Source organism: Peromyscus eremicus, chromosome 7 (assembly GCF_949786415.1).
Source record: "Peromyscus eremicus chromosome 7, PerEre_H2_v1, whole genome shotgun sequence".
Lineage (NCBI taxonomy): Eukaryota > Metazoa > Chordata > Mammalia > Rodentia > Cricetidae > Peromyscus > Peromyscus eremicus.
Genome location: NC_081422.1, coordinates 90,714,085 through 90,784,714, shown reverse-complemented (window position 1 = coordinate 90,784,714; position 70,630 = coordinate 90,714,085). Strand labels below are relative to the sequence as shown.

Below are 70,630 nucleotides of genomic sequence, written 5' to 3'. Positions count from 1 at the left end.
TGCTGTGTGTCCAACTTTATTTCTGCGTTTTCATCTGCCATGAAGCAAATATTGTCCTCTAACCTCTTCCTCAGGATTTGCGGCCATCTGTGCGCTAGTGAGGACTGAGGCTGATTCAATTTCCCATGACAGGGTTAGCCAAATACAGTGCAAGGGCCAAACACGTTTGTGTGTGCTCAATACTCTGGTGGGATTTTAGTTTTTCAATTTTATTTATTTTTCTTTTGTGTGCATGGGTGTTTAGCCTGTGTGTATGTATGTATGCAGTATCTGTGGAGGCCAGGAGAGGGCGTCAGAACCCCTGGGATAGATGGTTGTGAGCCCACACCGTGGTCCCATTTTATAGTTTTTATGGTAAAATACACAGAACACAACACTTATCACTTTGGCCACTTTTAAATGTACAATTCAGTCGTGTTAAGTACCCCTTATTATTTACATAGTCAAACAACCACCTTTGGAATGTTCTCATCTTGTAAAACTGAAACTCAGGCTGCTGAGAAGGTTCAGGGGTGACCTGAGCCTGACTCCCAGACCCCACAAGGAATGTGGAAGAAGAAAAACAACTCCACAACAATGTCCTCTGGCCTCCACATGGAAGCCTTATGTGGTTTGGATGAAAATGGCCCCCATAGGCTCATCTATTTGAATGCTTGGTCCCTAGCTGGTGGAACTGTTTGGGGAAAGATAAAAAGATGTGGCCTCCTTGGAGGAGGTATGTCCCAAGGGGTGGGCTTTGAGGTTTCCAAAGTCAGCACTAGGCCCAGTCTCCCCACCCCCACCCCTTCCCTCTCTGTCTCCAGCCTTGCAGATAAGATATAAGCTCTCAGCTGCTGCTCCAGCACCATGCCTGCCTGCCTGCCTGCCTGCCAACACAATCCCCACCTTGATGGTCATGGACTCACCTTCTGAAACTGTAAGCAAGCCCCCAATTAAATGCTTTCTTTTTTTTTTTTTTTTTTTTTTTTTTTTTTTGGTTTTTCGAGACAGGGTTTCTCTGTGTAGCTTTGCGCCTTTCCTGGAACTCACTCTGTAGACCAGGCTGGCCTCGAACTCACAGAGATCCGCCTGGCTCTGCCTCCCAAGTGCTGGGATTAAAGGCGTGCGCCACCACCGCCCGGCCTTAAATGCTTTCTTTTACAGCTTGCCTTGGTCATGATGTCTCTGCAATAGAAAAGTAATTAAGACCCTATGCTACACTTATAGTGGCACACAGGCCATGGCATGCACGAGTATGGCCCCCCTTCTCTCTGTCTCCTCTCTCTGTCTCCTCTCTCTGTCTCTCTCTGTCTCTCTCTGTCTCTCTCTCTCTCTCTGGTTATGTCATACTATACTTAAACAAATTATCTTCATTACAGTTATTTATGTATAAGAGTAGCTGGGCAATGGTGGCCCACGCCTTTAATCCCAGCACTCGGAAGACAGAGGCAGGCGGATCTCTGTGAGTTCGAGGCCAGCCTGGTCTACAGAGTGAGTTCCAGGACAGCCAGGACTGTTTCACAGAGAAACCCTGTCTTGAAAAACAAAAACAAACAAACAAAAAAAGAGTAGAGAGTTGTGAGCACGGGACAGGTGTGGAGGTAAGACAACCTACAAAAGTCAGATTTCTCCTTCCTGCATGTGAGTCCCAGGGGTTGAACTCAACACCTTTCCTTTCCAAGCCATCTTGCCAACCCAGCCTTTCCTCCTCTTCTTCTTCTTCTTCTTCTTCTTCTTCTTCTTCTTCTTCTTCTTCTTCTTCTTCTTCTTCTTCCTCTTCTTCCTCTTCTTCTTCTTCTTCTTCTTTTTCTTCTTCTTCTTCTTCTTCTTCTTCTTCTTCTTCTTCTTCTTCTTCTTCTTCCTCTTCCTCCTCCTCCTCCTCCTTCCTCCTCCTTCCTTCCTTCTCTTCCTCCTCCTCCTTCCTTCCCTCCTCCTCCTCCTCCTCCTCCTCCTCCTCCTCCTCCTCCTTCTCAGGTTTTCACTATGTCACCTTGATTGACCTGGAATTCTACACAGACCAGGCTGGCCTCAAAATCACAACAATCCACCTGCCTTTGCCTCAGAGTGCTGGAGTTAAAGACCTGTATTTTTGGGGCTTGATTTTTGTTTTGTTTTGTTTTTTTGTTCATTTGTTGGTTTGGTTTGGTTTTTGTTTGTTTGTTTGTTTTTTGAAACAGAGTCTTGCTATTTAGGCCCGGCTGGCCTCAAACTTGAGATCCTCCTGCCTCAGCCTCCTGAGTTACCGATGTGTGCCAGCATGCCTACCTCTGATGATTTCTTTTTTCTTTTGTGACAGCGTTTTGCTGTGTAGCCTTGATTGGCCTAGAACTCACCATACAGACAAGACTGGCTTCCAACTTGCCGCAATTCTCCTGCTCCTGCCTCCCGAGTGCTGAGGTCACAGGAGTGAGCCACTGTGCTCTGGAACTGCCTCTGTATTTTCAATTGTTGAAAATCAAAAGGAAAATAACGTTTCATGGCATTTGAAATTCCTGCTGGGGTGGGGCACATAACTTCAATCCCAGCACTCGGGAGACAGAGACAGGTGGATGGGTCTCTGTGAGTTCGAGGCCAGCCTGGTCTACAGAGTGAGTTCCAGGATAGCCCAGGCAGTTACACAGAGTAACCCTGTCTCAAAAAACAAAAAAAGAAAGAGAAATAAAGGAAGGAAGGAAGGAAGGAAGGAAGGAAGGAAGAAGGAAGGAAGGAAGAAAAAGAAATTCTGTATTCCTGAATTACATCTCTGGGGACATACTGGTGTTCATTCATTCATTCATATACAGTCCACACCTCCTGCATTCACACTAAATGCCAGACTGTGGTGGATTCAACAGCTGTCATAAAGCATTTACTATCTGACCAGTTAGAGAAAATAAGTCGCCAATGCTGCTTGCTGTGAGGCTTTGAGGGGGAAATAAGAGTTCAGTTTTGAGAACTGTCTAATTGAAGTTACAAAAAAGCAGTAACTTTTCCTCTCCTACCAAACCTTTGCCACCCTTGTTAACGAGCAGGAAGACCAGCTGGGAATCAAGCATTACCTTGTCTCATTCTGTGAAATAGATCAGGGGAGAGGGTGGGGCCGACTTCTCTAGAAGTTAGGTGACCTGAGAAATGTAACCAAGTAGCACGGTTTGCAGCCTGCATGACTGTCCATCAAATACATTAGGACAGTGACATCAGGATGGACAGCTTAAGACGATGACCTGAAGGAAAAAAAACAAAAACAAAACCTTAGCTTCAAAACCACCATCCATTACTGCTGAAAGTCACTGCACTGTTGTCATCCAGACTCTCCAAGAACTGCTTCTCTTCCGTCCATCCTTTCCACACGCCCTACCCCCGGCTGGAGGTTTTATACCGTCTGGATGTCACTACCCAGTGACAGTGGATCCGGGAAAGCCGGGACATCCCGGGGAGGATGTACAAACCTTCAGTTGTTTACCTTTCAGCAGGGTCCGGCAAAGGATCCCAGGACAGTCTACAGATCTCTCGAAAGTGACCACCGAGGGCTAGGGTGTGGCTCAGGGATCGAGCCGGTGCTTAGCACACGCAAAGCCCTGGCTTCCACCTCCAGCAAAGGCAAGGGTGGAGACAACAGCTGGGGTGTGGGCCCGAGAGGAATCTCTCCATTAATCCCAGTTCTTTTTTTTGTTGTTGTTTTTTTTTTGTTGTTGTTGTTTTTCGAGACAGGGTTTCTCTGTGTAGCTTTGCGCTTTTCCTGGAACTCACTTGGTAGTCCAGGCTGGCCTCGAACTCACAGAGATCCGCCCGGCTCTGCCTCCCGAGTGCTGGGATTAAAGGCGTGTGCCACCACTGCCCGGCTTAATCCCAGTTCTTAGAGAGGAGCGTGCCATGGTGCTTTGGGTGTTTTCTAAAGTTTGGGCAGCAGGGAGCTTTCTGTTTTGCTCAGTTCTGTTGTTAGTGGTCTGGTTAAGCCCTAGGAAGGAAGCCAGTGAGAATGTGGGCCTGGAGTTGGGCAGACCTGGTAGGAAACCAATGCTACTCATTTTAATGTCAGGGACTCCCTCCTTCAAATAAAGGTACCGTCATTTCTGGCCTTCATAGTTTCCATTCTATATGTATAGTAACCCTCTGGTAAACGTTTTTTGGCATGAAAACTATGGCTCCCTGGGGCAGGCACCCTGGCTGTTTACTCCAGGTCCTTCACCCTCCCCCGTTCTGCAAAGCTCCCCCATTCTGCAGTCCCCCAGTGGTAGTCAGGAAGCCATGCACCCTATGAGCCTTGGTGCCTACCCCACTAGGGCAGTCACATCCCTTGGGAATGGCGCCTCCAGGGGTGCACATTGCATCTCTACTTTAGACGTGAGACAAGTAGTCCGGTGTCGCTAAGTTTTCGGGGGTAACATTTCTTGCAAAAGGCCATTGTCGTGAAACCAAGAGGCCCTGACTGACAGCAGCTGATAGTGCTACCTCAAGCAACGCAGTGGGCCGAGGCCGTGCCCTGTCTCAGCCATCATCTGGTCCATCGCCCTTCCAAGAAGGGGATGGGAGGAGTGAAGAATGTTCAAACAGGAAGGGTTCTATTACTAACTTGGAACTAAATGACTTGGGATTAATTAACTTTAAACAGACGGTCATGTGGGGTTTGACAATTTAAGTACATCCAATTCAAACTCTTGGTGGCAGTGTGATGCTAGCCAAGAGCCATCCCTGCTCTGAGAAGTGTCACAGCTCTGGGAAGCTCTCAGAGGGCCTCGGGAGTGTCAGCTAAGAGAGGTCTGGCAGAGAAGTCTGCAGATAGCAGGTCACCAGCAGAATCAACAGGGTGGCAGGCCTCCTGTCTCTGGCAGGTCTCGAAGGCTAGAAGCAGATGCAGTAACAAATTCCTGTCTACGGCTGCAACATGTGCTGGAGGCTGAGGCAGGAATGAGCCCCTCTCCTCCCAGCCTTCGGTTGAGGCTTAGGGGCTGGCTCCAGTGAGCTCCCTGCCCAGGGCAGAAGCCTCAGATGCAGGGAACTTCTGGGGTGTCTGTGTCCCAGTCTTCTGTCTCTTCCTCCTCCACAAGTTCTCATCCTCCATTCCTGCAGCCCCAGAACGGATGAATTATGGAGTGTCAGCAGGACACTGAGTGGATGGATATGGATATGCAAATAAGGTTAGAAATGGGACCAATCAGGGAAGAGCTGTCAAAAGTGACTTCTGATTGTTTGGATGATCTCTGTGGTCCACCATCTGCTCTTTTTCCAGCCTTGTTGCTGTGCTCTAGGCTCCAACTGTCAAGAAACAGGGCTGGAGAGCTGGATCAACAGTTAAGGTTGCTTTTGCAGAGGACACGAGTTCAGTTCCCAGCACCCACTCACAACAACCTATAACTCCAGATCCAGGGGGATCTGATGTCTCTGGTCCCTGTGGATTTCTGCACTCATATGCAAGTACCAACAAACAGGTACACACATATACACATAATTGAAAATAAAATAAAACCTAGAAGAATAGGGGGTGTTTTGTGCAGCTAGTGTTTTTGTTTCCCTTGCAGCTTCCTTGGCCTTGGGGCTTGAATTTCCTTTCTGTTAGAGAGCCCTGCATTGGAGGCCCCTTCTACCCCAATCAAAGGGGGATAATGCTACCCCTGCCCATCCCCCCATTAAAGATGGAAGAGTGGGACTAGAAAAACCCTGCATCCATTGTAATATAGAGGTACCAAACCAATATCAGCACTTCTCACTACCAAATGTCTAGGCCCTAAGTGTCTGATTGCTGCTCTCACATCAGCTGAGGTTTCTGTGTCCAGTAGCTGCAAGCCAGCTAGCTCTCATGCTCTCCGTTACTTCCTGGGGTAGGAGCCAAGGTGTGGGATGTTGCCGTGTAACACTATTCTTGGGGAGACGTGAACAAATATTTACTCAGCCAGGATAGCAAACCAACAACAGACCAAAGTAACACACCAAAGTCCGCTTTGGTGAGCCAATGAGTTTACCCGGGTTACTTATAGGAATGTGAGTGAGCGGTTACTTACAGAAGTGTGGACCAAAGGCAGCTGCTTCCCTGAAAGCCATGGCAGCATGAGGTGCAAACACCAGGGCCTGAGTTCAGGTGCCCAGCTCGCATAGAAAACAGCCCAGTGCCAAGCTGTGGGTCTGTAATCCCAGTGCTGGAGAAGGGGACACAGGAGGGTCCCTGGGGCTTGCTGCTCTAGCCAAATTGGTGAGCTTTAGGTTGAGTGAGAGACCTTGTCCCAAATAAATAAACAAGATAGAGGATGAATGGAGAAGACACCTGAAGTGGATCTCTGGTCTCCATATGCGCCCATACAGGAGTATGTAGGCACACATGAGAGGTGAGGAAGGGGATGGGAAGAGAGAGAGGGAGGGAGGGAGGGAGGAGGAAGGGAGGAGAAGAAATGATTATTATGTAATAGTTACAGAGACAAGAAGTCCCACTGGGTCTCACTGAACTAAAAATCAATTAGGTTCGATGGGACTGGGCTCCTCTACCGACGGACTGTGCTCCTTTACCGACGGACTGTGTTCCTTTACCGACGGACTGAGCTCCTTTACGGAGCTCTGGGGAGAATCCATTTCCACTCTTCAGCTTCTGGGAGGCACTCACGTTTCCTGGCTCAAGTGCCCCGTCCTCCCCACCTTCAAAGCCAACAGCTGCACAGAGATCTCATGGCAGCTCTCTGACTTCCTTCTTGGGTCTCATCTCTGTCCCTGACCATGGACTGGGAGTTTCTCAGGCCTGCCAGGGTGGGGGAGTATATTAGCCCCTCAAGGTTTGGACCCCCAATCATCCTCTAGCTGTCTTTGCCCAGTAAGGTGGGCTGCCCTACGCCTCGGGGGTGGGAACGTCTATCCCCTGAGGCCTTTCCCCACCTCCTACAGCCTGGAAGTTCTTAACTCAGCAAGATTCTTACAGCCTTCAGCTAGTCGGGAGTTTCTGGTCTCTATGGTGACAGAGGACGCAGGAAGCAGGACTGCAACACTTGGATGGTGTTCAGCACCTGCACCAGTGGGGTGGCTGGGATTTCAAAGGTCCCCTTGGGGACATCGCCCTCCCCACTCCACCCCCCCACCCCACCCCCTGCCACAGGACCTGCTGTGTGCTTCCTTGCCTCCCCGGGCTCTGATTCCCGGGCCTCAGCCTGTGTGCTGTTTCTAGAGTGAAATGCAGTGGAGAGCTGCTCAGATGAGATGATAAAGCCTGGATGCACAGGTAAGACGCACACCTGAGACCAAGGTCGTGATGGGGGCGTCTACAGAGACAACTGAACCAAGTTTGTGGGAACTCACCAACTTTAGACTACCTAAAGTGGAACCTGCATGGGACCCGACTAGGCCCTCTGCATACGGAAGACAGTTGTGTAGCTGGGTCTGTTTGAGGGGCCCCTGGCAGTGGGATCAGGATCTGTCTCTGGTGCATGAGCAGGCTTTTTGGAGCTTGTCACCTACGGTGGGATGCTTTGCTCGACCTTGATGCAGGGGGGAGGGGCTTGGTCCTGTCTCAACTGAAGGTACCGGGCTTTGCTGACTCCCCATGGGAGGAGGGGATGGGGGGCAAGGAGACTGGAGGGGAGCTGAAGGAGGGATGAGAAGGGGATCTGTGGTTGGTATGTAAAATGAATTTTTAAAAAATTCTTAATAAAAAAAAAAAGAAAAAAAGAGTTCACCCATGGTTTATTGTGACTGGCTTTGGAGCACCCAGACCCCAACTGCATGCAGAAAGGACCTCAAACATTGCTGTGGTAAAAATTATCTTGGACCAGCAAGATGGTTCAGCACCATTTGACGTGACAGCTTAACAATCGACCTGAGTTGGATCTCCTGAACCCACCAGAACGAATTATGGAAGCAGAGAATGGATTCCATAGACACAGGCACAGTGTCTCTCCATCTTGCTCTATCCCTCTCTTTGTCTTTCTTCTTTCTTTCTTTCTTTCTTTCTCTCTCTGTCTCTCTCTCTCTCTCTCTCTCTCTCTCTCTCTCTCTCTCTCTCCCTCCCTCCCTCTCTCCCTCCCTCCCTCCCTCCCCTCCCCTCCCCTCCCCTCCCCTCTCATTCAATAATGTTAAATATTTTTGTCAGTTCTTTGAGAATTTCATGTAATGCGTTCATCAGATTCCCCCTCCCGACTTCTCTCCATCCTCACCTCCCTACCACCGATTTTGAGTTTTCTTCCATTTGTTTCCTCATTGAGTCCAGTTTGTGGAGCCCAGCTCCTCTAAGGACTGGGAGTTGCCTTGGAGCGTGGTAGACCGAAGGCTGACTCCCTCTCCCAGCAGCAATGAAATGCCAGTAGCTCCTCAGCTCGTGGTGGAATTTCAAGAGCATTTCCCCTCCCTTCCCATGCTGTGATTCTGTCTGGCTTGGGTTTGCAAGAATCTTATGCACCTTGTCACAACTGCTGTGAATTCATACGTGGGTCTGCTCAGCTGTGTCTAGAAAGCAAGGTGTCACTGAAGTCATCCAGCCCCTCTGGCTCTTAGAATCGTCATGCCCCTTCTTTGGAGACATTCCTTGAACCCTGGGAGGAAGAGTGTGATATGTATAATCCATTTAGAGGTGAGCATTCCACAGTCTCTTATTCTCTGACTTTGAGCAGAGAAGGGGCTCTCTGTTCATTGTCTTCTACTTTGAGAAGAAGCTCCCCTGAAGCCTTGAACAAGGCGTTGGTGCCACAAATGATGTGGGAATTATCAACTCCTTTCTGATTGGATCGAAGGACCTGTCTGTGAGGTAGAACTTATGCCTGACACTGTTAAGGAGGCTGAGAACATACGCTAGGAAGGTTATAGGTCCTGGGGAGAACCCAATACTGTTGTTCTACCTCCAGTGAGTCTCACTCTGGAAATGGGACTGAGGATATAGGCTGAGGTGGTGGGAGTCAGGGCAGCTCTGCCCTAGGAGCACCAGAGAATCCCAGCTACCCTGGAGGAGGGGAGCACAGAGCAGGTCCTGTGGGCTGTGGAGTGAGGAGGGCAGTGTCCTGGTGATGTCCTTGCTGGGACCTTTGAATACACAAATCTATGAGTGTGGTAGTAAGTCATTAGGAGTCATTTTAAGGCTGTGTCAATTGAGCAGAATAATAATAGTATTGGGTATTCTCCCCGAGGACCTACAACCTCTCTAGCCATATATCCTTGGCTCTGTAAACAAAGTCAGGCATAAGGTCCACCTCATGGATTGGACGTTAGATCCAATAAAAAAAAGTTGGTGACTCTCATAACATCTGTATCACTATCACACCAGTCGGCAATATCTTGTTAGGCCAGCCATTTAAATAAAAAAATTAAAAAATTTAAAAAAAATATATCCTACTTGTTGGGCTCAGTAGAAGCCACTTGCCACCAAGCTTGGAGACTTGTTTTTAATTCTCGAACCCACCTGGCCAGAACGGAGAATTGACTTCTGTAAACTGTCCTTTGACCTCCACAGCCCTGACTGTGGCACACTGGAACTCACACTCACGGCCCACATAGCCGTGGGCTTCACAGGGGCCTGGAAAGGAGGGTAATGCTAGACAGACACAGGACTCCGGGTTTACTTCAAGAATGAGCGGTTCGCCGGGTAGTGGTGGCGCACACCTTTAATCCCAGCACTCCGGAGGCAGAGGCAGGTGGATCTTTGTGAGTTCGAGGCCAGCCTGGTCTACAGAGCGAGATCCAGGAAAGGCGCAAAGATACACAGAGAAACCCTGTCTTCAAACGCCCCCCCCCCCCCCGCGCGCGCGCGCGCGCGCGCGCGCACACACACACACACACAAAAAGAATGAACAGTTCTTTTCTCTTTCATTCCCCATTGCTGTTTATATAGGATTTAGCCAACAAGGTTTAAGCAAAAGTTTCTATGGCCGGGCGGTGGTGGCGCACGCCTTTAATCCCAGCACTCGGGAGGCAGAGCCGGGCGGATCTCTGTGAGTTCGAGGCCAGCCTGGGCTACCAAGTGAGTTCCAGGAAAGGCGCAAAGCTACACAGAGAAACCCTGTCTCGAAAAACAAAAAAACAAAAAAACAAAAAAACAAAAAACAAAAAAACAACAAAAAAAAAGTCTCTATGAGCCCTCTATCAGCGTTCCGTGGTCTGTGCTTTGTGTTCTTGTGGTCCATTTGCATCAGAGGACATCTCTCCTTAGACATTACCTCACGCCTGCAGCTGTCCTCAGTCAGGCAGCTGTATCTTGTGCCCGAGAAAGGAATTGCAACCTGGATGGACGAACACAATGCATAATTTTTAAAAAATGCTAACTTCCTTAATGGAGAACATTCGCAGCTCGTGCATGTGGAGTTTGTCCATCCATAAATGCTTAGCAGCAGCTGGTAAAAAAAAAAAAATTACTCCCTAGAGTGAACAATGCTGCAGACTTTCTCCTGGACATCAGTCGGGGCTACTGTAACAAAACGCCAAGTGTAGGCTGGCTGCTTTAAAGAACAAAAGTGGGAGCTGAGGCAGAGGCAGGAAGAGCTCTGTGAGTTCGAGCCCAACCTGGTCTACAGAGCGAGTTCCAGGACAGCCAGGACTATACTGAGAAACCCTGTCTCAAAAAAACAAAACAAAAAAAGAAGGAAAAGGAAGGAAGGAAGGAAGGAACCCCCTGGGGAGGTTGAGGCAGGCAGCTGGAGTTCCTGATTGAGCTTTCTCTCCACAGATGAGCTTCCCATGGCCGAACTTTGCTTCCCTTTCCCACGGCAGGAATTCTTTATTATGAGATAAACAATAGCAATGGCTGTTGGAGATGCATTTCTAGCTGTCCTCAGTGGCGCATGTTTTAAGTCTTGGACTGTTTCACTGTCCTCTCCCCTCCTTGTCACAGAGTTAGGGGTCCAGCCCATCTCCGGACAGGGGTCTTGGAGGCCACCTGACACACACATGCTTAGATCTGAAGGGAGGGGGACTTGCAGAACCATCTTCACAGTGAACTTACATGGCATATGACAGTTTACCAATATAATGTGTGTTTTAAATGCCTGCTTCTTTTTCAGTGTTGAACCCAGGGCCTCATGCATGCTAGGAAAACACTTCACAACTCAACTATATTCCCAGCTCAAGGTCCACATTCTTAACCCCATCAGTATGCACAGTCTGGCAAGAACTGAATCAGTAAAGAGAACTCTGCCGCTTAATATTATTGCACCTCCTCATAACTGAGTCCATGGGTGCTGCCCTCAATATAAAGAAACAAAAATATGGACCCATGACTATGGAAATTGGAAACTGAGTATCTATGTAGTGGCTCTGAACTCAACTCGCTAGGGCCACTTAGGATAAAAAGTCTTTAAGATTCTTGGAGAAGCCGGGCAGTGGTGGTGCACGCCTTTAATCCCAGCACTCAGGAGGCAGAACCAGGTGGATCTCTGTGAGTTCGAGGCCAGCCTGGTCTACAGAGCGAGATCCAGAACAGGCACCAAAACTACACAAAGAAACCCTGTCTTGAAAAACAAAAAACAAAATAATAATAATAATAATAATAATAATAATAATAATAATAATAATAAAATAAAAAGATTCTTGGAGAAGAGTTCACCACAGTGTTTTCTGGATTTCAAGGGCGAGGCATGTTTTGTGCTGGATTTCAGGTTCAGTTACTGTTTTCAGAAGCCAAGTGGAACCGAACACTGTAAAACAATGCCAAGAGCAAAGGAAAGAAAACAAAAACCCAAAGGGGCTCCCCCATCGGTGGTTCTGGTTCTTCAGAAGTTCCTGAAGACATATCAGAAGTACTGCATACAGTCTCGGACATCCCCGTGTCCCGCCATCCAAAGGGACCTGAAGAGCAGCATTGACAGAGAGCAGATCCTCAGGAGGGTGAGTGGGGGGACTCTGTCCTTCTCCGAAATAGACTCCCTGGGCTCGGTCCAAAGCTCACTCTCCCCCTGCTCTGCATTGCCTGACATTCACAGCTTTGCTCCCCAGACCCTGTGCCTGCTCCACGCTTCTGCCCCGCCCCCGACCACGCCCCTGCCCTCCTGAAGGCCAGAATGTGTTTGCGGGTTCGAGAATGAGTCTCCCAACCTCACATAATACCACCTTCTCAAGTTCCTCTTTAAGCTCCCCTCTTTCCTCCGATTCTGGCCCCCCTGAGTCGCACCCTCCTTCCCTCTAGCTCTCTTCCCACCTGTTCCTCTGCCCTCCGGGTTTCTCTACTCCCTTCTATTTTCAGTTTCTACCGAATGTTCCCACAGTGAGGGGCTTCCCACAACCATTCTTTTAAAAACTCATGTGTATGTGTGTGTGCCTGGTTGTCTATATGGCACCGCACAGATGCTGGCAGAGGACATCAGATGCTCTGGGACTGGAGATGCCCAGTGTGGATGCAGAAGCCAAACACAGGTCCTCTGGAAGATGAGCACGTGCTCTTAACGGTTGAGCCAGCTCTCCAGCCCCACAACATCCTTTGGGGAGGGGGGTAAAATAATATTAATTTTTTAAAGATTTTTTTTTTTAGTTATATGTATGGGGAGAGGTGTGCATATGAGTGCAGGTACCGATGGAAGCCAGAAGGTATTGGATCCCCTGGAGCTGGAGTTACAGGACATTGTTAGCTGCCCAACATACTCTCAACCACTAAGTCATCTCTCAAGCCCACTAATTAAGTTTTGTTTTTACTATAGTTCTTACAATTAGCCTCCACCAAACTTTTTATTACAACCATCATCAGAAATACAATTAACATCCCATCCAGTATGAATCTCTGGGTAGACGCAACCAGCTACATAAGTTGGAAGCATGCTCAGATGAGGGTTCTCCATTTTGATTATGAATATCATTTAGAGCCTTATGAGGGGAAAGACAGGTCAGTGGTTAAATACTTGCTGCTAGCCGGGCTCTAATCCCAGCACTCAGGAGGCAGAGCCAGGTGGATCTCTGGGAGTTCGAGGCCAGTCTGGTCTACAGAGCAAGATCCAGGACATGCACCAAAACTACACAGAGAAGCCCTGTCTCAAAAAACAAAAAACAACAAAACAGAAAAGAAACTTGCTGCTTGAACATCGTACCAAGATTGGTTCCCAGCACCCACATGGGGGCTCCTCTAACTTCAGTTCCAGGAGATCTGGTGCTCTCTTCCAGCCTCCAAGGGCACTGCACACACACACATAGGCATACACACAAGCAGAACCCTCAATAGGCATAAAATTAAAATAGATAACCTTTAAAAAGCAAAAACTGCCGGGCGGTGGTGGCGCACGCCTTTAATCCCAGCACTTGGGAGGCAGAGCCAGGTGGATCTCTGTGAGTTCGAGGCCAGCCTGGGCTACCAAGTGAGTTCCAGGAAAAAAAAAAAAAAAAAAAAAAAAAAGCAAAAACTTTATGAATCAATCATTATTATCCTTGTTATGTAAGATGCAATTCAATGGTTTTTCCTGCCTTTCTATTTCCTAAAAGAAAAAGAAAAAGCTGGTTGTACAAAACTAAATTGATTTTTGTGAGCTAATAGTGGGCAGTAACCTGTAGTCACTCTGACCTACAGAGCCATGAGCTTGTCCATGGCAGGAATGTTATCCATTGGCTCCCCACCACCCGGTACACAGGCAGTAACTCCCTCAGACATTCATGAGCCGTCTGGTGGCAGTATTCCTTTTCCACACATTCGGATGCACGGGTGTCTCTTTACAATGGCCACCTATAATTTTCTCACACTCCAGTTCATGCTTGTAAGAGCTGGAGACACCACCGTGAGCAGCCGGCCTGTTTCCTTGGAGCCTTTGCTCATGGCCATTCGAGATGAGAACTACATGCCGGGGAAGGAGATCTGCGTCTGGGGCCTCCAGCTGACCAACCCTGAGATCGCCAGGCTCGTGAGTGTGGTTTCAGTTTCTTCACACCCTAAAGTTAAAAACAAGCACACAACACCCTGTATTCCAGATGTAGTCTATTTTATTTCTGACTTATTGATATGCTGCAAGATTTTCTTTCTTAAAAACAACATTATTTTAATGAGATTCTTCAAACTTATTTTAAGTAAGTTTTAAATAAATTTTAAATAAGTCCCATCTTTTTTGTTTGGTTGGTTGTTTTTGGTTTTGGTTTTTTTTTTGTGGGTTTTGTTTTTGTGTGTTTGTTTTTGAGACAGGGTTTATCAGTGTAGCCTTGGCTATCCTGGAGCTCTGTAGACCAGGCTGACCTTGAACTCAGAGATCCTCTTGCCTCTGCCTCCTGAATGCTGGGATTAAAGGCATGCGCCACCACCACCTGGGGTTGGGGATTTAGCTCAGTGGTAGAGCGCTTGCCTAGCAAGCCCAAGACCCTGGGTTCGGTCCTTAGCTCTGAAAAAAAAAAAAAAAAAAGAAATGTGGAAAAGGACAGAACTAATATCCATAAACCCACCTCCCGGTTGTAATATACCCCTTTTAGATTAATTTTTTAAAAGATTTACTTATGTAACTTTATGTGTATGAATGTTTCACCCACAGGCATGTATGTGCTCCACATGCATCCCTGTCAGATCCCCTGGAACTGGGGTTACAGGAGGTTGTGAGCTGCCGTGTGGGTGCTGGGAACTGAGCCTGTGTCCTCTGCAAGAGCAACAAGTGCTTTTAACCCCTCTGCCATCTCTCCATCCCCATAATATACTCTTTTAAATGAATAACATGGACAAATACTGACCAATGTGACACAAAGCTTCAGTTCCTCTCCACCCCACCTACTTCCTAAAGGTGGTGCCTGCCTAAGGGACATGTGTCTCCACCGTGCACACACTAACGCTTTTAGCAATACGCATGCATGTTGTCTACATAAGTATGATGTTTTAAATCAGACTTTCACTCACATTATGTTGTTAAGAATCACCTATGTTCAGTAAATTTAACTGTTATTCTATTACATATACAATGATAGATTAATCTCTTTTAGAAATTGAGCTTCCCTTATTGCAAGTAAGAAGAACTCCACTTCTGGAAAAGTCAAATCAGATAATCAAGACCAGCTCTTTGGCTGAGAACTAGCTAAGCTAAACACACATGTGCATATGCATGCATGCACACTCATACATGATTCAAAGGAAGGTAGGGGTGTGGGGGGGGGTGTGTCCCTGGAATATTTAATTTAAAAGACGGTAGTTGAGAAACTTAGAAACATCATCAAGAAACTAAGCTGGGCGTGGTGGTGCACACCTTTAATTCCAGCGCTTGGGAGGCGGAGGCAGGAGGATCTCTGTGAGTTCCAGGCCAGCCTGTTTACATACCAAGTTCCAGGCCACCCAGGGCTACGTAGTGAGATCCTATCTCAACAAAGCAAAACAAAACACACAGAGAAAGAAGTTGAAAAGCTTGCTGTTGGGCCTTCTCTTTTAGACTTCCCTTCCCCTTCAGCAGCAACGCCCCCTGAAACCTGGAGACAGTGCGGGCAGTGAGACCAGAGGGGCTGAGGCCATGGAGGACCAAAGTGACCAGGAAGCAGTGCTGGGTGATGGAGCAGGACTTAGAACTCAAATAAAAGAGATAGTTTGCGGGAGGGAGGAAGGATGTTGTTTGCTTTTTGTGGTGTTTCAGCACACCAATAGTAACCCTAACTAGGACACAGGGCTGGAAGCCCTGGGTTTTTTTCTGCCCTTTGTGCAACCATCTCAGCCCACACTAGCTAGTTGGGGGGGGCCGGGGGGGGATCTCACATCATGCAGAGCAGTACCGGCCCTGTGGCTACAGCTCAACTTTTCAACCTCAGCCAAAGGATCATTTGAAATCCTAGATCTGACCAATATGTCATTACCCCAAAAGGCCCTTAGCCTTCCAAATCCACCCAAACCCTCCAAGGCTTCTGTTCTGTGCTGGTTGGAATTGCTGAAAGGTGGCCTCGTGCCAGCCCCATGACTGGAGGTTTTAAATGCTCTTTCCTTTCAAGCAGGGATTTAACCATCACTAGTATCCTTGGTTACCACAAAAATGAGCTGTCTGTGGACCTCTCCACTATGGAGCGGATGCTGCCCACTCCAGCAGCAGCTTCCTCATTAAGAAACCAACATCTCACTTGCTGCTTAACCTTAATGACCTGACCTCACACCCTAGAACCTACCTAAAGAAGGGAGGAGAGAACCAACTCCAACACACACACACTAATAAGTTAAAAAAAAAAATTCTTTTGACAAATCCAGACCTGGCAGGATGGCTCAGTGGGATGAAGGCACATGCTGAGCAAGCCCGAGTTCCAGCCCCAGAATCTAGGCAAAAATGAAAAGAGAGAATCAACTCCACATCCATGCCACAGCAGGCATGCATCCCTCCCCCACAGAATAGTAATAAATGTTTAAAAATCGACATCTGCCATAGTCTGCAGAGGCTGTCAGCATCCTAGGCTGTGTGTGGCTGAGGCAACAGCTACTTCTGGAGGCCGAAGCCTAAAACTGAGGCATCAGCAAGGTTTTCTTCCTGTGTCCTCACAGGGTCCTCTTCTTGTGAGGACACTACTCGAATCAAGTTAGGGTTCATCCCAAGATCTCTTCAGAACACAGGCACCTGGCTCCATGATACAGCCTTCGGAGATCCTGGGTTAGTACTTCCGTATGTGAGTGGGGGAGAACTATTCAAGTATTATTTAGCCCGTAACACATGCAGTATATCTCATCACAGGGCTTCGTGTTTCTCATGTGATTCTGCAATGAATCATTGCTTTAAGAAGGAAAACTCCTCTATTTTCATGCTACATTTTATGCTACAAGATGTAGAAAATCATCTTGGAGGCAAATACGTTGAGGTCATTCATAGGCTTGGCTTGGGGACCTATGAAAACTCAAGAGCACAGTCGTTGTCCTGACGGAAGTAGTTTTTCATCTTCTAGGCTTTGTTTCTGGAGTCCAAGGGGCACACCACTTGCCCAGTAACCACCCTGGAGATCATTAATTGCAAGATGGACCTGTGGTCCCTGGGACGACTTGGGAAAGCTTTGCAGTTCAGCAGTTTGCAGTTGCTGGTCCTTGATTACTGCAAGTAAGGCTGAATGCGGGGCTCTGGCAGGCTGGGCCCGAGATGGTGACTGCTGGAGGAAGTAGGGGGAGGGGAGGACCACACACTGAGGTTCTGTGCCTCATCAAGACAAGGGAACCTTCTAGCCCTTCCCCTGTGCCCAAGTAAACATTAGTGTCCCCATTTGTCCTCTCAACAAATGTTTGTTGAAGGTGAGCTTATGCATGACAAGGTGCTGGGCACTAAGGAAGATGTAAATAAAGGAAGATATTATATATTCATATCTATATTTATATTTATTAAAAGATATATACAATAAAGGGATGTGCTTGTGAGTCACTTTGAGAGCTAAATATTGTGAATGAAGGAGCCCAGTTATAACAGGAAGGACGAGAGGCTGGACTTCCTTACAGACTCCTGCTGCTGCTGGGGGCTTCCTAGACTCTGCCCACCACTGCCAGCTCCATTATTATGCCCGAATCATCGTGACCGTCTCTGTTCTACCTCAGCATTTGGAACCTCTTCTCCATGCGCTCCCTTGAAAGGATGCTTCAAATCAATCATTCTTTGCTCTCTTTGCCCTGAAATCTGACTTCAGATCCCCTTCCCCCCTTACAAGATCTCCTTTGTTTCGGGGTCAACTCTGCACTATCCCTCAGCCAGCTGTGGCCTGAGAAACTAAGATCAGTAGAAACACTTCTAGCTGGCCCGGGAAAGACTCTGAAGTTAGCCTTGTGGCCTGTTGGTGGGAGCACACCACAGGTCCTTGAGCCCACAGATCTCCAGAGAGACCAGGAATGTTAAGCACTCAGGATTGTCTTTCCAGTGGGAAAGATGGAAAATCTGTTCTTCCATCCTGAAAGCTGGGATTTGAAAGTAATTAATAGCCTGGTGATGTGCGTTATCTGTTAGGTCAGGCCACGTCAGGTTCATACAACCAGGGCTGGAGGTGGCTAGTAATCTAAATGACCCGTACAGTCAGGGCTCCCCCAAGCTCTCACAATCAGGACTGCAGATACTTAGTAGTCTAAGTGGCCCTTACATTATCTGTACAGCCAGAGACTCCCCTAAGCTCCCATGACCAGGACCAGGTGGCTAACAGCCCAAATGACCTCTACACTATCTGTATGACCGAGACTGGGCCAGACCCTCCCCTGGGTTCTTAAGCTAGCACAGGTAGTCTATCTCTAGAAGCCATCTTCTTGGAAGAAATGACATGTACCCTGAGCTGAGTGTCAATGTAATTATACTTCCTTGTGCACCAGGGATTGTGTTACACCAGGAAACTTTTTTCCCAAATTACACTGTGTTTAAATGTGCTGGGAATAAACTGCCTGGCATCAGGCGCCGCAAAATCTTGATCCAGGTTGACAAGTCAATCTGAACTGAGTTTTCTTTTCTTTTTTTCTTTCTTTTTGGTTTTTCAAGACAGAGTTTCTCTGTGTAGCCCTGGCTGTCCTGAAACTCACTCTGTAGACCAGGCTGGCCTCAAACTCATAGATCCACCTGCCTCTGCCTCCCAAGTGCTGGGATTAAAGTCAGGCACCCACCACCACCAGGCTCTAAACCAAGTTTTCATTCACACCTCTTCATGGTTTATTTCCCTGCCGTGACCAGCTGCAGCGGTCCCCTCGGCCTGTGACACAGTTTAAAAGCCATGGGGTTTGTTCTGTCATTTCAGGTTTGGAAATGAAGAACTCGAGAGTATCTTCTCAGGCCTGGAGACCAACCAAAGGCTCCAAGGCCTCAGTCTGCGCTACTGTGGCCTGGGGCCTCAGAGTGGCCCGAGGCTGGGCTCTGTCATCAGCCAGAGTGCCATCTGGTGAGCTGCCCACACACACACACAATGCCCCGCCCCATGCCCTTGCTCACCTTGTCTCTGTTTTGACTCATTGCACAAAGCATTCTGGTGGCTAGTTTTGCTTTTTCACTCCCTATTTCCCTTCCTCTTCCCTCCTCCCCTTCCTTCCTCCTTCCCTTCCTTCCTCCCTTCCTGCCTCTTTCTCTCTCCTTTTTTTTTTTTTTTTATGTATGTTCGTGTAGGGTGCACGCATGCATGTGGAGGTCAGAGGTCAGCTTCATCACATGTCATTCCTCAGTGCTCTTACCTTGTTTTTGAATCTGCCAGAGAGCTCTGGGGATGCACCTATCTCCCCACTTCCAACTCTGGGATTACAAGCATGTCTCCATGCCCTGGACTGTTGTCTGGGATTACAAGCATGTCTCCATGCCCTGGGCTGTTGTCTGGGATTACAAGCATGTCTCCATGCCCTGGGCTGTTGTCTGGGATTACAAGCATGTCTCCATGCCCTGGGCTGTTGTCTGGGATTACAAACATGTCTCCATGCCCTGGGCTGTTGTCTGGGATTACAAGCATGTCTCCATGCCATGTGCTGTTGTTGTTTTCTAGACTTCATTAGAAATTTATCTTTTTTTATTTTGTTTGTATAGTGTATGTGTACACACACGCACATTTGGAGGTTGGAGGAGTACATCAAATGTATTCCTCTGTCGCTCTCTATTTCTTGAGACAAGGTCTCTGACTGAACAGCAAGCTTGCCATTTCAGCTAGACTGGCCAGTCAAGTCCCAGAGACCCAACTGTCTCTACCCCGCAATGCTGGGATCACAAGGATTTGTGGGTATGCCTGGCTTTGACAGGAGTGCTAGGAATTTGAACTCGGGTCCTCTCGGTTTCACAGCAAGTGCTTTACCCACCAGCCATCTCCACGGCCCAGTGCCCAGTTGTTTCTCTATGGGTTCTAGAGACTGAACAGAGGTCCTCATGGGCTTGGCAAGCACTTTACTTAATAGGCTACTTCCCCAGCATCCCCTCCCCTTTTTTCTTACCCTTAGGAGAAAAAGCCTTTAGTGAACTCTGAGAACCAAGGGCATCTGCTGAGGGCATGGTCTGTGGCACTGGCATAGCCAGTTTTTTGTGACATGATGTAGCTCATGTTTACTCTAATTATCCGTTGACTATGTTATGTCAGTCATTTATGACCAGTTATGCTCTGTCAGACAAAGATCTTAAATTCAAAGTTGCAGTGGACCTGACAGCCGATGGACAATGTTTTCCGCCCTCTTCCCCAGCGAGCTGCACCTGGATGGAAATTATTTGCAGTGTTCTGGGACTCTGGCCCTCCTCAGACCCATAGCAGAATATGCAGAGATGCAGGGGAAGGACCAGCCCACCTCGGCATCACCACACACTGGAAATCCCACTCTGCTTCCCCAAGGTGAGCACTGGGCACCACTTCTAGGCTGCCCCATTGGTTCCTGAGGGAGGACTCTGCTTTGTAGGCAGGGGGCCTCCTGAGTGCTCACTGGAGACCTTCTGGAGTGTGTGGGAGGCAGAATAATGTGGTTCCCCCCCCACTCCGCATGCACACACCTCAACAAGGTGTCTCTGTCCTGACCTTCAGCACCTGTGAATATGTTCACATGACAGATGTCAGATCAGGAGCCTGAGGTGGAGCTATTCTCCTGGACTAGCCTGGAGGGTCAAGTATAATCACAATGACATTTGTAAGAGGCAGGCAGGAGGTAGAAGATGTGACAGTGAGTAGAAACTGAGGCACAAGTGATCTGAGCTGGAATGTGGGTGATCTCTGGAAAAACCAAAGAAACATTTCCCCAGAACCTTCAGAGGCCCTAGCCTGAAGATGTCCTGACAGGCATTTGTAGGATCCATTTCAGACTTCCAACTTCCAGAACAGTAAAGTAAAAAGCTTATATCTCCTCAAGTCACACCCCTCTCCCTCAACCACCCACCCTCAGCTCCCATCCCCACCCCCTCCCTCACTCTGCACCCTCACCCCCTCCCTCACCCCTCACCCTCACCCCTGCTACCACATCTATTTCCTTCAGTTTTGTGAGACAGAGACTTGCTATATAGTCCCGGGCTATCCTGGAACTCACCATGTAGCTCAGGCTGGCCTCAGATGTGGAGGTAATTTGGATCCCAGGGCTTTCTGGCCAGCCAGTCTAGCTGAAGCGGTAAGACACATGTTCAGTGAGAAACCCTATCTCAAAAAACAGAGAAGAGTGATAGAGAGATAGCTAATGCCAACTTCTGCCTCCATACATGTACACATAAGTGAGCGTATCTGCACACCCATTCCTACACACACACACACACACACACACACATACACACACAGAGAGACACACACAGAAAGAGACAGAGACAGACAGACAGAATTTTTAAGTAATAATTGATGTGGAAACAAGAAAAGGAGTGTGGTTTAGGAGTGTAGAGTCTGAGAAGGAAGGAGGATCGAACAGGATTATAAATAGAGAATCGAGTACTTGCTGGCCTTCTCTGAGTATAGGGTGGGTACTTGGTGTGTGTCTGTGTGTGAGTGCCTGTTTATATATGCTCGGGTCTGAACGTGCAGTTGCTAGAGTAGGCCATCTCTTCCTCTACTCTTCTCTGCCTTACTCCTGGAAAAAAGGATCTCAATGAAGGGGGCTGAGGGAACACCCAAGGCCGAGGGTCTTCGTGCCAGGATCATCAGACCCTGTGTACACCACAGGGGCAGGAGGTGAAGGAACACGGCGCTCAGACGAACAGGGATGAGTGTGACAAGAGCCTCCATCTGTGTGGCACAGGGAGGAGGAGCCATGCCGGGACAGCACTGGGACCTGCTGTCCTAAGCAAGAGCCATCTTCCCAAGGGGGGCTAGGGTTAGAGTAAGGAGTAGAGTAGAGTAAGGTAGCAGGAGGGTCAGATTCTGCATTGCAGATTCCAATTGCATGGGGAGGAGGGGAGGGGGTTGCAGAGACTAGGGAAGAAGGACCTGGCATGGCTCTGGAGTGGTACTGTGTGTGTGTGTATGATGCTGGGGATCAAACCCAGGTCTCAAACATGCTAGGCAAGCAGTCTACAGACTGAGCTACACCCCTAGCCTCAACACTGATACCACACCTACACAGATTTTCTTGGCCGTTGTTGTTGTTGTTTTTTAGGGAGAGGGGTGTTCAAGACAGGGTTTTTCTGTGTATCCCTGGAACTCGCTCTGTAGACCAGGCTGGCCTGGAACTCAGCGATTCACCTGCCTCTGCCTCCCTCGCCTGTGGGGTTTAAAGGCACATGCCACCACGGCCCAGCTCCTATACAGTTCTTTTTAAAAAAAAAAAAAAAAAAAAAATCTTTTTTTGGGGGGAGGGGGTTGTTTCGAGACAGAGTTTCTCTGTGTAGCTTTGCACCTTTCCTGGAACTCCCTCTGTAGACCAGGCTGGCCTCGAACTCACAGAGATCCACCTGCCTCTGCCTCCCGAGTGCTGGGATTAATGGTGTGCGCCACCACCGCCCGGCCCTATACAGTTCTTTTTTTTTGGTTTTTCGAGACAGGGTTTCTCTGTGTAGCTTTTGCGCCTTTCCTGGAACTCACTTGGTAGCCCAGGCTGGCCTCGAACTCACAGAGATCCGCCTGGCTCTGCCTCCCGAGTGCTGGGATTAAAGGCGTGCGCCACCACCGCCTGGCCCTATACAGTTCTTTTTTTTTTTTTTATTTTTTTTATTTTTAATTTTTTCAAAGCCTACAGCACCCAGGCGGTCTCCCATCCAAGTACTAACCAGGCCCGACCCTGCTTAGCTTCCGAGATCAGACGAGATCGGGCGCGTTCAGGGTGGTATGGCCGTAGACCCTATACAGTTCTTAATCCATGCCAACAAAGTGTACTCCTCCCCGACTGTTCTGAGTAATCCCAGGAATGTGGAGCCACAGTTAGAGAAAGCTGCTGCTGTACATGAGGGAGGCAGAGGCGACAGCAGGGGCAGGGTGACCTGGGAGCCCTGCTTGGCTCTGCTGAGTTGCATGTTAACCCCTAGCCTTGCAGCAGGGAAACACAAAGGACAGACTGGAGTGATTCTGACGGTGTTTGGCTAACTCTCTCCCGAGAGAAATACACTTGCCCAAAGCATCTATTAAATGAAGACAGCCAGTCACCAACACCAAAGCGTGCCCCAGACCATTTCCTTGACCCTGACCCTGCACCTTTTTTTGTTTTTAAACCAGTGTGCCGGGGAGGAAGCTCAACTCTGAGCCAGATTGCAAAATCTTCTGAAGCTGTAACGGTGAACAGGACCTCACAGAGGAAAAGGGGGAAAAGAGGTATTTTGGTTGTCGTTTCAATTATTCCTTCCACTCCCTTCACCTTCTAACTCATTCCCTGGTGCATAATTATCCCCAACAAAGATTTAAAATCAAATGTGGAAAAAGAAGATCCAATGTCTTGTGACCTCAGTCAGACAAGCCACCCATGAACAGTTTCACCACGTCTGCCAGAGAAATTCATCATGGCACCGTCAACATTCCAGAAGAGCATGGTTTGGAACAATTCTTCCAGGAGCGGCCAGGAGGCCTCAGAATTCGGGTTAGAACCAGGGTTAGAACCAGGGTGACCGTGAAGGGGCTTTGAGAGAGATGGGGAGGGGCAGAAATAGAGAGACATGGAGGGGGAAGGGGAGGAAGTGAGGAGGGGGAGGAAAACAGAGAAAAACAGAACTGAGTAGGATTTGCTACCCCAGGAGCCTTCCAAACACTAAGTTCACAGTGTCCTTGCAGCCCCGGGCCCCGGCTCCTGGCACTCCTCCCCTGCCTGGCTCTCAGCATCCCACATGCCAAGGGCACACTTGGCACCACAGGATCCCCTCCAAGTGTTAACACACTCGAGTTCTAAGGACACAGTGCAGAAGTGAGGCTGGGTGTGTCATGAAACAGCCTCTAGGAAGCTCCTAGAGATGCGGCCTGAGTCTGTGCCGCTGTGTTCTGGGCACTCAGTGGTTTATACTTGGCCTTTGTGGGAAAGACAAGCAGCTGTTTGAGTGGACCCTAATCCCCATGGGCTCTTTCTCCTGCAGTTTGAATCTGTTCTTGTGTGGTCTTGTTTCTGCCCTTGAATTATCTTTGAATCTTCTCTGTGAACACTGCTACATTAGAAAACTACAAACTCTCGTGGTCCAAAAGCCACATGAAAATGTGAAGCAGGGTGCAAGCCCCTCATCTCACTGACTGGGGACAGAAGGAGGGTGATAAGGAGCTCAAGGTTATCCTCAGCTGCAAAGCCAAGTTTGAGGCAAACCTGGGCTGTATGAGACCCTGGGGAAGAGGGCGAACGGTGGGGATATAAAGCAAGAAAGCATGTCAGGCTCTGCTGTGCTGTCTGCCGTGGATGTAGTTTTCCCATTGGGCAGTTGTCATAGAGAAGGCAGTCAACGTTTCCAAGTCTAAAGAAGTGGCCTTTGGTATGTTCTCTGGACCAGCAGAAGGGCATTCTTCTCCAGAGCTGGGCTTAGAGACAAAGCTTTGGGGACAAGCTGACCCAGGGTGGGAACAAGAGAGAACTTGGACAATGAAGGACGTAAGCAGGAAAGACCTTCCCAATACCATCCAGGAACCCAAAAGTTTGGCCAAGACAAGAGAATGCAGGAGGCTGGCCCTCCTGAGGGAATGGATCACATTAAGAGTCTTACAAGCAAAAACAAAGGCTTGGATTTGACCCAGGAGACAACTGAAACCATTAGTCTCCTCAGCCTGAACTCAATGGAACAATTTCATCATATATATATATGTATATATATATACATATATATATATTTGTATTTTCAGTGATAACAAAACTTCAAAATACCTCCCCAAAGGCAGGGCATGAAGGCACATGTCTCATGAGGCAGAGGGGGATGGAGCTATAAGAGTTCAAGGTCAGCCTGGTCTGTATAGAGAGTCGTAGGCTAGCCAGGGCTACAGAGTGGCTACATCTAAAAAGACCTTCCTTTCCCACATTGGACAACTGCTTAACTGTCATAGGGAGTTAGGGGAGAGAGTCCAGTCTTTGGCAGGACTCCACCTGTCTCAAAGCAAAGGGCTAAGATGAGCTGATTTGTGCCAGGCTCTTGGGTGAGGAGGCCAGATGGTCTCCATTTGGTCCTAATTGGAAACAGCCAAAATATTTTCATGCACACCCCTTGGTGGACAGGAGGTTTTTGGCCTGATGCTTGGAAAACCATCCCCACAGTACCTTCTGAGGCCAAACCCCGCTCAGAAGCCTGACCTCTCCCCTCACTCTCCTCTCGTTTGGAGTCCTAAGAATATATACAGTGATAAATGTATCAAAATGAGACAAACCGACACAGGGTGGCCGTCTATAGTTTGAAGGCGGAGCACAGTGTTCTGTGTGGCTGCCTGCCGTTGCGCACACGTGTGCCCTGGCCATTCTGCATTGGTGCACCGCTCAACACACAGAATCATTAAACCAGTGCTGTTCGACACCCCAGTCATCAGAGGCCCCCTGAGAGCTTGGGCGCCATCCTGCAGGGCTCTGAGGAAAGGCTGAGGTCCCCGGTGGGGCCGAGGCTGCTAGTTCAGAAAAGTCACAGAGGACCACTTCTGCAGACTTGAAAACACTGACCGCCTTCCTTGGTTTCTTTTGCTCAGTGAAGAAGGCAAGAGAGCAGCGTGGGGCTCCTCGATGCCTCTGCTGTGCCCTGGGAACCTCAGAACAAGCAGGCCAGGCCCATCCTGCTGGGCTGCTCAGGTTCATCCAGCCTCGGTGGAGCCAGCTCTGAGACCCAGGCTCCGCCTACCACAAGGGTACAAGAGTTTAGAGGTTGGTCAGCCTTCAAGCAGATGACATCCAGCTTTTCCACAGCCCAGTCACAAACTGTTCAGCAGCAGAAGATGGTAAAGGCTAGGAGTCACCAAATGGTCCCTAGGAGTAGCCACCTGAGGATAACATGGTTCCCCTGAGCCATTCTGCTGGTCCTGCCTTGTCACCTCAAGGCCCCCCAAATTCCCAGAAGACACGACACATTGGTGAGCAAGGAGTGCCTTGTCGGGGCCTATTCTTTTCCTAGCTGGAGCTACACAGTGTACCAGTCCCCAGGGCTGTTTTCGTTCTGGAGGATTTAGGAGGAGAAAGGTCAATGTGTGACTTAGACAGATGAACAGGGTCATTGTCCAATCCTAAAATGGTCCTTCCAGGATCTGAGTGAATCCGAACTTGACTACAGTAGCAAGCTATCGTGTTCAGTTCTCCAAATAAGGCACTGTTGTTCATATCACAGCCACAGCCCACAGAAATACCAGGGGCAGGAAGGAATGCAAGAGCCCAGTTCAAGAGTCAAGATGTAATCTTCAAACGCTGTATTAATTCAAAAACAGGAAGTTACCACTGTTACAGTCCTGAAGTCCTTGTACTCATGATTTCATCCTGGGGTGAGAGCAGGACACAGAACGGACACCTCTACAGAAAGGTGCCAGGACGCCCGGTGTGAATCAGCCAACACTCACCACATTTTGCTTTCTAGAGTCCCACCATCAAACAGATAAAGTTTCTGTTCACTTTCATAAAACGGGGTGGTACATGGGAAATTGCACATGTCTGTTGTCAATGGGAAGATGCTACAGATAAGCATGGCAGGCCCTGGTGCCTACAGAGTGTGTGGTGCCACTACTGGACCCAAAGGAGGTCACAAGGTGAGAGAGAGGATGGAGCTTTCTGGGAGGACGCTGGTGCCATGAATATTTACACTTGACCTTTGGGATCTGGCCCACAGAGAGCGCTCAGGGGAAGGAGTGCGAAGTGTTACAGCGGGAAAGAGGCCATTCTAAGCAGAGTAGCCCTTGTCCCCTCCCCACCTCTCACCCCCCATGAGAAATAGCTCAGAGGATGAGGAGGCTATTGTGGTCAACCCTGGGGAGAGTGGCATGGGGGAGGCCAGTGGCCCCTAACCAAAAGTGATGACCATCAAGCTGCAGCAGTCCCATCGCTTTGACAAAATACCCGAGGGAAGCAATTAACGGAGGAAGGGCGTATTCTGACTCACAGTTTCGGAGAGCTCACAGCCCATCCTGGTGGAAAGTACTCAGTGGCAGGAGTGTGTGGCAGAGCTTCACACACAGCGGCAGATGGGGAGCAGAGGCCACAGCCGGAACCAGAAAATGGGAATAGCACTCAAAGCCAGCTTCTAGTGGCATACGATTGCCAACTTCCCAAAACAGCACCTCCAGCCGGAAGTCACGTGTTTAAACACATGCACCTAGGAGCATTTCGCATTCAGACAATGACATAGAGGCTTAATGGTTTTAAGTATTTGCTTGTTTGTTTGGAGTTTTAGGGATTTTGTTTTGTTTGGGTTTTGTTGTTTGTTTGCTTCCTTTGTTGTTGGTTTGGTTGGTTGATTGGTGTTTGGTTTTTGAGACAATGTCTTTAGTATCCCAGGAGAGCCTTGAACTCACTAGTAACTGAGATGGCCTTGAACTCCTGGTTCTCCTGCCTCCACTTTCTGAATGCTGACATTATGGTTTCAAAGTGGGACAGTGACACAGTGGAACTGAGCTGTTGATCTTGGGCAGTTCTCCAAGACACAGAGAATGGACTGTCTGGAAGATAGAAACTCATTCAGCTGAGTGGACCTGGGTCCATCTGCAGAGTGACTTCCAGACTACGTGTGCCAATGTCAGAAATATACATCTGACCTTTTGGTAGGCAGACACCTTGTTAGTAAGTTACCAGGTGACTTGCGTGCAGTGTTTGGGGAACTCAGGGAACCCAGAAAAGACACTGGGAAGCAAGGCACCACTATTTGCCATGCACTATGGTCCTCGACATGGGACATTGAAATTGCTTCCCAGCCACCCCTCACAATGATACTGGGAGACAGGATCATGCCCTCTCTTTTACAATGAGGTTCATAGATGTTAAGAAACTTTGTAGGAGCCACAGGACATTCTCAAGAGAGGTTTGAAACCTAGATGTTCTGTGCATTTCTTGTACCACCCTGCCTCTCAAGCACCACAGGGCATGGCTACTCCAAAGTCAGGGTCTCAGCAACAGAGATGTGCATGCAGACAGCTATTGTTAGCGAACCTGTTTATTTTATTCTTTGTGTGCATTTTGTCTGTGCTCCATGTGCGTGCCTGGTGCCTACAGAGGCTAGAAAAAAGAGTATTGGATCCCTTGGAGTTGGAACTGTAGACTTGGTGCTGAAAATGGAACCCAGGTCCTCTGGAAGAACAGCTAGTTCTCTTAACTGCTGAGCCTTCTCTTCACCCTACACCTTGCTTAGTTTTAAAGCAATAAAAATAAGATTAAGTAAAAATAGATTAGAGTGAATCCAGCGGGGGCAGATAAAGCATGACCAGGGGCTGAGTGTGTTCTCATCTGCATTCCAACGAGTTTGTTTTCCACCCAGCAAGAGGAACTTGGTGTTGCTTTGGCTAAAGCCCCAGAGCAGGACCGCTGCCCTGAGTGGTAGCTGTCTTCCTGACTTCTTTGAGAGTTCTTGAAGCTCATGAGAGGTCCACATGTCAATCTGGTCCATTTGTTGTGGACAAAGATGGTGTTTTCATTACTCCTTGATGCCAGATTTGGAGCAGTTGAGATAGTTTTCCCATGGGGATGCAAGCTGTGCCCAGTCAATCACAGGCCGATCAGGCTCCCTCTCCTCATGCACACATTACACCGAGCTGATAGATACATCAGGGTGCTGATGCCTGGCAGTGGCTCTCCTTATGAAGTTGTACATCTGTATAGGAATGGGGCCTTCAGCCCTCAACCCCGGCATGTTGATTCAGGTTTTACCCACTGCTACTTTCTGGTATGTGGAAATTGGGAGAAAGAAAGAAATGAGTGCTGGTGTGATCAGTGTCCGTATCATCAGGACAGAGACTCAACTTTCAAAGGCATTTAGGTTTGTGAAAAATTTTTATAAATGAAAAATCATATCCCATTCATGTTCATGAGTGGAATCAAGGCATTATACTCAAAAACAACAATGAATGGTAACTGTAAATCAATGACTTGATTGTACTTGACAGTCTGGTAGGCATTCATTTATTCACTCATTCATTCATGAACATGTAGGTGGAGTTTTGTTCGGGACCACTGGCTCCAAAATAAATGTACAAAGACTTATTATTAATTATAAATGCTCGACCAATAGTTTAGGCTTATTACTAGCTAACTCTTACATTTTCAGTTAACTCACATTTTTATCTGTGCTTTGCCATGTACATAGCTTGGTACCTTTTCTCAGTATAGCACGTCTGTCTTGCTTCTTTCTGTGTCTGCTCACTATTCCTCTGATTCTGCCCTTCCTCTTCCCAGCATGAACATTCACGTATCTGCCATGTGCCACATACATATTGCATGTGTCCTAGTACGTCGGTGCTGTTACGTTATTCTTGACCACTGTCGTCTGCTATCAAGGCCATGCTCTGGGTGCAATGACAAAATTCAGATCTGTTATTTATTCCAAATAAAAATAAGGGGCTGGAGAGATGGCTCAGAGGTTAAGAGCAGTGGCTGCTCTTCCAGAGGTCGTGAGTTCAATTCCCAGCAACCACATGGTGGCTCACAACCATCCGTAGTGAGATCTGGCATACATGCAGGCAGAATACTGTATACATAATAAATAAATAAATATTTTTAAAAAAGGTGGGCCAGTTTTCATCTTTAAGCTCAAGTAAGATCTGTTTCATCTAACTATCCAGCAGATTAGAGTCATAGGTAAAGAAACCGATTGAACTTTATGTATGTGCACACGTGCACATTGTGTGTGTGTGTGCACCTCTGAAGCTCAGGGGTCGGAGCAGAACACTGCATCGGGTGTCCCGAGCTAGTGCTCGCTCACCCAGTGAGCTGTCAACTCCAGCCCTTCAAATCCCGGTTTGTGTTGGTGTCTCCTGCACTCAAGGTTGCAGTCCACCTTGTCCAGACAGCTCTCTGGGCTCGATCAAAATGGAGGACTCCCTTTCCAGCAGGGCTCCCTCCCTCCCTGGATAGTGTCTTTAGGCTCAGAGACCTGACCTTCTCTGGAAGCTGTCCCTAAGCCTGGGTGCCTATCTCAAGCATGACCTTTGACACAGACCCCTGCAGACGCTCTCCCCCTGCTGCCCATATGATAACTGGGTTTTGTGCTCCTAGCTGTATGGTGGGACCATGCTGCCAAATGCAGATTAGGTGAGGCCCCAGCTGCTGTCCCCATCCCATATACATCCCTCCCTCTGGAATAGAGCTGAGCTGTAACACTGAAGCAGCCTCCTGGAAGGCTATTTCCTTCATACTCACAGGCCACACAAAGCCGTGCTCGCTGCTTCTGCCCCCTTTGCCCTCGTAGCCTGGTGACCAACAGTCCTGGATGTTCTAGAACTCACTTTGTGAACCAGGCTGGCCTCAAACTCACAAAGATTTCTCTGCCTCTGCCTCTGCCTCCTGAGTGCTGGGATTAAAGGCATGGGCCACCACCACCCAGCTCAAATCCTGGTTTTTTTGTTTTTTTTGTTTTGTTTTGTTTTTGTTTTTTTTTTTTTTTTTTTGGTTTTTCGAGACAGGGTTTCTCTGTGTAGCTTTGCGCCTTTCCTGGAACTCGCTTTGGAGACCAGGCTGGCCTCGAACTCACAGAGATCTGCCTGGCTCTGCCTCCCGAGTGCTGGGATTAAAGGCGTGCGCCACCACCGCCCGGCCTCAAATCCTGTTTTTAAAGGTATAGTTTCTACCTTTTTTTTTCTTCAGCTAGCAAACCAGAAAGATCCAATGTTTAAATATGAAACATTGTTTACATTTATTTCTTTATTGGGTGTGTATATGCCCACACATATGTGTGCCACTATACCCATGTGAAGGTCAAAGACAAGCCATGGGAGTTAGATCTCTCCTTCCACCATGTGCATTCTGAGTATCAAACTCGGGTTATCAGGCTTGGTGGCAGGTGCCTTTACCTCGTGTGGCAAACCGACAACAACAATCCCAAAATTTCCAAAGTTATCACCTTTACCTGAAAACCTCAGTTTCCCTCCAAGGACTGAATATTTGGGCTTGATTGCCAGCAACACCTCACACATACCAGCTATGATCCGCCTCTGCCAGCTGTGTGTGTGAGGAAGGCTCAGTTCCTCCTGTAGATCCCCAGCACGCACACCAGTGCTTTGTGCACAGAAGCAGCTCAGAGATACCTGCTGGATGAGTTCGAGTACGAGGGAAATTTGTCTAGCCCTGAGGTTAAGCTCTCAAGCCAGCACGGGGAGCAGATTAGTTAAAGCGCCCTTTAAAATCCCTTAAATTGCCTTTACGACACAATGTAGAGACATATTCTCTCAAGTTCCACATTGTCTTACCTGGCTTCGTGTAGTGGGGAGAGGGAGGGAGGGGGAGAGAGGGGGAGGGGAGAGGGAGAGAAAGAGAGTTCTCTCCTCTGTCCTTCCACCACCTGGGTTCCAGGGATCAAGCTTGGCAGCAGGCACCTTTGCTGGCTGGCTCTTCCCTCCTTGAAGTCAAGCCATTTCCTTTCAGGCCAGCCCCATCTGAAGCAGTCCACAGAACGGTGAGCATGGGTAGGCCTTGGGAACTTTCTGGCTTAGGGACCAGTGATTCAGATTTCCCACCTCATCTGGCAAGTGGATGAGCCTGACTTATACTGGCAGCTTGTTTCTCTTCCTCTACCCCTTCACGTTTTCTTCTTTCCCAAACCCCCGAAATTGAACTGGGATGATGAAATAAATGTGTGAGATGTGCCATTTCGTGGCCCTGACAAGGAACTCTGAGAAAACTCAGCAGCCGGATGAGGGCGAACCAGACGCAGGACTCCGGCCCTCGGTGATGCAGTCATGCATGAGTCACTGAGGCAGGTGTTTTTTCTTCTTCTGATGTTTTCTAGAGCCCAAAGCTCAGAAAATGAGGCTGTTTCTCAGACTCCTACAATGAGCTAGACCCCCTTTCAATAAAAACTATCAACCCCCCAGGGTCAGTGGATAATTCATTCACCAAGAAATATTCCTCTTTAGTTAGATTAATGGTGGATATCTGACTCCGAGATGGGATTGTCTATCATGCAATCTGGGGTCTCTGTTGTAAAGAATGAAGCAGAACCGAACGTAAAACCAGGACTTCCGAAATCACATATATATTCACTGACCGTGTTGCAAAATAAATTTTCCGCAAATCCAGTATATGCAAACTCTATTAAAAAATCTGTTTAGCTGATAATAAATAGGGGCTCTATCATCTAAAAGTAATGCCAGCATTCTGATTTTTCTTGCAGGAGTCAAGAAAAAGGCTAACCGATTGATGGAAGCCGGCCCTTGGGTAGCGACGCTGCATTTGGCAGATAACAGCATTGACGGAACGGGAAAAGACGGGGAGCAATTGCTGGAACTCACTCGAACCTTAACCTGGTGGGGAACAGTAAGAGCTTTGGACTCACTCCCTCTCTAAAACTCAAGTGCTGGAGTTAAACCACACGGCTGATCACGGCCTCTTAGCAATTCTTGTGTGGCTTCTCAGCTCAGAGAGGGACACTTACCAGTCCTGGCCTCGGCACTTGGGCCCCTCAGAAACCTCACGAGGAGCCTCAGATTAAAAGGGTGGCGGCTGAGGCAGGAGAGGAGGCAAGAGTTAGAACATCCTTCCAAGGTCAGGAAATAACTCAAAACCTGATCGATGTCACCTGAGGAGGAAGGGCAGCCTGCTTGGAGTGCACATTCTTGTGTTCAGTTAGAAAGCTCTCCACCCCGGACTCCTAAAAAAGAAATAAGGAACTGTAATTCTCAGAAGCTAGAAAACAGTGTTTCCTTGTCATGCCCATTTTGACAACCTGAGGCATCCCCCATCCATCTCTGCTGGACCTGCACCTTAAGCTGACAAAGCCGTTGGCAGGTCTCACAACCACTCAGGAACTAACTGCAGGATCAGAAAGGGCTCTGGACAGCACTGTCTCGTGGCCAGGCCCACAGCACCAGTGGCGGGCAAGAGCACTGGGCACAGCTGAGGTCTGAGGCCCGAAGGCATGTTGGGTAGCAATTTATTATCTCGGCAGAAAAAAACTCCTTCCTTATTGTTCTCCCGTATTCAAGAGAGATGGGAAGGCTTCCCAGCTGGCGATCGATGCTGCCCTTCCCCAGATAATTACATCAGTAACTTCTATTTCAGCATCTTGTTGAACTTAATATATTGCTGGTGTAACTGCTAAAAACGTGTTCAGGATTTTTGTGTTTACATCCATGAGCTACACCGATCCATACTTTCTTTCTTTGTAACACTTTTGCCTGCTTGGGATCAGAGCCTGTCTGGCCTTACAGAACTGCTTAGGAAATGTCCCCTCTCGTTCTGTTTGAGGACATAACTTCCGTGGCATTATGATGACGGTCTCCTTTAATTTGCTAGATTCATCGGTGAAGCCCTTGACACCTGGAGCTTTCCTAGCAAGGGTTTCTGTGTTTTTATATAAGTCTCACTGTGCAGCCCATGCTGGTCTCAAATTCATGACCTTCCTCCCTCAGCCTCCTGAACACAGGGGTTATAGGCAAGTGCCATCACACTTAGCAAGGAAGATTTTAATCAAAACTCATTTTTCAAAGCAGTATATATTAGGTTGGTGTTACAGTTTACCTGGAACACACAAGGGCCTGGGTTCAACCCGCTACATAGAAACAAACAAACATGTTGAATAAAAATAAGGCTCTAGCCGGGTGGTGGTGCACGTTTTTAATCCCTGCACTCGGGAGGCAGAGGCAGGCAGATCTCCGTGAGTTCGAGGCCAGCCTGGTCTACAGAGTGAGATCCAGGACAGGCTTCAAAGCTACACAGAGAAACCCTGTCTCAAAAAACAACAACAAAAAGAATAAGGTTCTTCTGCTTTGAGGGGTTCTGCCTGACATATTCTAGTTTTCTTCTTTCAAAGAATTTGTTTGTATACATTGTCAAATGTGTTAGAATAAAGTTATTCATATTTCTTTATTGTCCTTTTAGAAACTGTAGAAGCTGTGGAGACATCGTCTCTTTTGTTGACCTTGAACATTCGCATTTTCTCTGTCTTCTAAGATTTGGTTAGAAACTTGTCAATGTTACTGATCTCAGAGAATCGGCTCTTGCTTTTCTTTACTTTTTGTTTGCTTGTTTTGTCTTGTTTTTTGAGACAGGGTTTCTCTGTATACCTCTGGCTGTCCTGGGGCTTGGTTTGTAGACTATGCTGGCCTCAAACTCACAGAGATCTGCCTGCTTCTGCCTCCTGAGTACTGGGATTAACAGTGTGTGCCACCACTGCCCAGTCTAAGTTTTCTTTAATCTTCTCAGGGGTTCCAATGATCATGGTAATAGTGTCTAACACAGGAGATAGTGACAGGTTGAATAAATCATTTATGCAAAGAGCTAAGCAGTGTTCAGAGATCTAACTCATCCTTTGTCCAAATTAGGACAGATGAGTGAAGGAGGCGCCACCTCTGGCCAGGAACAAATAAAGTTCCCTCTATGTCCAGGCGTCTGGGTTCAGCACTGCACAGGAAACTGAACTGGACCTCAGCCCCACAAAGCCCCTGGGAGGCACTTTTGTAGGACGCCCCCTTTAGGCCTGGGGGTGGCCCCAGTGGCAACCAAGGCGCAGCAGACACACCAGTGAGACTCAGCTCCCTGGAAGCCTCCTAGAGTTGACCTAGTTACAGACCGGAGTCACCAAGTCAGTCTCCAGCATCCCTGCCTCCCTTCCATGGGGCTCCTTTTCCTAGAAGCATCCCTTTCTTTTATCATTTCATTCTTTTTAGATTATTCTTAGTTTATGTGTGCAAATGTTTTACCTGCATGTATATCTGTGCACCACATATGTCCTGGTATCCTTGGAGATCAGAGAAAGGGTTAGGTTCTCTGGAACTGGAGTTACAGACACTTGTGAGCCACCATGTGGGTGCTGGGAATTGAACCTGGGTCCTCTTCAAGAACAGCAGGTCCTCTAACCACTGAGCCATCTCTCCAGCCCCTAGTACCCTGTCCTTACCCATCTTGTCTGAAGAACATGGATAGATCTGGAAGGTGAAACTGCTCAAGCCCCCGGCAGATGACTTCCTTGAGAGCAAGATCTTTGATAAGAGTCTGGCAGGGCTGCACAGGCCTGGCTTCAGATCCGGCTGCTGAATCAGCGGAAAGTGTGTACAGCTGAGCAGCAGAGTCAACATGACCATAAAGGCAGCGTTGACCCTAAGTGAAAGTTCAAGCCTTCTTATGTGATAATGACTCAGCATTGATCTCTTGATAAGCACATCATAATTTACTCCGGAGCGGAGACCATGAATTAACTTTCCTTTAGTTCCTGCTGTACTGAGCGCTAATGTGCACTCAGGAAATAACAGTTCTGTCTTCACTGCAACCTCATAAAACAGGCCACAAAGCCTCTGTCAGGCTAGTTTTGCAGATCTGGAAAGTTAGACCCATGAAGGCATATGGCTTGCCCATGATCACACGGTCAACGAAAGAGCAGAGCTGACAAGAAGCCCAGGTCTTTGCCTCAATACCACCTCCACACAAGATGCCAGAGACTTCTAAAAACCAGCCAGCAGAACCCTGCCAGGCCAAGGATTCTCAAAAGCCCACCGAGAAATGAGGAAGGAAAACGCCATGGCCACACCACTCTGAACATTCCCGGTCTCTGCTGATCTTGCAAACTAAGCAGGATTGGGCCTAGAGTACTGAAGTAGGAGAAGAGTACAGTGAGTTTTGTCCTCGTAGAGCTAAATTCACCTGATTTTAAATTTTTGTTCTGAGGCTTGCCTTTTTTAAAAAATAATTTATTTTTATTTTTACCTGCATTGGTATTTTGCCCGCATGTACGTCTGTGTGAGGGTGTCAGAAGCCCTGGAACTGGAGTTACAGACAGGTGTGAGCTGCTATGTGGGTGCTGGGAATTGAACTCAGGTCCTCTGGAAGAGCAGTCAGTGCTCTTACCTGCTGAGCCATCTCTCCAGCCCCAAAGCTTGCTGCAGTCGGATTTTCCTTTGGGCCGCCAGCTCACAAATAATGACACAGGAGACTTATTAATTATGAAAGTTCGGCCTATACCTTAGGCTTGTTGCTAACTGGTTCTTCTAACTTAAATGAACCTATTCATATTAATCTGCATTCTATCACGTGGCGTTACCTCTTTTCCATCTTACACCTCCTGTTTCCTCTCCGTGTCTCCTGGCGTCTCCAGCATACCTAGATTGCTCCTCCTCTTCCTTTCTCTCCCCCCAAATCCCGCCTATACCTCCTGCCTGGCTTTCAGCTTTTTTTTGGGTTTTTTTTTTTTTTTTTTTTTTTTTGAGACAGGTTTTCTCTGTGTAGCTTTGCGCCTCTCCTGGAACTCACTTGGTAGCCCAGGCTGGCCTCGAACTCATAGAGATCCGCCTGGCTCTGCCTCCCGAGTGCTGAGATTAAAGGTGTGCGCCACCACTGCCCGGCCAGCTTTCAGCTTTTTATCACACCAGTCACAGCATATGTCTTCATACAGTGTACAAATATCCCACAACATCTTACCTTTCTTAATTTTATGTGAAATTGATCTCAGTACTTGGGAGGCAGAGGCAGGTAGATTTCTGTGAGTTTGAGGCCAGCCTGATCTACATAGCTAGTTTTAGGCCAGTCAGGGCTACATAGAGAGACCCTATCCAAAATAAATAAATAAAATAAAATAAAAAATCACCAAGTAAGAGTTACTATTTATTTGACATACTGAAAGTTATCAAGCCCTTGTCAATCCCTCCAAATGTTTTGACATTTTACTGGTATATAAAATATAAATGACTAAGAAGTCTTACATGTAAAGTTTTTAAAGTAAATGAATGAACGAAAGATTTGTGGCAGTAAGAGCTTGAATCGGCTTTCCTAAGAGAAGTAAAATATTCCAAAGTAGAGAGACATCCAGGTTCAACAAGCCAGGCTCAACACCTCTCCAGTCTCAAGTCAGGTCATTGCAGCCACTTGGGGAAGGGTCAGGGAGGCTGGAGAGAGCCTGAAAAGAAAGGCCAGTCCCTGAAATTCTAGGTTGACTTTCGTCGAGGGACCGTGAGCCCTGCAAGGCACAAAGCCGTTTTGTTTCCTTGTCTCTGTGCAGCCTGATCAAATGCTCTCCTCACTTAAGGGAAATTGACCTTGGAAACAACGTCCTGGGAGACAAGGCTGCAGGTGCCATCCTGGAAGCACTGAGCGCCAGGAAGGCAGGTAAAGCCCCGTCCTCTTCTCCAGGCCCCGGACTCGTCACAACTGTTTGGTTGTTAAATGACAAATCTGAACTGTGCAAGGAGCAGGGGCGTTGTCAAAGGCTAACCCCATTGTGTCAACATGCCAAGAGACCTGTACAGAGCCCAAGAACTGTCACAATGTCGTGTGTCCCCTTTGGTCCTTCAAGTACTGACTTTTCCCCTATTCTTCTAGGCTAGTGTCTAGGTAGTTTCTTACCTTCAGCCTCTGAAGTAGCTGGGCTTACAGCATGCCCCAGCCTGGCTGTTTTTTTTTTTTTTTTTTAATGAATTTTTTTCTCTACTGCTTTTGCTTTTTCTGTCTTCTCTTTCCTTCCTTTTTTTTCTTCTAAGATTTATTTATTATGCACACAGTGTTCTACCTACATGCTTGCATGCCAGAAGATCTCATTATAAATGGTTGTGAGCCACCATATGGTTGCTGGGAATAGAACCCAGGACCTCTGGGAAAGCAGCCAGTGCTCTTAACCTCTGGGCCATCTCTCCAGCCCTTCTCTTTCCTTTCTTATTCTCCAAGAAAGTTTTCTCCTGTTCTCTAGTCTCCACTCAGCCCGCCCTAAAGTGATTTGTACAGAAATCGATTGTAAAACTGAAGTAGCGACCGTCCTAAGACCACAGTTGAGCCAGCCAGGCACTGGAGCCTTTCAAGTCTGAGGCAGCCTGGGCTACATAAGGATACCTTGGAGACAGAGAGAGAGAAGAGGGAGAGAGCGAACCAGGACCACAGTGTACTTCTTAATCATTCAAGAGGGGTTTGGCGCCAACTGGCAGGCAGCACTGTGTGACTTGTGGCCCTGGAACCCTTGGAAAACGAGAGAAGCGAGGTCAGTTAGTGGGGACCATCCCGGCCTCTCCTTTAGTATACTCTTACTGCCTTTACAGGGAGAGCAAACAATGTCATTTTCAGTGTGGCTCCATGTAAAACAGATATGAAAATGAACCTCAGTGTTGAGGAGAGTGAGGACTGTGCTCTGGGGCAGGCTGAGTGCAGAGAATTCACTGGCAGCCGCATCCTGCTCTCATCATTTCTTTAGGAAAATGGTTAGAGGTTGCATTTTTCCTTCGCTGGCAGTGTTTTAAAGAGAATTACAGGGCGATTGTGGTCTGCTGTATTCCTCCATTTCAAACTAAAGCCATGCATGTTTAATGACCAATTAAATGATTCTAAGATTTTTTTCAATTATCCTTTTCTTTTAGAGAAACAGAACACCCACTTCTTGTTCCATTAGAGCTAAGATGAAGTTCAGCCGGATTATTCTGTTAACACTAACTCTAAGTGCAGTAAGCAGAAGGCAGGTCGTGACTGTGCTTTGGTTTTCCTGGGGCCGTAAGCTGCTTCTCACTCTACCTGGCAGACACCATTACTGGGCTGCAGGCAATCCCCCATCATTCCTACAGGGAATGTGATGAGAACCAGCTTCTGGTGACTTGATGGGAAATGATTTCCACTGAGTACCTATCTGGAATGGAAAATGTCTTGCCTGCTTAGTAAATGGCTCAATTTACATAAATGAGAGGCTAATTATGGAGTGCCCACCTGGAAATGCAAGTACCTCATCTCGACAGCATTAAAAGGCAATCTAAGGCTCAAGACATCAGCGATTCTGAAATTGAGTCTAAGTGTGCATCATGAATAGTCTTAATGCATTTATTTCATGAGCTGGGCTCATTATGGGCTGTATCTGACAGAGCACTTTAATTAGGTTGGTAGTTTGAACACCAGTGAAGAGTCCTCAGAAAAGGGTGAGCTGCTTGGATTTCACAGGACGAATCTCTTGTCGCTTAGCCCTAAAGGCATCGTTTTAAACCGTAAAACCGTTAGAAACGTCACCGATGATGAAACTAATGTTCTTTTAGTGCCTTCTGTGTTTGTATCATTTGCAAGCCAACAAGAGAATTTCTAATCTCCTTTAATGAAATCACACTAACATTCTTGTCTGCTAAAGAGGGAGTTTGGTTTGCCTTGCCTGTATCTCTCCCCCATTTTCTTCTCCTCTTCCTCTGGTTTTGGGTTTGTTTGTTTGTTTGTTTTTTGTTTTTGTTTTTGTTTTTTTGAGACAGGGTCTCTGTAGCCCAGGGTGAACTTGAGCTGGTGATGTAACCAAGGCTGGTCCTGGGGCCTCCAGAGTCCTAGGACTGCAGAGTATCAGGGAGTTCTTCATGAGCCAACTGTAATAATTCCTACCGGGCTCTTAGGCCTGAGAGCACCCCCTACACAGTGTGAGCCTTTCTGCTCATTTATGCTTATGCTCTCTTTGCTCAGGTAAACTACCACCCTTAAAAGTTACAGTCACTCCCCGGATCTCTTCGGACACCTTCACATCTATTTGGAAACATAGCAAGAATTCTAATAAAACCAGTAAAAAGAAGAAAAAGGTAAATTCTTTACCGTCTGTATGGCTGAGTAGCAGCCGCCAAGGGGCACTGTATGGATGAGGCGTGCACCTCAGTGGAGACAGACAGAGCCTTTGACACCAGAGTTTAGGGTCTTCTAGGTCACCCTCCCCTAAACTGTCGTCAGAGGGACGGTGGTTATACCAAGAGGCGAGCAGTAAGACAACAACATCATCTCTCAGAGATTAGTGGACACTGCCTCCAGCTTCAACCCCTCTTCCCTGCCAAATGCGTGTTCCTGCAGGCCCGCTGCGGATCTGCAAAGATCTTTGTCTCTACTCATAGGCGCCTGTGCTGTGTTTTGGGTGATAATGATTTACATACTCTCATTCTCCACTACGTAAAGTCGATTTTTTTTTTAAATAGGGCAAATATTTAATGACACAGGAAGAAAAAAACAAAAGACATGTTACAAAACAAAGTGATTTTAAGTAATAGGTAGAAGACGAGTTTTGAAACGAAAATTAAGAAGTATACACATGCATTTAAAAACCTAGACTGCTATATACCAAATTATCAGCACCGTTACTACCATCCAGTGAGGGAATAGTCTCCCCTGTGTGTTTGTGTGTGTGTGTGTTATAATTTTTTGTTTATTTGTTTGTATGTTTATTGAGACTGGGTCTTACTCTGTACATCAGACTGGCCTTGAACTTGTGGCATTCCTTCCGTCTCCTCCCGCGTGCTGAGAATACAGGCATCACTACTGTGCCTTTTGGTGTTTTGTTTTCTTCTTTCTGTATTTTTAAAACACAAATATTTCTGACCCAAACAGGTTGGACATGGTTGCTCATAATTGTAGCTGAAAGTTTTCCTGTGTCCTGCCCGGTCCACAGCCGCTCAGACCCACAGAGGCTTATATTAATTAAAACTGCTTAGCCATTACCTCAGGTCTACGACTGACTAGCTCTTACACTTAAACTCAGTCCGTTTCCGTTAATCTATATGTTGCTATGTGTTCTGTGGCTTTACCTGTGTGCCATTACATGCTGCTCCCTGGGCGTCTCCTGACTCAGCCTTCCTCTTCCCAGAATTCTCCTTGTCTGCTTATCCCGCCTATACTTCCTGCCTGGCTAACTGGCCATCAGCGTTTTATTAAACCAGTGTACAAAAGCATTACCTCACAGCACATAATATTATCCTAATAACACTTGAGAGGCTGAGGCAGGAGAATCGCCACAAATTCAAGGCCAGCCCAGGCTACCTAGTGGGTTCCAGGTCAATTGGTATACAGTGTGAGAGTGCCTCAGAAAGGAAAACAAAAATATTCAATAAAGAGAAAGGGAGGGAGAGGGAGCCACTCCTGGAGAGATGCCAGATGCACGGACGCAGCTGCTTTCTGTGCATTTGATGTCCTCTAAGCAATCACCTTGATTGGGCCTGAACAAAGAGCTGGCGCAGTAGTAAAGTGTTGAATTGCTGCAGAGTGTAACTGTTTGCAGCTGTGTCCCATGTTCCCCCCACCCCAACCCCTCCCCCTGCCCTCCTCCAAAGCTACGGGGAAACTGCGGTCTTACAACCTATGACTGTGTTTTCTGACCTCCAGTCATTTTCGAGACTCACTGCGTGTGTATTTTGTTTCATGGGTCTGGATCCAGGAATGGTCATTATTCTTCATATGAAAACTTAGTCTAATGTATGTTGCATAATGTCTCATGACAGGTTTTCGGGTCTCTGATGATATGCTTCTAAGTGCTCTGCAGTAACAAAAGGATCCCCCAATCAAAAACACCCTGTAATCAATTAAAATGAATATCATCCCCTTCTCTCTCTTTTTTCTTTCTTCTCTCCCTTCCTTCCTTCCTTCCTTTCTCTCTCTCTCTCTCTCTCTCTCTCTCTGTCTCTCTCTGTCTCTCTCTCTCTCTCTCTCTCTCTCTTTCTCTCCTTTTTTGTTTTTCCCCAGCTCACAGAAATCCACCATTCCTTGTCCTGGGACTAAAGGTGTGAGTTTCACTCTGACTTGTCTCTTTCTTAATTGGTTTTTGCTGAGTTACTAGAAAACACAATATGCCCCATACATCACCAGGAGACTCACAGTCTCAGTTCTGACCTTCCACAGGATTAAGATTGCCAGCACTTTATTCAAGTAACAAAGGCATGCAACCTTATCCATGTGTGAAGCCTGGATTCATCCTCAAAGAACCAAATAACCAAAAAGGATCGTTGGTTTTGTTGTTTTGTTTTTGTCTTTTGGGGTTGTTTTTTGGGTTTTTGTTTTTTTGGTTGGTTGGTTGGTTTTTCTGAGACAGAGTCCTGGCTTTGTAGACCATGCCGGCCTTGAATTCACAGAGTTCTGCCTGCCTCTGCCTGTGCTGGGATTAAAGGTGTGTGCCACTACACCTGGCTGTCTCATTGTTTTAAAACCAGACAGAGAGATAGCTCCATTGGTAAATAGCTTGTTGTACAAGTGTCAGAACCTGAGTTTGACCTCCAACATTCAACATCCATGTAGAAAGCTGGGCTTGGTGTCACTTATAATCCCAAAGCTGAGGAGGTGGAGACAGCAGATCCCTGGGGCTCCCTAGCCAGGCAGCCTAGCCTAATTAGCAATCTAGCCAATAAACAAATAAACAAACAAACAAATAAATGGGGTTGGGGATGAAAGGACAAAGGATAGGAGAGATTATGAGGAGAAATGCCTAACAGTAAAGTAAAGCCCTCTTGGGAAAGTTCTTTTTGTGAAAGTCATATAAAAACCTCCTAGAAGTTTCCCTAAAATATATACATGCATGCACATATACAGAGTTCAAATAGAGTTATACTATAATGGGCTAACAACACCCCTACTGGACAACACAAGCCAACAAATAAAAAGCCCGGTGCCAGAAGTGGGTTACTTCTTTTGGAGTTGTTGGCCAGTGAGGCCCCACAGACCCTCAGAATTACAGACTATTGACAGTGCTCTTGGTTGCCCCCAGAACTTGATCGTAAGACCCTGTTGCTGAAGGCACCAGATATGTGAGTCATTAGAGCTTGGAGAAATCAAGATGGTACTGACCTGGAGGCTTCATCCTTACTGGCTAGTTCTTAAAATGCTAGACAGTGCTATGCAGACTATTGGAAGACAAAGTTGTTATACCCAGATCTCGGGGACCCCCAAAAGACAACCACGGAGACCAAAAACTCCGTATGTAAAAGAAAAGAGCCTTTATTCAAGCTCGGGCTTGGTCCCTCTGTCTGTCCGACACAGAAGTGAGAGCAGAGAGCCCTGAACCCAGGCAGAGTAGGGTTTTAATCATAGCAGAAGTTGGGGTGAAGGGATTTCCAGGGTTCAGGACCCTGGTTGGCTGACATTTGTCTGGGGGTATCAGCAAAAAGGAGAAATAGGTGTGTGCTAGGCTCAAGGACATCTGGCCATCTTATCTAACCTTATCTGACAGTTGGAATGATTGGGATGTCAGGTACTTCCCCATCCCTGACCCATCCCTGGGTGGTGTCAGCTTATGGCTTTTCCTGGATCTGGGTATTGCCTACCGGTAAGCCTGTCATGGCAGCTGTGTGGTCAAGCTGTTCTGCCCGCCCCCACCCCAACAAAAGTAACCATCACTCTCGTTCAGCTGTGACCTTCCCAGGTACAACAATGACAAGACACCCCACTGGTGCAGCCGTGACACAGTGTCGTGGGGGTGACCAACCACTTTCCGACTGGATTTAAGGCCCACTCCACAAGATGAAACCCATGCCTGGCACCATCACTGGGGCCATGAGCCCATGAATAGGGGGGTCGTAGGCCCTTGGGGGAGTCTACTACTATTAGTATGCTAAGTGAATGTAGTATGAAGTTGACTCCTAATTGTTGGTTAACAGCGACGCTCGTGGCTGGCCCGCGGCAGCCATGCTGATAGAGAAGAGTGCTGGAGGAGAGTGCTAGATGTATCGGTGACAGAAGAGTCACGAGCCATGGTTACCTTTCTAGAGCTTTGTTGAGAGAGAAAGGGAGAGAGAGAGAGAGAGAGAGAGAGAGAGAGAGAGAGAGCACACAGAGGGGGGAGAATACGGAAGGAGAGAGTGCGGAAAGAGAGAGGGCACAGAGGACACGCCCGCTTTTTAGGTTGGGATGCTGTCGCAGGCTGGTGACGTAATTAAGGACATAATCCTTACACTAATAACTTGTTATACTCACAGATTAGTGCATCTCTCAACCCTCATCAGAAAGGCTTTGTAATGCAGTAGATGATGATTAGCACAGAGACAGCACACCTGGCCAAGGGGCAGAGCATGAGAGACTGTGGGATGCTCGGACCTAAAGGCGACATCTGCATCGTGCCATCTCTTCCCCAGGCTCAGCGATCACTGTGGAAGGGGGGTAGAAAGACTGTAAGAGCCAGAGGCAGTGGACGACCACAAGGAAACCGTTTTCCAGGCACAGCAGGGAAGCTGCACAGATTAACTCCTAACAGCTGTGACAGCATGCCCAGCACTGTGCAAACTCAAGCCGCACAAAAGCCCAGCATGGAGAGAGGAGGTGGGCAGGAAAGTCTAGCTTAAGAGCCAGTGGCAATTGATGGCTGCTAGAAGAGGGGAAGCCAGTCTTATTTAAGATGTGGCTCCTGGTAGGTGGACCACGCTCCAGTGGATGGTCCCATACCTGATAGTACTTGGACAGCAGAAATTGGATTTGATAAGTAGATAGAGAAGGAGAATGGATCTGAAAGGAGTTGGGGGAAAGGAATGAATATGACCAAAATGTATTGCATGAAATTCCCAAAACACTTTTAAAAAAAAAAGAAAGAAAGAGAGAGAAAGGAAGGAAGGAAGGAAGGAAGGAAGGAAGGAAGGAAGGAAGGAAGGAAGAAAACACCAAGGTAGATGGCTCCCGAGGAATTACTGTTGGAATTCCTGGCCACTCCCCCAGATACATGACCTCACATTCACTGTCCAGTATCCAAGCAAGAGGTGTAATTATCCTGGTGCCTTACGTCCTACATAATCCGTGCGCTGCATGGTCATGTAATTTGTGCACATGCGTGGCATAGCTACATAAGCCCATATGCGCATGCGCAGGGAAATCTATAAAAAGTGCGTCACAGACTCCTCCTCCTCCTCCTCCTCCTCCTCCTTCCTCTCTCTCTCTGTAGACCATTTCCATAGGCCTAAGCACTACCCTCTGTTCGCCTTCCCCTAATAAACTCTTACAGTGGGCTTTCTCGCACTGTAAACAGTGCCGCATAATAAATAACACAGCGCCACATAATAGCTAACAATTACAACATAGGTTGGCCTCTGGCCTTCACACATGTGCACACATGTTTACCTGGACATACTTCAATATGTACGCACAGAGATAAATAAATGAATAAAACCAGATGGATATAAAAGTGCTACCTTGATCATTTCTCAAAGATCTTTGCCCTTTTATGATAGTGTTTTCAGTGGGGTAGGGGGTGCTGTTGGCTACTATTAAGGTCTAAGACATAGTAAACCAAGGCATTTTTCTCTATTACTGGCATCTGTCCAGTGTACTGTCACTTTTAATAGCAAATTAGCACAGCAATCTATACTGGAAATTTAAAAGTCTCCACATACTCCTTTCCTCCACAGAAAAAGTGTACTGTCACTTTTAATGGCAAATTAGCACAACAGTCTATACTGTAAATGTAAAAGTTTCCACATTACTATCTTTCCTCCACAAAAAGGAAAGATACAGTAAGAGTTATATTATCTGGGTTAGTTGGTGCACACCTGTTATTAAAGCCTTTGGGAGATGGAGGCAAAAGAATCAGGAACTCAAAGCTAGTCTCAGCTAACACAGCGAGTTTGAGGCGAGCCTGGCTACATGAGACCCTGTCAAGGTAGAAGAAAGCATGTCTTCAGTAAGAAACCCACCTGTTGTCTCTTTTGTTTGTTGGTTGGTTGTTTTTAAGACAGGGTCTCACTATATATCACTATCTGGCCTGGAACTCACTAAGTAGAAGAGGCTGACCTCAAGCTCACAGAGATTGCCTGCCTCTGCTTCCCAAACTCTAGAATTAAAGGTGGGGTCCATCATGCCCAGCCCTTATTACTTTCTTAACTCATGATTTTCTGTTCATTATTTCACAGGCAAAAAACTGAATACAGACGCTGTATTTGCAAATGGATGTCACCTATCTCCATGGCCAGACAGACCTATCTAGGAAGACACTGCTTGTCATGCATGAACATTTTTCATTGCCATCAATCCCCTTTCAGGTTCTAAAATTCATTAAGACCACTCAGCAGGGCCTATCCTGTCCCACAAATCAGTTTCTTTTCTTTCCTTTTTTTTTTTTTTTTTTTTAATTTTTCGAGACAAACAAATCAGCTCTGGCTATGCTGGAACTAGCTCTGTAGACCAGACTGGCCTTGAAATCACAAGGGTCTGCCTGCCTCTGCCTCCCGAGTGCTGAGACTAAAGGCGTGCGCCACCACTGCTCGGCACAAATCAGTTTCTAAACTATGGGTTTCATTCTGTCCCTCCTGCCACTAAGTCACCAGGAGGAGGCCAAGGCTTCACTGGTAACATCATGACTAAGGAAGTCATTGCTGCTAGAGACCCTCTTATTCGAAATGGCCTAGCATGGGCAAAGAGCTACCATGCCCATCTTTCTCAGTAATATCCAACTGAGATGAGCCTATGCATGTTAAGGCGGTGGAGGCCCCTTGTCCTGCGCACCAACTTGAGTGAAGGTTGATAACTGGGGGTGGGGGGTGGGGTGCAAAACAGCTTGACCACACAACTGCCATGACAGGCTTAGAGGCCCAGACACAGCTTCTGTGACAGGCTTAGATACAGGCAACACCTGGATCCAGGAAAAGCCATAAGCTGACCCCATCCAAAGTTCCACCCAGGGATGGGCCAGCATCTAAGGGGAAGTACCAGACATCCCAAAACATTCCAACCCTTAGATAAGATTAGATAAGATCACCAGATGTCCCCGAGTCTACCACACACCTATTTTCCTTTTACAGATACCCCTAGACAAATGTCAGCTAATTAGGGTCCTGAACCCTGGAAATCCCCTCACCCAAACCTCTGCTATGATAAAGACCCCACCCTGCCTGGGCTCTGGGCTCTCTGGCCTCACTGCTGTGTCTTCGTCAGACAGAGAGTCCAAGCTCTGAGCTTGAAATAAAGGCTCTTTGCTTTTACATACAAGATTTGGTCTCCATGGTGGTCTTTTGGGGGGGCCCACAATCTGGGCATAATAATAACACCAAGAAAGAGAGAAGGAATAGGCATCTACAAAATCGATGAATGGGAAAATGCAAAAAAGTGGTTGGTTACGATATTGTAATTGGCTAAAGACTGTTGAAACATGGCCTAAAATCATAGACCCTAAAGCATTTCGAACCCAGTGTGGTGGTACAGGCCTATAATCCCAGCAATTGGGAAATGGAATAAGTTTAAGCCAACCCCAGCTACGTAGAGAGTTCAAGGCCATCCTGGGCTGCAGGAGACCGTCTCAACAACAACAAAAAGGAAAGGAAAGAAGGAAGAAAAGGAAGGAGGGAGGGAGGAAAGAAGGAAGGAAGGAAGGAAGGAAGGAAGGAAGGAAGGAAGGAAGGAAGGAAGGAGAAAGAAACAAACAAACAAACAAAGAGAAAAAAGGAAAAAATCAAGCTGAGCCTTTTTGGTCTTAGCAGCAAAAGCAAGATGACAAGGGAATGTTGAATGTTCTGGTTTAAAAAAAAAAAACAAGAAGACAAGATACACATGCTAGCACATTCCTGTAATCCCAACTCTGGAGAGGCAGAAGCAGGAGGATTGCTGCAAGTCCAAAGCCAGGCTTCTCTACAGTGAGTCCAGGCCAGACAGGGCTACGCACCAAGACCCTATCTCAGCTGCAAGCCCCCACAGGAAGAAAAAGAGATTTAAAATTGGCCCAGGAAGCCCATGCTGGGGAAAGTGATGGAATCACCTGATGTCAGTGGAGGACAGAACATGACAATAAATATGGCCAGTAGGAATGTCAGAAACTGTGACCATGTCTGCCATGGCTATTCTTAAAATCCTGTCGATTCTGGCTTACCTATAACTTGCTTTGTAGACCAAGCTGGCCTAGAACTCAGAGACCTGCCTGCCTCTGCCTGAGTGCTCAGATTAAAGGCATGTGACACCACCGCCCAGCTAAGACTGTTATTCTTAATTGTCAATTTGCTGGGATTGGGAGACAGACCTCTGGACTCATCTATGTGGGTGTTGTTAGGATTCTGCCTCTCCTCCAGCTGTATGACCACACATGCGCACTTATGTAGCTAAACAAGGGGTCTTACATCTTACAACCTCTATGTGCTGCGTGATTATGTAATGGGAGCAGCATAGTCACACAATCTGCACATGCGTGGCATAGCCCACATGCGCATGTGCAGGAGAATCCTTAAAAAGCCGGTCACAGACTCCTCTCCTCTCTTCTGCTCTCTCCTCCTCACCCCTCTCTCTCCCTGCACGTGTCTTCCACAGGCCTGGTTACTCTCTTCTGTCCCTCCCCCCCCCTCCTAATAAAGCTCTGATACTGGGTTTTGTCGTGCCTCGTGACCTTTTCTCACAGAATAAAAGTGGCGCATTTAAAACCAACATTTTTGCTTATTATAAAAAAAGGCGGGTGAACATAGGGACATCATTTCTCCTGAAAAACTGCTTCCAACTGACTTGGTGGGTGTCGGTTGACTCTTGGGAGGTAGGGAAGGGGGTTTCTGAGGTAGACAGGTGTCCTGGGGTTGTCTGCTGCTTTGGGAATTGTTTGACAAGGTGCTTTCCAGGTGGATTCAAGCTGGTTCTGGGGCTTGCTGACCTGTTCAAGTGGATTCTCTGGAGCTCAGAAAAATTTTTTTTTTTTTTTTTTTTTTTTTTTTTTTGGTTTTTCGAGACAGGGTTTCTCTGTGTAGCTTTGCGCCTTTCCTGGGACTCACTTGGTAGCCCAGGCTGGCCTCGAACTCATAGAGATCCGCCTGGCTCTGCCTCCCGAGTGCTGGGATTAAAGGCGTGCGCCACCACCGCCCGGCCTCAGAAAAATTTTTAAACATATTAAGAAGCAGCCATGGGAAAATTAAATGTTATGGTGACCATAACATTGTAGTGTTTAGTACTCTGCTTATATTGGTTAGAGAGAGAGAGAGAGAGAGAGAGAGAGAGATTTGGAACATGCTTTTAATTTTTACCTGAAATAAGCCTTATCAGAGACAGATTATTTTAAGGCACCTGTTTCCTTTATTAGTTTAGTGTAGATGTAACCAACCGTCTTATTAAATAAGAAACACAGAGCCGATTCAGAGAAGAAAGCCAAGAGGTCAGAACTAAGAGCCTTACCCTTCCTGCTTCAGCTATCCTGCTTCAGCCAAGAGAGCTCTCCGAAAAAGGGGCCTACTTCCTGTGTGTATGTCTTTTTATAGTCTAGCTGTTCTGCCTTCTCATTGGTTGTAAACTTAAACACGTGACTGCCTTGTCACTGCCTGTATGTACCGCCCTCCGGGTCCTTAAAGGCGTGCGCCGCCGCCGCCGCCGCCGCCGCCGCCACCACCACCACCACCACACACTTGCTATGGCTCTAAAACTCTGACCCCCAGGCAACTTTATTTATTAACATACAATTAAAATCACATTTCAGTACAAGTAAAATACCACCACAGTTTAGCATCCAGGAGACACAGGTGATCAATTACTGAGGGCTAACAGTAATAGATTGTTATATTAAAGTCTGTTGTTTGCAGAGCCCATAGACTTGGGTCTGGAGGTGTAAATACTTTTGAACTGTTACTGTTTCCTACCGCCTGGGTATATACTTGATGGTCCTTGGACTCCAGCTCTGTGGTGATCCTGTAACAATTAGCTGAGTAGTTAATTAGAAGAGGGAACCAGGAAGAGAAAAGCTTGTGGGGTGAGACCTCATTCTTCTGGAATTGGTGACAAGGCAGTGGATCCTGGTGTCCTCTGGAACTTGAGAGAGAGCAGGGCCCTGTCTGTGTCACTGTGCATGAGGAGGAGAAGCACTTCTGACCGGTCTGGAGTGAGGCACATGGAGGGAGCAAATGAAATGAAAGCTCCTACCTTAGCTAGAAAATCTCCCCCATTAGGTACCCCTGAAAGTACAATTAAGTGGAGGGGGTCTGGTGAGGTGGGTAAGGCTGACCCCCTACCCCAACAATAGGGAAACAAGGAGAGGTGGGACCCCAAAACTCCCTCAGGACTGAGTAAGTGGCTCAGTGTCTGACAACAAAAAAATGGATCGCCCCATGCTGCATCCTGGGTTCCCTGTGAGCCCATGGCCAAGCCTAGAGGTCTGCTGGAGGTCTTTGTTTGATGTCCCCATGCCACAAGGTGTATGAGGGCAGTCAGCTGACTAGTATCCCTCTAGGTGGCACTTTGAACAAGGCTCAATTGATGGCTCAAGTGGGGCAGGGCACGCACTAGCCCGCGTGGCCTTTTCTAGCACACATTTAAAACAGGGACCTGGATGCTTATGCATCTGCTCAAACAGCGTGTACTAGCATTTGACAATTCTGTTCATGGACTTTCTCATCTCTCCCATGGTGCCTTAAATGCCACAGCTGAGACTCCTGCCTGTGGGGTGAAGAGGCCTTTTCTCCAGATGCTTAAGTTAGCCCTGATGTCAGGAAGCTCTGGGAGACATGAGACGGATTTTATTCCATGTCTTGAATTTTTTGTTGTTGTTAGTTTGCTGGTTTTGAGGACAGCTTTGGGAAGACCTGCCAGGAGGCAGGCTGTAAACTGATCTCTTGCTAGAGAACCAAAATGGCTGAGTTATATAGGAACCTGGGAAGGGAAGGGAAGAGAAGCCTAGACCCTGGGAGGGGGAGGTTTAGGGTAGGGGCAGGGTGAGAAGTTCTGGGGTTTCTTTGAGACCTAACAATGGGGGTCCATTCATCTTTCCTAAAAGAAATTCCCTATAGCACCCTGTGGTGGTTAGTTTTTTGTCAGCTTGACACAAGGATCATCTTGGAGGAGGGAATCTCTATTGAGAAAATGCCTCCATTGATCTGTAGCAAAGTCTGCGGGGCATTTTCTTCACTAACTATTGATATAGGAGAGCCCAGACCACTGTGGGTGGTGCTGCCCCTGGGCAGGTGCTCCCAACTTGTATAACAAATCAGGCTAAATAAACCATGGCACAAGCCAGTAAGCAGCATTCCTCCATGGTCTCTGCTTCAGTTCCTGCCTCCAGGTTCCTTCCCATTCTGAGTTTTCCCTTGTGTTGGCTTCCTTCAGTGATGGACTGTGATCTAGTTGCATAAGCCAAACAAATTGTTTCCTCTCTATCATGGTCTTCATCATAGAAAAAGAAAGCAGACTAAGACCCACCCCCTTTTTAACCTCCCTTTCCCTTATCCAGCCAGTATATACACTCTAAATCCAGGCTGCCTTCTGCCTTCTGTGAATTTGACTTCTACAAACAAAAACCTGCCCTTTCTCTTGCTAACCTCGTCTGTGTAATTCACAAGCCACCAGGAACTAAATTTAAGAGGGCCTGGGGAGTTCTTCTGCTTAACCACAGGAAAGATTGTTTTCCTAAAGATGAGTGGCATGAAGGAATGAGAAAATGAGGACCACAGAAATGTGGAAACATTCACTGTGATGGGAATAGGCTTTTCCTGAAGGGCTTAAACATGTTTGCATCAAAGGAAAGTCTCTGAAGCAAAACTGAGCAGCACTTCAACATTCTGAACAAAGGAACAGGGACTCTCCCACTGGGGAGACGTGACTGTAGCTGGAGTTTTCCTGGGTCCACCCGGCTCCTGCAGCTGCTCACACCCAAGTGAACACACAGAGACTTATATTACTTATAAACTGTATGGCCGTGGCAGGCTTCTTGCTATCTAGTTCTTATATCTTAAATTAACCCATTTCTATAAATCTATACCTTGCCACATGGCTCGTGGTTTACCGGTATCTTTACATCTTACTTCTCAGAGCAGTGGCGGCTGGCAGCGTCTCCTGACTCAGCCTTCCACTTCCCAGAATTCTCCTCTCTCTTGTCCCACCTATACTATACTTCCTGCCTGGCTACTGGCCAATCAGCGTTTTATTTATCAATCAATCGGAGCAACACATTCATAGCATACAGAAAGACATCCCCAGCATGTGACCATGATAATGCCATCTTGTCCTGACTCTGTATCTGCTTAGACAGTTCTCAGCCCCCTACCCAATGCCATTCCCACAATGGTTACATCTGCCCTGCATTTGAGATTTCCATGGCCTTGACCATGGTCCAGATGTATTAACCAAAATATTTGATATAAACTAAAATAACTGAAGAAGGTATAAGTCAAAAATAATTTTCATGTTATGTCTGAAATAATCATGATGTTCTGCCAGGAGTGAATGTTTCAAGGTTACTTTGTCGTATGAGTTATGGTCGTTGTGATTTTTACATTTAAAAACACTGTATCCCTCCCTGGGCTTTGACACCAAGAGACTAAGGCATGAGCCCAATCTTGGTTGTAACAGGGCCCCAGACCTTAGTAGGCCCCAAGACCTTAGCACAACTGACTCCGTGATTGAAGTATCATTCAGGCATTAAAATTCAACATGTAGACAGCACCACCTGCCCAAACTAAAACAAACACCCAATCCATCAAAGCCCATAGTTTTGGGAAAGTCTCTAAATATACTTACCTTGCTTTTGGTTTCTATAGTTCCGCTTCTGGCTAACTGTTCTTGTTAATCGAAGTATGTCAGCCCAGGATATGGTTTTTGTGCTTAAGTACACACCCTGAGAAAGGCTCAGGTGTTGTGGAATATTATTTTAAGATGTGTTCATTCATTTATGCTGTGGAACATTTGTTTAATGATGCAAAGATGTGTTGCATTCTTTGATGTTGTATTTGTTTAGCTCTGTAAAGCTGTGTTACTTTGCCTGTCAAAAACATCTGATTGGTTTAATAAAGAGCTGAACAGTCAATAGCTAGGCAGGAGAGAGAAATAGGTAAGGCTAGCAGGAAGAGAGAATAAGTAGGAAAAAATCTAGGCTAGAGAAGAAGAATGGGAAGAGAGGGGAGCAGGAAAAGGAGAGGAGGACGCCAAGGGCCAGCCACACAACTAGCCACAGAGTAAGAAGGGAAGAAAGATATATAGAATAAATAAAGGTAAAAAGCCCAGAGGTAAAACGTAAAGAGAAATGGGATAATTTAAGTTAGAAAAGCTGGCTAGAAACAAGTCAAGCTAAGGCCGGACATACATAAGTAAGAATAAGTCTGTCTGTATTTATTTGGGAGCTGGGTGGCGGGCCCCCAAAGAGTAAAAAATCAACTACACTCAGGGCTACACTGAGATTCCGAACACCCAGTGTAGTTGCCTGCCAGTTTTGTTTTTGTTTTTGTTTTTATTTTGTTTTTTGAGACAGAGTTTCTCTGGGTAGCTCTGGCTGTCCTGGAACTTGCTCTGTAGACCAGGCTGGCCTCAAACTCACAGGGATCCACCTGCCTCTGCCTCCCAAGTGCTGGGATTAAAAGTGTGTGCCACCATGCCTGGCTTAATAAAGACTTTCTATTGGCTTAAACCCGTGTCCTTCTCTTGTGAACACCCCACATCAGTCATAGACCAAAAAAGGATCCATATGCTTTTTTTAATGCACATTGGTGTTTTACCTGCATGTACGTCTGTGTGAGGGTGTCAGATCTTGGAATTACAGACAGTTGTGAGCTGCCATGTGGGTGCTGGGAATCGAACGGGTGTCTCTAGAAGTGCTATCAATGCTCTTAACCACTGAGGACTTATATACTTTTAATTGGCTAATCAAAGTGGTTGTCTACACCTTTCTCCAGTGGGTTATTACAGCAGCAGGTGGGAGGTCCAGAGCTTGCATGGGGGTGTCCACAACACTCCCCAGTTGGTAAGAGTAACCTGAAGGATGGGGAGATGAGCTGAGCAGGCATGTTTTGCTTTTTTGTCCGAGCTCTCCTGTAGTTCTTGCCCTCTGGCTGCTTTAATCTGAGACAAAGGCTGTTGGGAGGGGCGTAAAGCAAATCAGGGGCGCCCCTTCCAGGGGCTTAAGCTATGCTTGAACCAGCCCCACGGCCTGGGCCTTCCTTGGCTGTCCCTGCTCTGCCATCATCCCCCGTGCACATTTGCTTATACATGGTGCTCCTGCCCTTCTGCTTGCCTAGTCTCCGTCATTGGAAAGGTTCTGGTTTCCATTACATGCTTTAAAAAAAAAAAAAGCTTAAACTAGCCCCAAGAGGCCAGGCGGTGGTGGCGCACGCCTTTAATCCCAGCACTAGGGAGGCAGAGCCAGGTGGATCTCTGTGAGTTCAGGGCCAGCCTGGTCTACAGAGCGAGATCCAGGACAGGCGCCAAAACGACAGAGAAACCCTGTCTCAAAAAACCAAACCAAACCAAACAAAACAAAACAAAACAAAAAACCAAAAACTAGCCCCAAGAACCCTCCTATAGCGTTTCTGGGATTCTTTTTCTCTGTGTAACAATATTTTGTACCAATTCCCTTTTTTCACTTATTTTCCAGTGCACAGTACAAATTTCCAGAAAATACACAGCATGTGGTACCACTGAAGCTTTTTTTCGAGGCAGGGGAATTATGAGTTCCAGGGCAACCTGGGCTACATAATGAGTCCCAGGCCAGCTCGGTTTAAAAGAAGAAACTGCCTCAAAGAAGCAAGCAATTAAATCAAATCCACCCATCTTCACATAAACAAAAGCCTTTACAGACCCTAAGCGCCAGGGCTAGCAGCGCACACCGTTCATTTGAGCATTCCAGAAGCAGAGGCAGGCAGACCTCTGTGAATACAAAGCCAGCCTGGTTTAAACAGTGAGTTCCAGGCCAGCTGGGGCTACATAGTGAGAGAGACCTTGTCAAAAAAAAAAAAGGGGGGGGGGGGAGAAAGAAAAGAAATCAAAGACTCCCATCCCCAAATTGAGACCCACTGAACCAGATAGATTCCTGGATCTCTAAAGTCTTGCCTTGCCTCCATTCAACATGTCCCGCCTCCTGTGGCCAGGCAATTTGTAAGATATGGAGGTTACCGTGATGAAGAGACTTTTCTCCCTACTCTGATAGTTCACATTTGGGAGAGAGGAGACGAATGAAGGCTGAAACAAGGTGATTTCTGAGAGATGCGGGTTTAATAAAGTAGGACGCAGGGCAGTGCTCACTCACTGTCCTGGGCTTGCTCTGCAATTGAGGCTGGCGGTCACTAGGGAATCACAGCAGGCGCGGGGGTTCCCAGGGCAACCCTCACCCAACCGCACCAGCCAATCAGCGCCGCCTACCTCCGGCTGCGCGGAGGCGCTGCTGCGGCTGGCGTTTGGGCCCTACTGAGCCGCCGTACCTCTCGCCGCCGCCCCCAACGTCCGCGTCGCCGTTCTGCGCCGCCGCCATGGCCGGCGCGGAGGACGGCGAGGAACTCTGCGTCTTATCCTCACACTCCGGCAGTGCAAGCTCCAAGTCGGGGGGCGACAAGATGTTCTCCCTCAAGAAGTGGAACGCGGTGGCCATGTGGAGCTGGGACGTTGAGTGCGACACCTGCGCCATCTGCAGGGTCCAGGTGATGGGTAAGCTGAGCTCCGCACGCGAGCCGGGGGCTGCGGCGTCGGGGGCTGCGGCGAGGCCGGGGCTGCGAACGCGGCCTACCGGGCCCGCCGCTCGCACGGCATGATTCCTGCGGGTGGTGGACGTGACCGAGGAAACACGGCTGGGTGATCCCTGGGAACCCCGAAGGGAACCTCCGGGTTTGTGTGGGTAACCCAGCGGCCAGCAAACCCCACAGCGGAACCCACTCGTGGATCTGAGGGTTGAGGGTGTGTGTGTGTGTGTGTGTGTGTGTGTGTGTGTGTGTGTGTGTGTGTGTGTGTTTGAGAGGCTCTCGTTGTTCCCCAGGCTGACTTGGAACTTTGTGTGTGTGTGTGTGTGTGTGTGTTTGAGAGGCTCTCGTTGTTCCCCAGGCTGACTTGGAACTTTGTGTGTGTGTGTGTGTGTGTGTGTGTGTGTGTGTGTGTGTGTGTTTGAGAGGCTCTCGTTCCCCAGGCTGACTTGGAACTTGTGTGTGTGTGTGTGTGTGTGTGTGTGTGTGTGTGTGTGTTTGAGAGGCTCTCGTTGTTCCCCAGGCTGACTTGGAACTTTGTGTGTGTGTGTGTGTGTGTGTGTGTGTGTATGTTTGTTTGTTTTTGAGAGGCTCTCGTTGTTCCCCAGGCTGACTTGGAACTTGCCCATTTAGCCGAGGTTGGCCTTGAACCCTTGGTGCACCTGCCTGCACCTCCCAAATCCTGGAAATTACGAGCCTGCGCCACCATGTGGATCTCATTTCACGGCTCTTGTTACCACCGAAAATGACGTTCGGCCGTCCGTGTGGATTCGGTGCAGCTGCTGTTTGGCTGGCTTTTAAAATTGAGATTGACAAGATGAGTCGGATAGTGCTGCCATGTCTTGAAGCAAGGGCCAAGAATATTTAATTTAAGATCCATGGGAATCCAAGAATAGAAAAGCCCTTGATTCAGAAACATGAAGTTTCATCCATCATGTGCCCTGCCCTTTTGTGCCTTTTCGAAGAACCTTCTTTCATAAATAGTCTAACATAATAGTCTTATTTTGAACGAAAATATCGGACCAAGTGAAACCAGTGGGAGGCAGGGTTCGAGACAGGGCTTATCTGTGTAACCCTGGCAGTCCTGGAACTGTGTAGACCTGGCAGGTCAGGTTAGAGGCAAGCAGGGACTATGTGAGATGCTGTCTCAAAAACAAAAACCTTTATTGGTTCCTTGAGGATTCTAGATCCTTTTGTGTATATAAACAAATAATGAATACACGGGCATGGCTTATTTACAATGGTGTCTTGAAAATAAACTGCCCCTGAGGTTGGTCCATGTGAGTGAGCATGTTGGGCTTAATTTGTGCCAGTGTAATTGGCATCTTTTTCCGAGACAGGGTTTCTCTGTGTAGTTTTGGTGCCTGTCCTGGATCTTGCTCTGTAGACCAGGCTGGCCTCGAACTCACAGAGAATCTCCTGGCTCTGCCTCCCGAGTGCTGGGTAAAGGTGTGTGCCACCGCTGCCGGCATAATTGGCATCTTTGACGGACTTTCTCTAATGCCACTGCCAAGCTATCTTGTCGTACGAGCATGTAAAATTATCGTTAGCCCTTGTGAAACGTTGGTCATAAGTGAATTAGTAGAATGCCATGTATTTTATTTCTCTTTAAATAGTTATTTTTAGATGAGAAGTTAATAATATGAGAATCTGATCTTCATCTCTGCTCCTCAGGGCTTTTGTTTGACTTTGAAGGTCTGGCTTTCCAGTGTTGCCTCCTGAACCTCAGATGAGATTTGCTTTGTTTGCTTTTAGATGCCTGCCTCAGATGTCAAGCTGAAAACAAACAAGAGGACTGTGTCGGTATGTGGTAATTCTTCCTCCTGCCTTTTCAATGGAAGGTTTTCTTCTGTCTCTGTGGGAATGTTTGAATTTGCAGTTAAAATTGACTTTATTAAACTGGCTTTGGTAACCCAGGCCTATAAGTCCAGAACTAGGGAGACTGAGTGAGGCCAGCTTTTGCTACATGGTGAGACCTGTTTGGTTTTTCCAGACAGGGTTTCTTCGTGTAGTTTTGGTGCCTGTTCTAGAACTCTCTGTAGACCAGGCTGGACTCCCAACTCAGAGATCCACCTGGCTCTGCCTCTCGAGTACTGGGATTAAAGACGTGCGCCACCACAGCCTGGCGATTAATTGTTGATATAAATGTTCAGGGCATATAGGGGCTGGTGAGATGGCCTAGTAGGTTAAAAAAAAAAGTGCTTGCCTCTCACACCTGATGACCTAAGTTTGATCTCTAGAACCCATTTAAAGATGGAAAGAGCTGACTCCACGAAGGTCTCTGACCTCCACGTGAAGCTGTGGCATGCATTCTCCCATCCTATACACAGTTAGAAATAAAAACAAACAAAATCAGGCCGGGTAGTGGTAGTGGTACACATCTTTAATCCTAACACTCAGGAGACAGGCAGGAGAATCTGAGTTCAGGGCCAGCCTGATCTGCAGAGCCAGTTCCAGGACAGGCTCCAAAGCTACACAGAGAAACCCTGTCTTGAAAAAATAACAGAATTAAAACTAAAAGGGAAAAATTTGCCTACCTTTTTAATAAATGATAAAATTTATTTCTCAAAAAACTTTCTTGAGATAAATTTATAAATTCTCTTATTATTTTAATTAAGAATTGGTTATATATTCCATTCATATTCTTGATAAACATTTTGCTAAGCAGAAAGAAATACATTTCCTGCTAAGAAAACTACAGGGCCAGGACTGGTTCAACACACCTGTACTCCTAGCAGAGGCAGGACAGGTTGGACACAGCCTGCTTTATCATAGCAAATTCCAGGCCAGTCAGGGCTGTGGCGTCAGACCCTGTCTCAAAAACAGAAAGAACAGAATGAAGTAGGCCAGAGGGGAGGGAAAGAAAGAAAAGACAGATTTCAAGACCTGAGCATGTTGGCTTACACCTGTAATGCCAGCACCTTGTAAGCCTGAGACAAGGCAATTACCGTGCCTACATATCAAATTCCTGGCCAGCCTGGGCTATAGAGCAAGGCCCTAGCTCAGCAAAGAACCCTGATCACAGAGAGATGCCTCTCCAGCCATTCTGCAAATCCGATTGTCAGATGAGGAGCTGCACTGCCTGCTGGCATGGTAACTTTCGGTTGGTTGGATGGTTTTGGTCTTGCTGTATGGCCCTGATTTGACATTTGCTGTGTAGACAAGGCTGGTCTTTCTATGATCCTGTCCCCATGCTGGAACTGTAGGCCTTCATGACCACACCCAGCTGGATGGCTTAGCATAATTCATCCCTTCTAGAAAAACAGCTCAGATGTACAGCTGATGATGTTCCCATGCCTACCAGCTGTTTATAATAGCCAGCTATAAGCTGATAGCCTGTCAGACCTTGTATCTTGGTAAATAAAAACCAGAAGGATGTTAGAAAGGACAGCACAAACGGTCCCTAAGTTCATCCTACGGCTAAGGAGGTCTGGGATCTCCGACAAACTCCAGTCTAATCTCCTAATTTAAGAAGACAGCAAGCTCTAAGTTTAGGAGCTAAGGGTTGTGACTTCGCCCCGAAAACACAGGGCACATTGTTTTGTTTTGTTTTCTGAGACAAGAGTTCTGTGTAACAGTCCTGGCAGTCCTAGAACTCATTTTATAGACCAGGCTAGTCTCAAACTCACAGAGATCCACCAGCCTCTGCTTCCCGAGTGCTGGGATTAAAGGCATGTGCCACTATGTTCAGCCAGTGGCATATTTCTTTCTTTCTTTCTTTTTTTTTTTTTTAAACATTCTTTTTATTTATTTGTGTCTTTCACAGCATGCCTCCTGGTCCCACTCATCTCCCTCCCCTCCCCCCAAAATAAATAATTAAAATTTAAGAAAAAAAGGAAGAAAGGGAAACATCTCATCATAGAAGTGTTCTTTTCTTACTCTCTTTGTGGGAGGCTCTCCACCCAGCTCACAAATAAATCACACATGGAGACTTATATTCTTAATTATGAATGCTCAGCCTTATCTTGGGTTGTTTCTAGCCAACTTTCCTTAACTTAAATTATCCCGTCTACCTTTTTCCTCTGGGCTTTTCCCGTTCTCTTACTTCTGTAAATCTTACTCTTACTCCTTTGTTTGCTGTGTGGCTGGCCCCTGGAGTCCTCCTCCTTCTCTGGCTACTTCTCTTTTTTCCCAAATTTCTCCTTCTATTTATCCTCTCTGCCTGCCAGCCCCACCTATTTCTCTCTCCTGCCTTGCTGTTGGCCATTCATATCTTTATTAGACCATCAGGTGTTTTAGACAGGCACGTAACACAGCTTCAGAGCTAAACAAATGCACCATAAACAAAAATAACACACCTTAAAATAATATTCTAAAACATGGAAGCTGCATTGTGATACAGTGAGTCACGCAGTACTCCCCTTTATCCATACATTTTACATGCAGGCATTCATCCCAAAGAATAAGTAGTCAGGTTTGAGGCTCCTGGTCTCTGCCACACCATCCACTCTGGGCCCTCACTGGGACTCTTCCTGGACATCTCGTTGCTGCCCCATGTCGAGATCCTGTAGCCCTGGGTCCGCAGGACCACCACACATACACACATCTGTGCTCCAGCAGATCACAGATGGGATAGATGTTGGGGTGGGCCTGGATAGTTGCAGGGTTGGTTACTCCACCTGCTTTCCCTGTCTTCACCACCAGGGTGTGCTCCTGCATTCAGTGGTATATTTAAGTGTAACTTATACTTGTAAGTATTTTTGTCAATAGAAAAAAAGACCATTTTGACCATTTACCCGACTTTTTTCAGGATTATGAGCCATGAGTATTTTCTTGGGTTTTTTTTTAACTAAAATTTTGAACATAGTAATTTAAATCTTTTAGAATATTTAAAATTTTTGCTTTATTTCAGACATTTGTACAATGTATATTGATTATGTCCACCTCCTGTTCGTCCCTTCCACTCCCCTGAACTCCCCCCTCCATGTGTTTCTCTCCTACCTTCATGTCCTCCTGAGCTAACTATTTAAATGCAGTGTCCTGTTGGTTAATTGGGGGAGGTTGATTGATTGATTGATTGATTGATTGTTTTTGAGACAAGGTCTGGCTTTGTAACCACATTGACCTAGAACTGGTGGCACTCGTGCCTTGGTGCTCAGATTACAGGTGTGCACTGCATGCGCATCTACTCAGCTGTTCTTCTTTTTTCTTCCAGTGGTCTGGGGAGAGTGTAATCACTCCTTTCACAACTGCTGCATGTCTCTGTGGGTGAAACAGAACAATCGTTGCCCTCTCTGCCAGCAGGACTGGGTGGTCCAAAGAATCGGCAAATGAGCGGTGAGAGGAGGCTTTCCTGGTGTGTGTGGCAACCCTGGACGATCTTGCTGTCAAGTTCCCGGACAAAAGCTAGAACACTCCAGCGGATTACGTCTTCAGATAGAAAGGATGATGAAGTCTTTTGAGACTCGTCCAGGGCATGGTTTACCCTTTTGTCGGATTTAATTTTGAGAATTTTTTACAATTAAGATAATTTATTAAAAATGGCCTTTCCTACCTCTATTGTGTGTGTCATACATACTGCTTAGAAGAGCTATAAGACAGAGAACACCAAAAACAGAACGACCTTATCATTTATCTGTTGGTATGAGAGGGGCAACCCATGGTATCTGCTATAAGTGAGGATTTTGATTTTGGACCAGTGAAGAGGGTGAATAAAATGTAACTTTCAGTAAATGAGGCTTTGTTTCCTAAGGTCTCCATTTTGACTCATCAAGGAAGCCTGGATCTGCACTTAACTCACTTTTCAATTATAGTTGTGTGTGTGTGTGTGTGTGTGTGTGTGTGTGTGTGTGTGTGTGTGTGTGTGTTGAGGCAGAGTTTCTCTGTGTTAGAGCTGTGGCTGTCCTGGAACTCTTATCTGTAGACCAGGCTGGCCTTAAACTCAGATCCATCTGCCTCCCAAGCGCTGGGATTACAGGTGCAGGCCGCCGCCGCCGCCGCCGCCGCCGCCGCCGCCGCCACCACCACCACCACCACCACCACCACCACCACCACACACACACACACACACACACACACACACACACACCACACCACCCCCTCACTCCTCACTCACTTAGTTTTAAAGAGGTATTTTCTGAAGATTGTATTGTATATTTTAGTCAAAATATTAGTGGGAAAATGCTTACCAGTATAACACTGGAGTTTATAATGTTTTAATAAATGAAGTGTTCTGTTTTTGAGTTATTAAATTTTTATCTTACCGGGCCTTTAATCCCAGCACTCGGGAGGCAGAGCCAGGCAGATCTCTGTGAGTTCGAGGCCAGCCTGGTCTACAGAGTGAGTTCCAGGACAGGCACCAAAACTACACAGAGAAAAACCCTGTCTACAAAAACAAAAACAAACAAACAAAATTTGTCTATACCCTTAAATTTACTAAAATAATTTGTTAAATAATTGGGAAAAAATTAATATACTTTTTATTTGGCAGTTAAACTTAATTACCTGGAAAGACACAAGCACTTACATTTTATCAAACTCATCCAGTGGGGCTGGGGAGATGTCTCAGGGTGGCGGTTCTTACTGTGTGAGCCTGAGGTCTAGACCTCTGTCCCTAGAGCTTGTTTGCTTGTTTGATTGGTTGGTTGGGTTTTGGAGACAGGGTTTCTCTGTGGAGCTTGGGAACCTATCCTGGAACTTTGTAGACCAGGCTGGCCTGGAACTCAGAGATCTGCCTGCTTCTGCCTTCTGAGTGCTGGGGTTAAAGGCATGTGCCACCACCGTCCGGCCAAGATGTGTTGCTGGAGAATTTCTCTCCAGCTCCCGCCACCAAGTCCCGCCAGTTCCAGAGCCCACTTATAAAATAAACACACGAACACTTACATTATATAAACTGCTTGGCCATTAGCTCAGGCCTGTCAATGTCTAGCTCTTACTCTTATATTTAGCCCATTTCTATTAATCTTTACTTTGCCACATGGCTTGTGGCTTACCGGTACTTTACATCTTCCTTCTCCTCATGGCGGCTGGCAGTGTCTTTCTCTCAGCCTTCCACTTCCCAGAATTCTTTTCCTTGTCCCGCCTATACTTCCTGCCTAGCCAATGGCCAATCAGTGATTTATTTACTGACCAATCAGCAACACACTTGACATACAGACCATCCCACAGCACTTCCCCTTTTCTTTTCTTAAAAAGGAAGGTTTTAACTTTAACATAGTAAAATTACATATAACAAAACAATTATCAAGCAAGAATTACAGTTACAATATTAAAGAAGAGATCCTATCTATCTTATATTTGTAAGTTTAAGGTTTTATATCTAACTTATCTTTTATTATAACTAAGGAAAATTGTAAGTATCTAGTCTTTAACCACATCAAAGACCTCAGAAGGATATATTACTACCTGAGAAATGGAGAAGGATATAAGCAACTTTTAGGAGTCTTGTAGGGTAGACAGAGACAGCTGGCAGCCTGGACAGTCATTCAAAGTTCTCTCGTAAAGTTGGGGCATCTGTCTTCAGCCCATAGGCCTAGAGTCTCTTATTTATTTTTTTCTGTGTCCTGTAGAATGTCTGGCAGTTTTCTCTGCAAAGCAGGAACCTGAAGGACCATTTTGTCAAGCAAAGTTCAGTGGTCACCTTTGTATGGGTCCTGCATGTCCAGTTGATCAGACAGTCCAGGCAAGAACAGTTTCTTGCCCAAATGGCTATTTGTGTCAAGGTGAAGATAAACTCCGTATGGAGTGTCTTCGATGCCCATCCTCCCCTCTGAAGTAAATCGGTGCTGTCAGGAGCAGACATGTCTCACTTTCCAGAAAGTCTAAATTTTTAAAACATTTTAAATGCCATATTCTATAGGTCTTTGAAGTGTTTGAAGACTACCTATCTATCTGAAATATAACTATGTATACCTAAAAGACTTAACTAACATGGCTACAAATATGATTATCATAGATGACTAATTATTAATCTATTTTTTAATTATCCATTATAATTTTAAATGAGTTACATAAACATAATACCTCAAACAAGAATAGAAATATATATACAGTATAACAAAATTAAGTTTAAACTTGTATCAATAAACTAAAATCTATAGCGATGTAAAACATTTTAAACAAGTTGTTACTCTTTAAAAGTAGGTTCAATAATCTACCCTTTCATCCTATCATATCTAAACTATCCCCTTTTTTTCTTTAGAAAGAGATTGTATTTATAATCAACCTGCTTTAAATAAAAATATTGGTTTTTGTCTGTCCCACACCAGAGGGCTCTTCTGATTTGGGACATAAGAATCTCTTAACCATTTTTTTTTTTTTTTTGAGCAATATGTCTGGGTTTAGAGGGGGAGTGAGCCAATTCCATCTCTAAAGCCAGCTTGGTATATTTGGGAATTTGGGCGTAGCTTCTCTTACTACTTCCTGCTGGAGGGGGGCGCTGTATCTTCTGGAGACAGAAAGAAAATTTTAGGATCATGGAGTAGTCCGTGAGGCTGTATATCTGAGCCAGTTGACTTGAAACCATTCTGGATGTTGAATCATCTGGGCCATGGTGTCATTGGAGACCTTTCAGGGGGTCTTGGCTGGTCAAACCTGATGTATCTTAATCTGGAACAAATCCATAGTCTCTGGCTTTCTGTGGAAACAAGAGCAGAGACTCTTTTCCAAAGCAACATATCCTTATATCCAAATTTTGAAGTCAAGGTACCTTTAAAATACACATTTTGGCATAATTCAACAGCTTTTGTAATCAAATGTTTTTCTTCAGTTACGAATATCAAAGAGAACATAATCCAGATTCTCTGTGTGGTAGTCATCTTTACGTGGCTTATTTTTTTTATATTAGCTTGAGCCTATTGCTTTTAAACTGCAGCCTTCTAAGCCTGAAATGGCGCAGTGGCTGCTGGCTCCGCCCACTTCAGCTTCCCAACATGGCGGCGGTCCGCTTTCCGCCAGCTCTGGGAGCCATGACTCTCAGAAATAGTGGGTCTACACTTTTACCAAAGTAGCGTGTAGCCCAGAAACCTCTTTTTTTTGTTTTGTACTAGCAAAGGCTAAATTCATCACACAGTTTAATGTGCTACTTGCAGAGGCCTCATTCCCACCATACTGCAGGTCGAGAGCGCACGCTAGGAACCCGCCAGTAGCTCAAACCGGCAGCTGCCGCTTATTTGAGAGAGACAATTAGGAACTGTTTTTAGCTCCGTTTTAGAATCTTTTTTCTCAGTTTTTAGGTGGAAACTCTTGCCACCACGTTGGACGCCATTTGTTGCTGGAGAATTTCTCTCCAGCTCCCGCCACCAAGTCCCGCCAGTTCCAGAGCCCACTTATAAAATAAACACACAAACTCTTACATTATTTAAACTGCTTGGCCATTAGCTCAGGCCTGTCATTGTCTAGCTCTTACTCTTATATTTAGCCCATTTCTATTAATCTTTACTTTGCCACATGGCTTGTGGCTTACCGGTACTTTACATCTTCCTTCTCCTCATGGCGGCTGGCAGTGTCTTTCTCTCAGCCTTCCACTTCCCAGAATTCTTTTCCTTGTCCCGCCTATACTTCCTGCCTAGCCAATGGCCAATCAGTGATTTATTTACTGACCAATCAGCAACACACTTGACATACAGACCATCCCACAGCAAAGATGCCCTAATTTTTTTATACTAAAGTGGAGGTTACTGATAGGAATTGAAAAGAAAGTCGAGCTGGAGAGATGGATTAGTGGTTAAGAGCACACATGTTGCAGCTCATAAGGTATCCATCATCCTCTTCTGGTCCTCCGTGGGCATTACATTGCACACATACACGCAGATCTACATGCAGGCAAACACACACTCTAAAGTGTTTAAATGTGGTTAGAATCAAAATTGAGAATTAATGGAGGGTTTACTCAGTGGGTGCAGAGTGTGAGATAGGGTCTCGCTATAGTCCTGGCTGGACCGAAGTGACTGGAGGCTGGCCTCGGACTGTGACAAGCTCCTCGCCTCTGCCTCCTGAGTACTAGGATTACAAGTGTGCACCTCTCTACCTGGTTGACTTGTTTCCTTTCATTTGGCTCTGGTTCTCTGAAATTTTTGGCTCTGTCAGCAGGCCCCTGAAAAGGCATGGGTGAAATTTTTCTAAAATTTCTAGGTACTAGAAATATACACGGTTTGGGTCATTAGTAGCTATTAGTAGCTTTTTTGACATTTAAAGCTTGGAGTCATGAGTTGTGAAGCAGATATTTGGCCTTGCTGTGAAGAAGGGAGCAGCCTGTGGGCGACTCGGGTCACTGATAGTTTGTGAGTGGAATCTGTAGGGCGGTGGTAAAGACTCGTGTTCACCAGCAGAGCCGTCTAACAAAGCCCTGTTTATGCTACACATCAGCATCTGAGGGCAGAGAGGAGGAGGGCTGAGACAAAGCTTAGCTCTGACCCTGGGCCCTGCTGACATGTCACCTCTCTACACAGCCAGCCAAGAGTTCCTGTACATACTGTTTCATCAGAAAAAAACATGCAGAGGCATTTTGGTTATGGGGTCCAAAACCATCAAGCAGGATTTTCTCTCAAAATGATTAAATGGTATTTAATGTCTTTAATTGCATATTAGTAAACATTTTAAAACTACAAAAAATATAAATAGCAGTTAGGTTCTCTGGCTCAAGTCACTGTAAACAGTTTCATAGGGTGAAATATAAAGTCTGAAATGTCTCATGGTACAATCATACACCACCTAACTCCATCCCCTCATCTGTCTCCACTGTGTTCAATCTTGAAAAATTCAGTTTCTAAAACTTTGGAAGCAGGACTGGTTTCCTTGGAACAACAATCTTGGGTGCTCCGCAGATGGGGCTCTTTGTAGTTTGGTGCCAGGGCCTCCCAGAGGCACCCTAGTGGCACGGGAATGAAAGAATTCTTTAAAAGGTAAGACTCACTTTGTGCTGGGAATTGAATCCAAGGCCTTGCACTTTCTACCTTTGCCCAAGTGACTATCATCATCTAAGGCAGGGCTCCCAGAGCCAAGTGTTGCTCTCTGTGACGTCCAGTTACTGCTCAGGAACTAATGTAGACCTTGAGCTGGTAGAACTCCCTTGACAAGCTTTTAGGCCTAAGTACAAAAGTTGGTTTTGTTTATTGTTTGTTTTTTATTTGAAAGGGGAGTAGAAAAGCTTTGTCTTTTGTTTTGTTTTTCCGAAATGGTTTCTCTCTGTAGTCCTGGCTGGCCTGGAACTCAATCTGCAGACCAGGCGGGCCTCGAACTTGAAGGGATCCGCCTGCCTCCACCTCCCAAGTGCTGGGATTAAAGGTGTGTGCCACCACCCAGGGCTTTGTCTTTTTTTTTTTTTAAAGTCATTTTCAAAGAAGAAACAGTGCTGTGATTCTGAAATAAAGACTGACAAGTTTCCAGTGTTTAGTAGGAGCATGTGTAAATCATGTTTAAGGAAATTGTGTGTGATGGCACGTACCTATATCCACAGCGATGGGAAGGCTGAAGCAGGAGGATCACAAAAACCAAGAAAAAAAGGTACAGATTTGAATATAAAGGAAGTAGCACTGGACTGGGCAATGGTGGCACACACCTTTATTCCCAGCACTTGGGAGGGAGAGGCAGGAAGATCTCTTTGAGTTCCAGGACAGCCAGGGCTACACACAAAGAAACTCTGTCTTGGGGGGAAAGAAAGGAAGCACTTAAAGTATAAATGCTTATATTCTAAACTATTCTGTATTGATCATTTTTTTAAAGATTTAGTCATTATATATACAGTGTTCTGCCTGCATGTATGCCTGCACACCAGAAGAGGGCACCAGATCTCATAGATGATTGTGAGCCACCTTGTGGTTGTGGGGAATTGAACTTAGGACTTCTAGAAGAGCAGCCTGTGAGCCATCTCTCCAGTCCCCTGTATTGAACGTTTTAATGGTGTACCAAAATACTGAAAATGCTTAATATTTGCAAGAAGTAACTCACAGCACTTTTTACTTGTTCTGTAGCTCAGACTAGCCCCTAAGTCTTGATCCTCCGGCCACCCAGCCTTGTAGCACACATCTGTCTTACCACCTTCAGATCATCCCATTCTCATGGGTAGGTTTTGTTCAGCAAAGCACATCCCCCAGGAAAAAGACTTTTCTGTATTTTGATATTCATAATTGTATGTTATTTTAACTATGGAAAGATGTGCTGCATTTGTTTATGCTATGGAATATTTCTTTAACTGTGTAAAAGTGTGTTACTTTTGTTTATGCTGCATTTGTTTAATTATGTAAAGATGCGTTGTGTCTGTTTCACCTTGGCTGCCTAAGGCACCTGATCGGTCTAGTAAAAAGCTGAGCAGCCAATAGCAGGAGAAAGGATGGGCGGGGCTGGTGGGCAGAGAAAACACATAGGAGGAGAAATCTAGGCTCAAGAGAAGGGAGAGGAATGTAATGTTTCCTATCTGCACCGCCCAGCGGTCCCAAATAACTGACTGAGAGGCTGAATATGAATTATAAATAGCCAGTAGCTCAGGCTTATTACTAACTAGCTCTCACATTTTAAGTTAACCCAACATTCCTTATTTATGCTCTGCCATGTGGTGGTACCTTTATTAGCATGGCACATCCATCTCCTGCTACCTCTGCATCTGGCTGGTGACTCCTGACTCCGTCCTTCTCCTTCCCATCATCCTTAGTTTGGTCACCCCGCCTAGACTTCCTGCCTGGCTACTGGCCAATCATCATTTTATTAAACCAATTTGAGTGATAAATCTTTACAGTGTACAAGAGGATTATTCCACAGCGGAAGAACGAGGGAGAAAGAGAGGGACACCCCGGGGGCCAGAAACCAGACAGCCACCAGCCACGAGAAGCAGTGAAAGTAACATGCACAGAAAGAAAGAAGGTAATAAGCTCCAAGGCCAAAGGTAGATAAACAGAAACAGGTTAAGTTAAAATAGCTAGCCAGAAATGAGCCTAAGCTAGGCCGAGCATTCAAAACTAATAAGTCGGACGGGCAGTGGTGGCGCACGCCTTTAATCCCAGCATTTGGGAGGCAGAGCCAGGTGGCTCTCTATGAGTTCGAGGTCAGCCTGGTCTACAGAGTGAGATCCAGGACAGGCACCAAAACTACACAGAGAAACCCTGTCTTCAAAACAAAACAAAAAAACACTAATAAGTCTCAGTGTCATGACTTGGGAGCTGGTTGGTGGCCCAAAAAGAAAAAACCTGGTACACATAATAGCTGAGACTTCCCAGGGGGACTGGCCTGGCTGGTCAGTTATGTCACCTCTCTATACCTATTTCCATGTGTATTGTAATCCCAGCCTCACCGGATTGTTCGAGGGTCCAGGGCTTACTTTTCTCCTTGTTGTGACTGAGTACTTGGCAAAGCTCAGCAGGAGGAAGGGTTTGCCTTGGTGCAGTCTGAGGAGACAGTGCATCACAGCAGCCAGGGGAGGCAGGCCGAAGCAGAGATGAATGCTGCTGTCCAGAGTACATTCTCCTTTGTGTTCAGTCCAGAGCCCCAGCACCTGGAGTGGTACTGCCATAGTTAGGGTGGGTCCCTCCACCTCAGTTAACCCTGTCTAGAGACTCCCTCACAGGCGTGGCTCTTAGGTGATTCTGGAACCTGTCAGGTTGACAGTATAAACGTCACAGGGATTAAGAAGGTGGACTAGAGAGTGTCTGGTGCTGGGAAGGGCTGCTGATCCTTGGCACCTGTGAAAGCTTTCGTAGGCGTGTGTTCCATTACGGGTAAAGCCCTCCTAACTTCTCAATCAAAAAAAGAAAAGAAGAGGCAGAAGGCAGAGGAGGAGGTAAACGGCGTGGATGCAGCATGGAGCTAGGCCTTAACTACTTTCCAAATAGTTACCATGATGTTCAGGTTTATATGAAGAAAGGGCTCTGTAAATACTGAAAGTGTAGTTTTAGCCGGGTGATGGTCAAGTGTGCGTTTAGTCACAGCCCTGTCTTGAAAAACCAAAACAAACGGTTGGTTCTAGATTTTCCGTCTCTGTAGAGCTTTAGCCTTTTTCGTTTGTTTTGACTGAGACGGGGTCTTGTGTACACCAAGCTGGCCTTGAACTTGCTGTCCTCCTGGCTCCACTTGGCAAGTGCGGCACCATCATCCAGTCCTTCTTAGCCTGAGTGCTGCCCTTGGCCGGCCGCGATGCTCTTGCCGGTTGACAAGAAACTTGAAGTGCTGGTCTTTGCCGCGTCTGTGTCCCTCAGTGTGTGACAGCTGCCACAGCAGCCGGTGCTGTCTACTGTCACAGCTCCAGCAAGCCCTCCTATTGGAACCCTTAGCTGTACGGTTTGCAGCTCTTGTGAGTGCCTAGCAGGTCGGGATTCCTTAGTCCGTGGCAGCAGCTGGCGTGGGCGCTTCCGGGTAGACCTAGGTACCAAGGTTGCTCGGCCTCTCAAGCCTTTGACAGCAGCCAGTGGTGCAGTTCCTAGGTGTCAAGTGTCCCTTTACCCTGAAGGCCTGAAGCTCTCGGGAACTCTTCCAGCCAGGAGCCTGCAGTTTTCCTTCCGGTGGCTCTTTATGGCCTTCCGTCCTTCAGCCTGGGGTGTCTTCTCTCCACTTCCACTTCCCTCTCTGACCGCCTGCTCCAGCCACTGTCACCTCTGCCTGGGGCGCTGCTTTGGGTTACCAGCGGAACAGAAGGAAACAACAGAAGTAGGTAAGAAAAGACCAGTCGAGAAACGCAGCCTTTTATTAATAGAACTAGTGGCAGTACCCGAGGGACATCACAGGGACATATCTTCCAGCCAACTCACGGAGGGAGCTGGACAAGCTGCCTACACAGCTTGAGAAAGGGAGTTTCCACCAGTCACACACACACACACACACACACACATACACACACACACATCACAGGCGAACTTGAAGGCTTATATTTGTGCCAATCACATCTGTCTGCTAGGCCACCCCTGTGGCCTAGGTAGAAATGGTTGTAGGGTCCGCTATGTTTCACCAAGGTGTGTGACAGCAAAAACATCTGGAATTGACTTTTAAAAGGCCCTAGTTGAGGCTGAGCCTTGAGCTAGAACAGTCAAGTGCAATTGTCTAGTCCCTCAGGATGTCTACAGTGTGTAAACAGTAGATGCTGGCACAGGGTAGACCAGGGCTGTTGACTACCATTCCTTTGCTCAAGACGGCCAGAGCAGCACAGAGTCCAGCCACTGCGATTACAGTCAGATTGCCCCACCACCCAAGTCTGCTTACAGAAAGGTGAGCATCAGGGGTTTACAGTAAGACCTTAAGGAACTTACACAACATTAATAGTTTGTTGTTTAACAAACTTTAACATGACTTAGTAACTGCTGGGTGCCATGAGGAACGTGTGCTCTGCTTCTCTGTTCCATAGAGCTGTCTACAGCTGTGCACATGTATTGAGACTTCAATTCTCATTTTAATGATGTGTATCCATGTGTGTCTATGAGTGGATATGTGCACCTGAGTGCGGGTGCCTGCAAAAGCCAGAAGAGGGTGTCAGATCCCAGGGGTGTGGGTGTTGGGAACCAAACTCGGGTCTTCTGGAAGAGGAGCCGGCACACGTACCCTCTGATCCGTCTCCTCTGCCTGAACTTACATTCTTTTGGTGAATCTTGGTACCTTACTGTGCCTCTCCTCTAGTAACTCTAACTCTGCCTTATCTATGATTACAGATACTCATAATGTGTTATTTATTGCATGCCTACTACATACAAGGCTTTGCCATACTAATAGAATGTTAATGAAAAGCCTCGTCTTCAAAGAGTTATGTTATGGAGTGCTGCTTTCCCAACATCCCAACTGAGTTGTAAAGTAAGGTTTGCTGAGAGTAAGCTGGGAACTGAGATACCACATTTGCTTACAGTGTGTACAGTATTAACAACTGTGTGTGTGTGTGTGTGTGTGTGTGTGTGTGTGTGTGTGTGTGATGAAAACCTGTTCCTAAATCAGATGTGGTAGTGTAAACCTGTAATCCCATCACTATCAAGACTGAGGC

The 70,630-nt window shown here is 46.8% G+C and overlaps 2 protein-coding genes and 1 pseudogene across 3 annotated transcripts; 2 read left to right on the top strand and 1 right to left on the bottom strand.

Moving 5' to 3' along the window:
- The first annotated feature begins 11,537 nt into the window (after positions 1-11,537).
- On the top strand, positions 11,538-46,345 carry LOC131915287 (uncharacterized). The gene is made up of 11 exons (XM_059268398.1): positions 11,538-11,739; positions 13,578-13,730; positions 16,705-16,853; positions 18,511-18,651; positions 19,922-20,067; positions 22,852-22,947; positions 31,875-32,007; positions 36,690-36,796; positions 39,098-39,210; positions 45,271-45,399; positions 46,159-46,345. The coding sequence occupies exons 1-10, from the start codon at positions 11,560-11,562 to the stop codon at positions 45,280-45,282; spliced, it is 1,230 nt and encodes a 409-aa protein (XP_059124381.1). The 5' UTR covers positions 11,538-11,559; the 3' UTR covers positions 45,283-45,399; positions 46,159-46,345.
- LOC131915773 (5S ribosomal RNA) lies at positions 22,361-22,479 on the bottom strand (annotated as a pseudogene).
- An 8,121-nt stretch (positions 46,346-54,466) lies between the features above and the next one.
- Rnf7 (ring finger protein 7) lies at positions 54,467-60,241 on the top strand. 2 transcript variants are annotated; one of them, XM_059267076.1, is made up of 3 exons: positions 54,467-54,708; positions 56,500-56,547; positions 59,900-59,956. In XM_059267076.1, the coding sequence occupies exons 1-3, from the start codon at positions 54,541-54,543 to the stop codon at positions 59,954-59,956; spliced, it is 273 nt and encodes a 90-aa protein (XP_059123059.1). In that variant the 5' UTR covers positions 54,467-54,540. The 2 variants fall into 2 exon arrangements, with proteins under 2 accessions (XP_059123059.1, XP_059123057.1); XM_059267074.1 differs by having other exon boundaries at positions 54,481-54,715; positions 59,900-60,241.
- The last annotated feature ends 10,389 nt before the right edge of the window (positions 60,242-70,630 follow it).

Coding starts and splice junctions, on each gene's coding strand:
- Rnf7 (XM_059267074.1), top strand. CDS start 54,541: ATGGCCGGCGCGGAGGACGGCGAGGAACTCTGCGTCTTATCCTCACAC. Junction 54,716..56,499: donor CTGCAGGGTCCAGGTGATGG/GTAAGCTGAGCT, acceptor GTTTGCTTTTAG/ATGCCTGCCTCAGATGTCAA. Junction 56,548..59,899: donor CAAACAAGAGGACTGTGTCG/GTATGTGGTAAT, acceptor TTTTTCTTCCAG/TGGTCTGGGGAGAGTGTAAT.
- LOC131915287 (XM_059268398.1), top strand. CDS start 11,560: ATGCCAAGAGCAAAGGAAAGAAAACAAAAACCCAAAGGGGCTCCCCCA. Junction 18,652..19,921: donor ATCAGCCAGAGTGCCATCTG/GTGAGCTGCCCA, acceptor CCTCTTCCCCAG/CGAGCTGCACCTGGATGGAA. Junction 36,797..39,097: donor ACTGAGCGCCAGGAAGGCAG/GTAAAGCCCCGT, acceptor CTCTTTGCTCAG/GTAAACTACCACCCTTAAAA.